This window comes from Lates calcarifer, unplaced genomic scaffold (genome assembly GCF_001640805.2).
Source record: "Lates calcarifer isolate ASB-BC8 unplaced genomic scaffold, TLL_Latcal_v3 _unitig_5616_quiver_586, whole genome shotgun sequence".
Classification (NCBI taxonomy): Eukaryota; Metazoa; Chordata; class Actinopteri; family Centropomidae; genus Lates; species Lates calcarifer.
The window spans coordinates 161,551-224,869 of record NW_026117620.1 but is presented as its reverse complement, the minus strand read 5'-3'; the positions used below and the strand labels follow the sequence as shown (position 1 = coordinate 224,869).

General features: G+C 41.9%; 3 protein-coding genes across 5 annotated transcripts in view; 1 reads left to right on the top strand and 2 right to left on the bottom strand.

The window, feature by feature from the left end:
* Positions 1-2,702: 2,702 nt before the first annotated feature.
* LOC108874826 (coagulation factor XIII A chain) lies at positions 2,703-27,016 on the bottom strand. 2 transcript variants are annotated; one of them, XM_051069004.1, is made up of 20 exons: positions 26,884-27,016; positions 16,203-16,278; positions 12,910-13,016; positions 12,449-12,501; positions 12,265-12,370; positions 11,766-11,942; positions 10,373-10,621; positions 10,085-10,203; positions 9,892-9,999; positions 9,631-9,805; positions 9,133-9,271; positions 8,942-9,045; positions 8,775-8,863; positions 8,410-8,563; positions 8,203-8,312; positions 7,846-8,011; positions 7,597-7,751; positions 7,378-7,514; positions 7,191-7,296; positions 2,703-2,841 (listed from the first exon to the last, which is right to left on the bottom strand). In XM_051069004.1, the coding sequence occupies exons 4-20, from the start codon at positions 12,491-12,493 to the stop codon at positions 2,839-2,841; spliced, it is 2,142 nt and encodes a 713-aa protein (XP_050924961.1). In that variant the 5' UTR covers positions 12,494-12,501; positions 12,910-13,016; positions 16,203-16,278; positions 26,884-27,016; the 3' UTR covers positions 2,703-2,838. The 2 variants fall into 2 exon arrangements, with proteins under 2 accessions (XP_050924961.1, XP_018518884.1); XM_018663368.2 differs by lacking the exon at positions 2,703-2,841 and adding an exon at positions 5,097-6,027.
* nrn1a (neuritin 1a) lies at positions 20,108-32,621 on the top strand. The gene is made up of 3 exons (XM_018663369.2): positions 20,108-20,433; positions 26,909-27,056; positions 29,264-32,621. The coding sequence occupies exons 1-3, from the start codon at positions 20,379-20,381 to the stop codon at positions 29,490-29,492; spliced, it is 432 nt and encodes a 143-aa protein (XP_018518885.1). The 5' UTR covers positions 20,108-20,378; the 3' UTR covers positions 29,493-32,621.
* Positions 32,622-57,512: 24,891 nt separating this feature from the next.
* fars2 (phenylalanyl-tRNA synthetase 2, mitochondrial) overlaps positions 57,513-63,319 on the bottom strand; it is a 90,797-nt gene continuing 84,990 nt past the window's right edge. For both annotated transcript variants that reach the window (XM_018663358.2, XM_051069005.1), the window contains exon 11: positions 57,513-57,890. In XM_018663358.2, the coding sequence (XP_018518874.1) occupies positions 57,752-57,890 (139 nt within the window). In that variant the 3' untranslated portion in view covers positions 57,513-57,751. The remainder of the gene's footprint in view (positions 57,891-63,319) is intronic.

Genomic DNA, 63,319 nt, shown 5'->3' with positions numbered 1-63,319 from the left:
TTACTGTTTCCTCCTCTGATGTGAAACTCTCACAGGCCTGTCTCACTTTATTCTCCCCAACAAAATAAAAGCACCAGGTCAACATTTCAAACTGGGAAAGCAAGCACTTAAGTATCATTTTGAAGTACTTTTACTTTGTATTTCAAGAGTTTTTAAGAATAAGATCCTTTTTGTTTAAGCAGAAACATCACTATACCAGACTCCATTGACAAAATTAGGAATTATACCGAGCAGAACACAGGAGCTGCTGGAATACCACTGCCTCCATCTGTTTGTGTGATTGTGTTATTGTGTGATTTTCAGGCAGTGGAAGAAGTAATCAGATACTTTATATAAGTAAAAATACCACACAATAACACAAACAAACTAACGGTGGTTTTCCAGCAGCTCCTGAGTTCTGCTCGGTAAAATTCTTGTTTTTTTGAATGGAGTCTGGTAGCAACAAAACAGTTGTTTCTGGTTACACAAAAAAGGCTCTTACCTTTAAATAAAATCAAAAAGAGCTGTAAGACTTTAAAATAACCAACAAATACAAGTTTTATTTTTCTGACCAATGTGTCCTGTAACTCTCTGGGAGCTGTGATGCATCAAGGGAAAAAAAAGTTCACCTCTTCTGCATCCCAGCCTGAAAACCAGAGACGCAGAAGAGAGAGTGTGATGTTATTTATTGGACTGTAACCATGGAGCTGTTGCTGAGGAACGAACCATCGCCAACAAAAGGGTGGATTCATCCATTCATCCAGCGGAGGGCAGCAGGAGGAGGAGGAGGAGGAGGAGGAGGAGGAGGAGAGGCATCCCCAAACGCAGCCGAGCAGAGCCTCCACCAGAGAGGAGAATCTGAGCCGGAGGGTTTCCCAACACAGAGCGAGTTGACACAGTTGTTGTTGATGAAACTTTACACACTCCTCCTCCTCCTCCTCCTCCTGCTGCTCTTCCTCCTCCTCCTCCTCCTTCTCCATTGGAGCGTTGTCTGGACAGGCAGGCAGGCAGTCACATGAAGCCAACACCTGTCGGCAGTGTGGGGGATGACAAGCACATGCTGCTCTTGTCTCACACTGTTTCCCAACCAGCTTCAAAAACACATGTGCACGTTCGTCTCCTCCTTCACCTCCTCCTCCTCCTCCTCCGTCCGTCTGCTCCCTTCCTCCTCAACGCCAGGAAAGATGTTGAAAAGCTGAAAAAGATGCAGCTCAGACATGTGGCTCTGAAGTCGGAGGAGGAGGGAGGAGGGAGGATGGTGGTGGTGTGGGGGAGAAGAGAGGAGAAGGAGGGAGGGAGGAGGGGGAGAAAAACCGGTTTCCAATAGTGACGGATGATTTGTAGGTAACAGTTGTTTGCCTTGCAGCCTGAGGCCTGCCTCAGTTTGGAGCATGCAGCCTGGTCTGACAGAGCTGCAGTCAAACTACAACTACAGCCTCTGGTTCCTACTTTAAGTGAAGAATAAAATCTAAACTAATTTTTATTAGTCTGACTTTCTGTTTTCTGTCTAATGCAGGGGTTTACAAAGTATTTACATTCTGTGCTTCACTAAAAGTGGCAAGAATACAGCGTCAAAACGCTCCAGTACGAGTAAAACAAAGTATTAAAAGTAAAAGTACGTATTCTCCTGTGTACAGTTACATAGCTTAGTCCACCGGTTCTCAACCTAAGGGTCAGGGCCCTCCAAAGGGACTGAATCTGAGGGATTGTCACATGATTAGTGAGAGGAAAGAAGAAAAAAACAGCTTTTTTATCTCTGCCAGACTCCACTGAAAAAAACACAGATTTTACCGAGCAGAACAGAGGAGCTGCTGCCTTGATCTGTTAGTTAGTTTGAGTTATTGTGTGGTACATTTACTTATATAAAGTATCTGGATACTTTTTCCACCACTGAAAATCACACAGTAACTCAAACACACTAACAGATGGAGGCAGTGGTATTCCAGCAGCCCCCAGTAAAATTCCTGTTTTTGTCAATGGAGTCTGGTAGTGGATATATAGAGATGTTTCTGGTAAAAGAAAAGGGATCTTACTCTTTAATAACAAAGTACAAATACCTCAAAATGACGTATAAGTACTTGCTTTCCACCACTGGGAGGGGATCTACCAGTTTTTAAAGGATCATCATGGTTCATCCTGAGGGGAGCATGAACGTCTGAACTATTTTATGACCACATCACTGCAGTTATATTTAAATATAATCAGTAGAAAGCAGTTAGAGGCTCAGACAGTTGGAAATAACTATTTCACATAAAGTACTGACCCTTACACCTACCTGCCTTTTCTACCCAAGAAATATTGTTTTGTTTTTTGAATGCTTTAGATTTTATGCGACCTCATGACCTTTCCTCTAGCGCCATCCTCAGGACAAATGCTGCCGAGTCTCAGCATTAACTTGCTACTCAACATGAACGCTGCATCTTTAACCTTGTGAACCTTGCACCAAAATATGTCCAGAGTCCAAACTGGACTTTCTGGATTGTATTTTATTAGGTCATGCCTGAAGCAGCACGGATGAGCAGCTAGCAGCTAGCTGAATATCTTCGAGGAGACACTGTCTGGAAGTGTCTGTAGTACTGTCTACAACTGACTCACAAAAAACACAGAATTGTAGAGGGAAGACCAACTATATCGCAATTTTAAAGGAGCTATGTGCAAATTTCTGCTATCGCTACTTAGCTAACGTTAGCATTAGCAGCTTTTTACTCACCAGTCTTGAAGAGATGTGAGTTCAGCATCAAAGGTTCTTCCTTCTCCACCGGTGCTTCTACTTTTATCACTTCTTCTCCCCTGCTGAAGTTAGCATGCTAGCAGCTAGCCGGCTGGTCTGTCTCATTATTTTCCGATAGCAACCCCCAATCACTGCAAGAAGAAGAGGACACAGGCAAAATGAGGTCATTGAAGGAGCTGCAGGAAAACATGACATTTCAGTTCAATCGCATGTTTTTATCTTTTTTTAAAATGGATGTTTAAGTAGCACAGTCCACATACGTCACAATTTAATCACAAAATCTGTTTCCACTGCACTTTGTCGCAGTTTAATTTAGCAACAGACCAACTTTTCCACCTCAGACAAACATTAAAACACCAGAAACCAGGTTCACATCCAGACCCTGGTGTCTGGTTTAAAACTCAGGGAAAGATGGTGGTTTTGGTTCAAGTTAAATTCAGTCATTGCAAATTTTTTCTGGATTAAACCAGACCAGGATCTTCCTCTGGACCTGAACCAATCTGAATCAATTTGCTAAATTGTGTGACTATTTCACAAACTCTTAATAATCACAATAAAGGTCACAGTGAAGATGAAGTGTGTGTCTGTCTGTGTGTGTGTGTTTTGTAGCTGTCCACACACTCCCAACACAACCCCCCCACCCCACCCCCAACAGCGACAGGTGAGTCGTCGTCATGGCAACTGTATCTAAAGTGTCAGCATCACAAAACTGGTCTGTCCAGATACCACATCACCGTCAGTCTGACACACACACACCTTCACTGTAACAGCACATTCCCTTCACCTTCACCTGCTTATAACTTTAACCCATGAGGAAGCACATGTCTGCCCTGTCAGCTGTCAGCGCCCCCTACAGGCTAGACTTCTTAACACATTACAGCAACAAGGATGTATCTGTGTCACAGGAGAGGCTCTCAATAATATTAGAAACAAGAGATTTCAGTTTTTTATTTTTAATAAAGGTGCAAAATTGTCTATAAAGATGTTTTCACTTTGTGTTTAAGAGTTAAAAATGGCCCTCTAATCTGTTGAAGATTAAATCTACATCAACGCTGAGTGAGAGGGTCTGAATACTTTCTGAACAAGCCTGTTGACAACAGAATGAGTACTTTTACTTTTGATAATTTAACTACATGAAGCTGACACTACTAATGTATGATTTTGCACATCTAACCTTACTTGTAATGGAGTATTTTTACTACAACGAGGGAGGGAGAGCTGGAAACAGAAGCTCGCTCTCTCTCTCTGCTTTCACCGACAGATAACAACAACAAAAAAAAGAAAAGTGTATCAGTGATTATTGTCAACAGGATCCTGTGTGTTGAGTGACGTGAGAGTTACAGTGGAGTCTAATATTAACAGTGGTGATACGACACGCTGTCGTCCTGTCAACACCCAAACACCAGGAATCTGACACAGTTTTATCACTTTAACTCAATCACATCTGCACAAGGAGAAAATGTTCTGCTGTTATACAACCACATTCAGTCAAATAAAACTATATAACGTGAATTTCTTTTTAATTATTTGCTTTTATTTCTTCTTTTTGCTGTTTATTATTGATGTTGGTTTAAACCTTAAACCATTATAAAGTAAAGTAAAATAAAGTATTGCCTAATTTTCTTAAAGATTTTATCACCCAGTCTTTTTCTCTTTGATTTTTCCTGTTTACTCAGACAAGACCAAAAGTACACCAGCTATAAAACTGTTAAACTCTACAAAAACATAAATAATATTCATTTAAGAGTTTAAAATGATCCAGTTAAACTATTTAGAAGGAAAAACGTTGATTAGGAGAGCGATTTCTAAAAATCTGTTTTGTTTCAGGAGCCAAAAGTTGAATTTCCAGAGGTTTGAGATGCTGAAAATAAATCCAGAAAAACAACAGGAAACCTTCAAATACAAAATAAAACAAAGACAAAAGACTGTGAACTGATAGAAACATGAATAAATAAATAAGTGCAGAGTGTTCAGGTGATCAGATTAGAGGAAGTGATGGTTGAAGTTCTTCAGGTCAAAGAGGTGAAGAAAAAGGCTGCTGGCTCCATCTAGTGGCCAAACTGTTGAACTGATTATATGACAAACTACAGATATCAGCTCTCCTCAGAGGTAATCTGGTACATGAAAATACAAGTAACTGAGTACATTTACTCAAGTCTACATGAGTCAAATTGTTAGGTACTTTAAGGTACTGTAAAAGAGTATTTCCATTTTCTACTACTTTACATCTCGGGAAAGTTTTACTGCAGTTATTTAACAATGTTAGTTACTTTGTAGACAAATAATTCAAAATAAAATACATAATAATAATAATGATTATCTATCTATCTATCTATCTATCTATCCCATTATCAATAGTAAAAGTCATTGAAGCCTTCAGTGGTTTTGAAAATGCTTTATTTGTTAGTCTGTTCAGAATCAATAAAAACTGGTGTTAAAGGAACAAAGCAGAAGAAGAAAAAGATAAGATCACATCAGTTTTAACCTGATAAGAGACTGAAATAAAAATAAACCTGCTCCTCACTGTCGACTCTGTTTGAGTGTTGGTGGTGGTTATTGATTGAAAGGCGTCAGGATCGATTAATATTTGATATCAACTCATCCTGTCAGAGCAGAGGTGTGATGGAGGAGAACTTCTGAGTCCACATCACTGTTTTCAAATCACTTTTCATCAGGAAGAGGCTTTTATTCTAATTTAATTTACCTCGGAGAAAAAAACTCATTTCAATTTATATTCAATGAAAACACAAAAAGTTCAAATGTAAAAGTCTGTGAATGCTGCTTTTAGTTATTGTGAATTAAGTTCCCCTTTTAAAATCAGTGCAGTTTAACTGAGTAGACTAAGTAGATTTAAACTGATTTAATTTTACGTTATTATTAACAAAAAACAGCATAAATGTTGGTTGTGTAGCTTTGGTTTGTCCAACAAAGGGAAATCTGAATTTTTTATGAGGCTAAAATATGGCTTTCACTCAAATCACTGCATCAATTTAAAATGTCCTCCAGTTTCTCAGATTTACCAAATAAAGGTTGCATCTAGTAAAGATAAAGAATCTAATAATTTGCAGTATCAGTGAGTCTGATCTCTGTGGTTTCATGTACGTTAACAATGATGTGACCTCGATGTGTCTGAATGAAATTAAAGAAGAAAAACAAATGATTAAAAGAGGTTAGAGGTGCTGTTTGTTGGCTCCGCCCACTAAGTCTGAGGCTGCTGTGATTGGTGGAAAGTATTGGGTGTGTGGGGGGGGGGGGGGTCACCATTCTGTTAGCCAATCATCTCAGGGTGAGATGATGACATCAACAGCTCCATACACCTGAAAAAACACACCTGGACGTCAACAGATAAACTAATAACACGTTAATTCAACTTCTTTAGCTGTAAATTGATTGGAATGCTAACACGCAAAAACACAAAAATGCATGTTTTTTTAAATCATCTGTTTTTTTGATTGATGTCGGTGAGTAAATAAATACAAATAATTTCTAATAATAAATAATACAATATATCAATAAAACAATATATAACCAAAAAACAAACCAAAATAAAAGAAAGAAAGACTGGGTGCATGTTAGCATCCAAAGCTAACATGTTACCATGATCACATATGGCATGGATGTGCTAACGTTTACTTGTGCTTTGAGCTAAATGCTGACTTCAGCACATTACCGTAACATATCTTGAGTTAGCATGTTAATAGTCATGTTAAATATTAAAAAATGCTAGCATGTTGATATGTAGCATTTCCTTTGCAGTTAGCTAATGTTAGCACATGTCAATACGCATGTTATTTTTGTTAACATTCAGCAGTTGACCGTCTTAACATATAAGCATATTAGTAAGCACGTTAGTAACATGCTATGTGTTTGCATGTCTATGTTTGTAGAAATTTAGCTCATGTATGCTAAGTCTAGCAGATACTGTGTTTTCCAGTGAACACTAATGTTAGCACATGTCAAGTGCGTTAGCAAGCACATTAGCTTGCTATGTCTATTCCGTGTAATTCTATCTGAAGAAAGTTTGGTACCTTGTAGCAGCTACATGCTAACTGTGGTATTTTAGTGACACAGGTTCAGTTCAATGCAAAACATTGGTATGCTAATTATTAGCAGGCTATGCTTTGTTTTGCAGTGAATGCTAATGTTAGTGTTTGTTACTACAGTTGTCCGATGTTAGCATGCTGTGTGTGTATTTACATTCCCTGTCTATCCTATTAGAAACTTTGCTACTGTTTAGTAGCCGTGCTAAATGCTACATTACAGCATCATGTTTACAGCTAACATGTCAAAATTCATGTTAAATGTTGGCATGTCTATGTTTAGCAGTAAATTTTAGTAAAGTAGGTTAGCTGTGTTAACGTTAGCACAAAAAAACATAGATTTTGTGTTTGTTAGCATCCAAAAAATGCTGAGTATTAGACACACATCTGTCATCAGGGATCACGTCAGTAACGAGAGAGGAGGAAGTTGTGGAGGTTACCTGACGCACGGTGTTGCTGTCCATCACCGCTACGATGCGCCGAGGTCCGTCCAGCCGAGGGACGAACGACTCCATCCAGGAGATCGAAGCCTGAGGCTCGATGACGCTGAAACACAAACAGAGAGATTCAAATACTAAAAGTCAGCGTCAGGTGTGTGTTTACTGTGTGTGTGTGTGTGTGTGTTACCTGTAGTGACGAGTCCTGTCGCCCATGAGTCCAGGTCCCTCCATGGACAGGTCGACGTTCTCCAGGGGGAAGCTGAAGGGGTTGGTGAAGGAGACGGTCACAAACATTTCCCGATTCACCTGAGGCTGACCGCTCACCTGTAAAAAGAGAAGAACGAGTCATTCATGTGGTTTTATGTTTTTATATTGACTGTTTGTGTGAGTCTGTGTGTGGTCTCACCTCCAGCGTGAGTTTTGGGGTCACCAGGTCGATCACCTTGATGGCGGTCACTGATTGGTCGTCAGCCTGTCCAGTCACAACAAAGTGGAGGCAGAGCTGAGAGCCCAGGTGAGGCATGTACTCCTGAGCCGTGATCTTCAGCATCACACGCTCCACTGCAGCAAACACAAACACAACAGTGTTTACACCTGAGTTTACCTCCACTCAGGTGACTGTCAGACTGTCAGGTGACTGTCAGGTGCTGCTCACTCTGGAAAGCCGCCACAGTGACGACAAAGTCCTGATCTTTGAAGTGATTGGCTGTGACTCCGGTGTAGAAGACGACCGAGCCGGCCAGGTGAGCGTGGACGGTCCGGGAGAGTTCACCCTGGTTGTTGAAATCCACCATCAGGTTCAAGTCCTGACCCAGGGAGCACTGGAGAGACGGGAACAGAGAGAAACAGCAGGTGAGCTGCATTGTGGGTAACGTAGGCTCCAGGTTTGACAGGGAAGAAGAATGTGTGGGATAAAACGATGGATAGACAGGTAGAGGAGTGTAAAGACAGATGGTGGACAAATATACAGACAGGTGAGTGGAGGTGCTGGAAATGAGAACAGGTGTGTTACCGGGTTGGCGGTGATGGTGACAGACAGCTGAGCGTCAGGCAGCTCAGAGTGATCCCTCTCACAGCCGTATTCCTCCGCCCGAGACGTAGACCTGCTGTCCTCTGCACTACCTGCAGACCAGGTCAGGACAGGTGAGGCTCCAACTTCCTGTTAGTTTACTGAGGTTGTGTGTCTGCCTGTGTGTGTGTGTGTGTGTGTGTGTGTTACCTTCAGGATACTTGTAGGTGTGTGTGATTTCCATCGATGATGAGCTGCCCACAGCTTTGGTGTAAACAGCCTGACCGACGTGAGTCTTATCCACCTTGAACGGAGTCAGAGTCCCATAGCGATCCCGCTTCAGGAAGACCACGTCGCTGTTCACCTGGAAAACAGGAAGTTAGTTAGCATGTTAGCATGCTAGCACTTCCTGCTCCCTCTTGAAAATTCTTAATCAGCTACTCAGCACTAAATCTACCTGGAGTGTTCTGAAAAACGGGTAAATTCCCAGGTTACAGAAGCAAAGTTTGAAGAGAAAAACAGGTATTTTCCATTTACTTTAAAGAATAAGAAAGAAGTTAATAACACAAACAAACCTCAGCGAAGACGAATCCGGCGTCAAACGGGTGACACAGCAGACCTTCTTTAATGGCAGCGACTGAGGCTGGACCACAGCGGAAATGTCCTGGAAACCAAACACAGAGACATGTCAATCATCCAGCTGTTTTACTGATCCGTCCACCTGTCTGTCTGTGTGTCCTACCGTCACTGGTCTCCTGGGGCGTGGCATCCACCACCTGCCATCCACTGAAGCCAGGCGGCAGGTCGGGACGGACGATGTACACCTCGTTCCAGCAGTGGTAGTTCCTGCAGAGACAGAGCAACATGTTCTCTGGTTAGTGACTGAACTAAGAGCTGGGCGAATGAAGGAAACCCTGACGGACGCAGACGGACCAGATGGAGTCCCTGGTGTGGCGTTTGTCCGGCGTCCCATCGGGCTTGAAGATAAGGTCAGTCTTCAGGTTGCCCGTGTTGTCGTGGGCGGAGGAGAAGTTGGTGATGACCCTCGCTGGGATGCCGAGGCAACGAAGGACTGCAGAAAACAAAATTGAAGGTGAAGTTAACAGCATCAGATATTTACCACTCGTACGTTCAGGAACAACATCACCTTCTGGTCTGTTTGTAGTTCTGTTAATCCTCTTTAAGGTGATTTGTAGTCGTCTCTTTGAAGTCGTTTTTGTCCCTATGTAGTTGTGTTGCAACTCTTTGTGGCAGTGTGTCTGTAGTTCTTAAGTCTCTTTATGGTCATTTTGTCTCTGTGGTCACGTTGTGTCTCTTTGTGGTCCTGCCCGTCAGGCTCGTTCATCAGTCCGTCCATGTCTGACGTTACCTGAAACCCCCGACGTGACACCAGCATTTTAAAGGTGTGTCATTAAAAGGTGGTGCTCTTACAGGTGTTGAAGACTCCGGCGAACACCCAGCACTGGGCGTAGCAGACGGGGACTCCAGTGTTGACGTACTGCAGCAGGATCTTGACGCTGCCGGTCCAGGATGTCGGAGCCTTGCCCATGGAGTAGTCGTCACTCCAGTTCCCCACCAGCACACCGTTATCATCCTGTGAGTTGATCTGAGGGAGGAGGGAGGTCAAAGGTCAGGGAATCTCTGAGGAACCTGTTATTGAAGTATTTGTTTTTGCTCAGTCAGTGCTCTCACCATGGCGGACCCCCTCCTGACCAGTTTGATGACGTTGCCTCGGTTGTAGATCGGCATCCGAGACGCATCCAGGATGTAAATACAGGCGTCCAAGATGCCTCGCTCAAACTGCAGAGAGAACACGCTCACTTTAACTCCAGTCTTTACGATTACTACATGAGGTGTGTGCTTGTTGTTGTTGTAATGTGCGTACCTGTCCATACATCCAGTCGCGTTGTGCAACAGATCCGGCCGAGCCCTGATAGATCACACCGTAGTCGTTCAGGACGTACTCCCTCCGCTCTGCCTCATCAGGGAGAAACACGGTGTCCTCTGCAAACACAGACAGACAGACAGGCAGACAGGGTGTTTACTTAAATAAATCTACTTAAAGATCTGATTTCTACTTTTGGTCACAGTCACGTCTAAATTAATCCAGGATATGAGATATTATCATCAGTGGTTCCTGTCAGACGAAGCTCGTGGCAGATTAGCGTCGTACCTGGACACCAGGCGTTGTAGAGGACGTACAGGTCGGTCTGTGGGTCCCTCTTCGTCCTCTGCAGGCCGCTGCCCGCCACGATGGCCACGTACGTACGGAACTTCCCCACGATGGCGTCCGGCGTCGGGGTGACGCCCAGCACCAGCGTCTGACCCTGATTCTCCATGATGCGACCCGACCACGGGCCGCCGCGACGGGCGCCGAACGTCACCACCACCAGGGAGCCCTTATTGGCCGAGGGGTCGGAGCCTGGAGGAGGAGGAGGAGGAGAGGAGACAAGGAGGGGAGGAGAAGGAGGAGGTGAAGAGGAGAAAAAGGAGCAGATTAACAAGAGGAGGGAGGAGATGAACTAATGAAGTGAAACATCAAACTGCTTCACTGTCACTTAACGAGCCTCTAATGAGACTGTCACAGCAGAGAGACGACATGATAACATCTGTAAAACAGCTGCAATCAATAATCAATAATCTGTCGGATCATCCTCTTTAACATCAACACACACACACACACACACACACACAGTAAAACTTTATTTTCCTGGAAACTCTCCTCATAGTTTCCAGAAATTTAGACTCTTGTTTGGGAAAATAAAATATATATAAAAAAAAACTTTAATTAAAAATGAGACAGTAGCTCTAATGTTGTGTCTAATGTTGTGTTTTCTAATGAAGAGCCGGGGGAGTGTGTTTACTAATTAACCAGCCAAATGAACGTGAAGCTGCCTGATGGAGCCGACTGTCGTCTAATTGTTCTCTGTTAACGAACATGTCTTCATTAGCTAATTGGTTAACGAGGGAGCAGTTTAACTGTCGCGCTGTGGCTATTGAGCATGCTCAGTAAATATCTCTGAGACAGACTGGAGCTGCTCACCTCACTGGCACAATGTCATTATAATATCAGATGTAATATAATTCTGGAGCGATTATTGATCCTGACACTGATCTCTATCACAGTGTCGGCCATTTTGAATCAATTAAATCACTAATAAAAACTTCTAATAAGGTGACATTATTTTATCTCGTATTAAATCAGTTATTCATACATGATATTTTCTCATATTTTGTGTTTTTTGATGCAGATGAGAGAATAAAAACTAAACTTGGCGTCAAATCTCTGCTCAGATTCATAATTTAACAGTTTTTAAAATCAGATTTTTGCTGATTTTCGATCAGTTTTAGGTTAATTACATTCAGACAAAGTACTAAAATAGCTGTTTTATATTTAATATTTGACAAACTTGGCTTCTTTTCAGTGCCACCCAGTGAAAACCACCTGTAGTAGCACTATAGAGATTTTGTTTACAAGAAAACTCAACATTTAAGTTAAATAAAAATTTAAATCTCCAGTTTGGTAACAATAACCAAACTGGAGATTTAAATTCGTTCGAACTCACCGATCAGGAACTCGAGCTGGAAGTCGTCCTCGGGGGTCGGCGGGTGGCTGAAGGTCACTCTGATGACGAACTCCTGACCACGTCGCACCACCAGGTTCTCGATGTCGTAGGCGGACGTGAAGTGGTTCGGTTTGTTCACCTGCTGATACATGTCGATGTTCTGCACCGACAGAGCCCCTGAGTAAAGGGACAGTACACCAGGTTTTTAGGATTATATCGGATTATATCTCAGACTTTTTACACAACAGTTTAACACTTGTTAACGTCAAACCAACCAAAGTATGAAAACTCAGTTAGGTTTAAAATTATTTACAAAGATTTACTCATAACTCTTAAATATGTTTGTTTTTATTTGATTTTAATCAAAAAAACCTCATAAATTCACCTCTTTAAGTTAAATTAACATCAAATTCTGATGGAAAAACATTTATTTTGTCTTATAACATAAAAGGAGATAAAGGAGGTAAACGTTATAAAACACAGATGAAGTGAATCTTACCTGCAGCAGGTGCGTGCGATCTGGGCCCCGCCTCAGTGCCGGCGTCATCAAAAGGTTCAAACTCTGGGAAATCTTCCTCTAAGGTCGAGAGGTTCGACGTCGGCACCTGAAAATAAAAATCACATAAAAACAATAAGAGTTTGAACTGAATGTTTTATTTCCTGGCTCAGAGTAAACTGTTTACCGGCTCGGTGTAGCGCCCCCTGTAGGTGCTGGTTGACTGAGACATGGTCGTCACTGGAAAAAATACAAAACAGAAACATATTACATGTTATCAAGACTTCTGAGAGGAACAAATATCACTGAACACTGTAAATATAAATAAATAAATGATAGAATACAACAATGTAAGACTTTAAAATGTTTTAAATATTCAATATCAGCAAAATATTTTTACAAATTGATAATATTCAACAGATATGAAGTGAAATGTGGACAAACTTTACACATATTTGAAATTTAATAATACAAAATGTTAAATGTTAATGAGAAAATGTTTAACAGTTTGAAAATAATCAACTCTGTTAAAACATTTTTGGATTAAATGTGAGAAAATAAACAAATATAATTTAAAAATAACAGGAGAATGCAGGAGAATGTAAATAAAAAAGCAGTAAAACAGAATGAAAATGTGCAGAGACTGACCTGAGATGAAGGAGGGAGGTTCGTCTGTCGAGTCTCTGACGATCAGATCTGATCAGATGATCAGAATGACTTCAGCTTCATCGGTTTATATACACACACTGCTTCCTCTTTCCACACACACACACACACACACACACACACACACACACACACACACACACACACACACACACACAAGAAACTGCTTCAGATTGGTGTTTTCATTATTCAGGAGGTCCAAAGAAATGTTTTTGTTTAACTACAACTGTTTAACCAGAAGCAAATGCTTTATCAATACCAGACTCCATTGACAAAAACAGGGAATTTTACTGGGAGCTGCTGGAATACCACTGCCTCCATCTGTTAGTGTGTCTGTGTTACTGTGCGGTACTTTTACTTCAGTAAAGTATCTGATTACTTCTTCCACTACTGAAAGTCTCACAGTAACACAGACACACTAACAGATGGAGGCAGTGGTATTCCAGCAGCTCCTGGTTAAATCCTCTGTTTTTCTCAATGGAGTCTGGTACTGAGATATACAGAAACGTTTAGTTTTATCATCTCCTCTAAATCATTAACAATCAGCTGATCTGCTGACAGGGACCAATATTTCAGTATTTACTGTACTGTGTTATCCATGTTCTGTATCTAATACTACTAATACAAATAGTTGTGTACTTGACAGTGTGTGAATTGTGAAACTGTGTGTTTGTGTATGTGTGTGTGTGTGTGAGTGTAGGTGACCTTGACCCAAACAAACCGACCTGACGATCACTCTGACCTCTGTGACCTCTGACCTCTGTGTGCAGTAACACCAGCAGAGGTTTGATCCCAGAGATTTTTAAAAAAGTTAAAAGCACCAGAACATTTTACTGTAGTTGTAAATTTTTGCAGTGAAAGCTGTTTTCTCTGCAGGAACTTCCTCTGACCTCGGCCGGGTCGTCCTGACACGCTGCAGCTGATTGGTCAGACGATCAACTTCCTGTGTGACTCATGTCTCTGCTCTGTTCTGAACTCAACAACAAACATCTAACAAACTCACTGTTAGTGTGTTTGTGTTGTTGTGTGGTGCTTTTAAACCAGAAATTACTGCTTTTTCACTACCAGACTCCATAGAGAAAAACAGGGATTTAACCAGGAGCTGCTGGAATACCACTGCCTCCATCTGTTAGTGTGTCTGTGTTACTGTGTGACTTTCAGTGGCGGAAGAAGTAATCAGATACTTTACTGAAGTAAAAGTACCACACAGTAACACAAACACACTAATAGATCAAGGCAGCAGCTCTTGAGTTCTGATCTGTAAAATTCCTGTTTTTGTCAATGGAGTCTGGTATTGATATATCGTGATGTTTCTGGCTGTTCAGGTTCTTGCTCAATACTGCACCAATTCCAAATATTTTCATCCTTATTAATTATTTAAACTCTACTATAAAAATAAAAATAAGGCCCAGGTTCAAGATATCCTTTAAAGAATAAAAGATTTATTTCTATTTTCTTAATTATTGTGGTTTATTATCTCCTCTACATCGTCTCTCCTCTGCTGTGACATCTAATCAGTCACCACATGACATGATGAAATGTAAGAGGTGTTATTTTCTGTGTTTTCTGGGCAGACAGCCAGTCATAACTGAAAACCAAAGTCTTCAGGTTTCAGGCCGATTCGTCCCGTCAGAGGACGAGTCACCGTCTCTCACCTCCTCATCGTCCTGACTCATCAGGACCGACTCCGGCAGATCTGCTCTGATCAGACAGGGAGGAGGCCGAACAAGCAGAGGAGAGAGGACGGGAGAGGCAGTGAACGTGAACACCAGCGAAAAAAATATGGAAAATATTCATTTACACAAACATGAGACTGAAACTGAAGAAATAACATTTAAAAAGGAGGAAAACAAATAAAACTAAATAAGGTCAAAGACAGAGGAGTGGACGTTTCTTTGTTGTCTTTTTTCATCACTCTGGCTGTTTAGTGTCACTTTTCCCTGAATTTCATCCCTTTTTTTGCTGTTTTGTCTCATTAGTGGCTGTTTTTTTGTCATTTTCTAACTGTTTCAATCAATCTGAGCTGTTTTTCACCACTGTTTTTTATCTCTGTAGTAGTATACATTTGCTGTTAGTTTGCTTTATTTTGTGGTTGCTCTGCTGACGATGTAAACGCAGCAGCAACATGTCAGAGTGACCTCTGCTCTCACTTCCTCTTCCTCTCCTTCCTCCTCGGCCTCAGAGACGAGTTGACCTGCACAGCTCGAACGCCAAGGATGTTTCCAGGTCATTCAAGGAGATTTAAGGATGTTTCCAGGTCATTCAAGGAGATTTAAGGATGTTTCCATGGGTTTTAAGTGATAGAGAGTTTCAAGGATGTTTCTAATGTAAAGAGTTTCAGTTAAGGGAGATTTTATTTTATTATTTAAGGTTTCCAGGTGATTTAAGGATATTCCAGGTGATTCAGCAAGATTTTTTTCATGATCCCATGAAATTTAAGGATATTTAAGGGAGTTTATGGATGTTTCTGCTGATTCAAAAGACTCAAGGATATTTCAGGGAGTTCTAAGAATATTTAAGCTGAGATTCAAGGATTTTTCCAGATGATTTAAGGTGAAGAAAACTGATCTTCACCTTTACAGCCTTGTTGTGTTTCTACTCACGCTCTTTAAGAATCTCTATGAGCAGTTACAGAGCAGTGAGGAAACTTCCCTCCAGAGAATTCACAGAACAAACCTAATTTCTGAGCTGAACCTGGGAGACAGAGGTCAGAGGTCAGAGCAGTGATGTTACCTCCCTGTGGTCGTTGTAGAAGAGAAACTCGACGAGAGAGGACGATGAAAGAGATGAAGTCCTGATATCGAGTTTTTCTTCCTTTGTTCTAAACTTGAGAAAACTCCTCAGAGGTTTGGTCCAGAGACGAGTTGAGCGTCTCGGAGCGGCGGCAGCAAACGTCTCATCACCACCTCCGGGAGAATGAGTCAATACCCAGCGGTGAGTCTCCGCCGCCAGCCCGCGAACCAATTACAGCCTCAACAGGCGCTTTGTACCGAGGCGGCCCTGTAATTATCCTGCAGGGATTAGAAAACCCTCCTGCACACACAGACCACGGCTAATTGAAAAATAAGAGATGAAATGAAGCTGAGAGACGACGACAGGACTCGACGCTCGCAGATTAAAGTGACAACAGATCTGGATTTCATCCGTTTTCACAGGGAAACAAAAATCTCATGTTATTAAATTAAAGTTTGGAAAAGGCGGCGAGATGCAGCTGAAAGCTCTGGGACAGACCAGTAAGAGGACCTTTAGTAACAGCTATAAAGTTAGAGTTTTACCTCGTTACATGATGCCCATCTTCTTCTATCATCACTGCTGAGGTCAGAGGTCAAAGGTCGTCGCTTTCTGTGACCTCTAATGAAAACAGAAAGAAGAGGATTCATTTTAACTAAATTCCTATTTCAAGTTCTCTTTTTAAAATGTTCAGCTGTGCAAATAACAAACTTTAAAGCTCGACAACACAGACACACACACTGCTACAAAAAGATGCAAAACAAACCAAAAAAAGACCCCACGCGGCCAAAGAAACACAAAACAACCACAAAATGACACAAAACAGCCAGAAAGCGACACAAAAATGACCTCAATGACGTACAGAACCACTTCAAACAGATGCAGAACAACTGACTGTTTCATCTTTTGCGTTGGCAGTTTTTAAAAACGCACAAAAATGAGCCTAAAAACAAAGAAACTGATGAGAAGCTGTTAAAGCTGCTGTTACAGGTTTCTACCACGAGAGGGCGCCACTGACTGAAGAAACAAATGGAGGCAATGATGATAAATGATGCTGCAGCACACGCACGCACACACACACACACACACACACACACACACACAGTCCCATTGAAGAATTTGCTGCTGTGACGTCATCCCTGCTTCCTTTAAAAGAGCTGTTTGGCCGACACCATCAATGCTGACAGGCCTTCCCCTCCTCCCCCCTCCTCCCCCCTCCTCCTCCTCCCACAGACACACAAATCTATAGTTATGATGTATTATGGATGGTGTGTCCTTATTATGCCATCTCCCAGCGGGATCAGTGAAACCGATCTCAGAGCTGCTGCTTTAATGCTGCGATGAGACGACACCACATTCAGAATCACATTCACATTATCAGCGATTTAAGCTCTTAACAACCTCTCACTTTTAAACAACTCTCTACAAAAATGATGCAACGTTCAAGCTAAAAAAAACACACAGACGTCAGTCCTGAGCGGAGCTGTTGGAGGTTTTCAGAGAACGGGCTCGGTGTTCAGTCGGTTACAGCAGGAGGTGATGAGCAGGCTGAGCTGCAGAAGTGACAGAAAAGTGAATGAAGATTTGAATGGAGCAGGTGATTCAGTCTCAGGCTCCGCTGGGAGACATTTACTCTGATGGTCTCAGTTATTTCAGGAGGAGGTTTGAGCTGAAGAGACAGAGACAGGTTGTTTTTACACACACACACACACACACACACACACACACACACACACACCTACACTGTAGAAAACCAGACTGAAAAAGACACAACACAAACATCATTAATAGTTGTGTCTCTTTCAGTATTATTTTACTTTTTAGTCATTTTATGTCTCTCTCTAGTTGTTTGCATCTCTTTGTGGTCGTCTTGTGTCTCTTTGTGTTGTTTTGTGTCTCCGTGTGGTAGGTCTGTGATTGTGGTATTTTTTTGTGCTTGTGGTCGAGTCCTCCTCGCCCGCTCTCTCCACTTGGCGGCCATCTTGGAAATAATCAGACTAACTGTGAGAGCCAGTGGTCACCTGGACATAAAAACTAAATTAAACAAAGTAGTTTCAGTAGTTTCCTAAAATAAAGTCGTGTTCTGCTTTTAATGAAACAAACAGGAGGAAGGATATAAAAAGTATTTGTCAGGGACTATTTTCAGTGGCGGATTGATCCACATCTGGTGCGACTGAGTATTTAGAGCAGCAGGACGGTGTGTGATGAGTTAACAGGAGGCGTTGGTGGAGACACTGGGGACACTGCAGTTCCTCCTGTCGACCAGCAGGGGTCAGCGACTTCATCAAAACCCTTTTATTTTCCTGTAAAGAATCATAACTGGGGCAGGAGGTGAGGAAGTGAGAGTCCATCTGTGTGTGTCTGCTCCTGATTGGACGAGGAGGACGACAGTCTGAAGGTCACACTCAAGGTCACACACACACACACACACACACACACACAGGGACAGCCATTTAATGTCCATCCAGGGATTAAATGTTTTCAGATTTGAGTCAATTTGAAACTGTCCAGGGAGTGTGTGTGTTCTGGTGTGTGTGTGAGTGTGTGGTGTGTGTGTGGTGTGTGTGTGTGTGTGTGTGTGGTGTGTGTGTGTGTGTGGATTCTCCTGCTGCTGCAGCACTGCATCGCCTCAGGGAAACATCTGTGTTAATATGCAGCAGCAGCAGCAGAGAGTCGGTTCGTCTCAGATTCAGCTGACGTCAGCAGGAGGAGGAGGAGACGAGATCCCCCATATTTCTCTTTTCTTCCCCTTTCATCCCCACACACACACACACACACACACACACACACATACAGTGAACACCCTGCAGGACTCACAACATGATGTGAGGGAGTGTGTGTGTGGAGCTGCAGGAGTGAATCCTAAAACCTGGAAGTAAGTAAGAAGTAAACTAAACTACAATAGACACTTTCACGTGAGTCAGTAAACGCCTCACGGTCTCCCTCTAACTGAGTGTGATTCAGTTAAAAAGACGCAGAAAGCAGAGTTTGGCGTTTGTTACAGACAAACACACTTCCTGCTCCAGAAGCAGAGGATCATGGGTAATCTATCCTGATAGACTTTGTTCTCTCGACATGAAAACACTGATCTGCGTTACCCCTCGTTGCTGCAGGGGGCGCTGCTGCTCAGTGAAGTTACGTTATGTTGCTTTAATGGTCAGAAACCTCAGACTAGCTCCTGTTATAACAAACCTGAACGACTGCAATCAACAACTATTTTATCATTAACACATTTAACAGGTGGAAAACAGCTTTTTTTAACAATAAAAAACCCTGAAAATGTTGAGTTTAACACATTAAAATCACATTTTAGAAGCAGGTCTGTTTACTCAGATTATTTTCTGGTCTTTTGAAGGTCACAGGAATAAAAATGTGAAATAAAAATGTTTCATCTTCTGTGTTAAAACACCTTTAAACACGATTAAAAACAAAGATTATTTCACTGTGACATCATTCATCACTATCATGTACAATATTACTTTTTAGTTCATTTTTATTTTGAACTAAAAAAACGAGACTTTCCGACTGATAAACTGTTTTAAAATGTTGTATGTTTTATAAATGTGCAGATATTTTATTTAAGGTTGAGTTAAATGTTTTTTTAGGACATCGTCCATGTGACGGGGCAGCTCTGGACAAATGCACAGCATGACTTTAATCACTAATCAGCTAATTTTACCAAACATCAGTGAACATTAAAATATATTAACAGATCAGGTCTTCATCTTATTTTGCTGCTGGTTAGAATAAAATTAAACATAAATTACACCTGAGAAATACACTCTGTCTCCTCTTATATTCAGTCATTTTTGCTTTAAAAAATAATTTTATTTTGATTAGTTTAGAAAGACCTGAACCCTTCAGGACAGAAAACTGCAGCGTCTTCACCTTTGAATTTGTTTCTAATCTTGAATAAGGATCGTGATAATAAAATCTCTGAGGATGATAAAGAATAAAGATGTGAAATATCACCACCTCTGCACAACAAACTCTGTTTCTGACTCTTAATGTTTCCGTCAGTTTCCTGGATATCAGGGTGTTTAATGACTTCTCAGTCTTTTTAACTGATGTACAGTTCACACTCAGTCAGAGGGAGTTACACACAGGTGTAGAACAGGTGTCTGAAGCTGATATTTTAAGGTCAAACAGCATAATGTTGCTTTAATCACCATAAAGATTAAAAGCAGTTTGATCAAATGTTAAAACAAATAAAGTAAAAACAGGCGCTGAGGCCTGAGAAGCAGATTTTCTTTGGTGCAAATGTGTAAAAACAAATCAGTTATTAATCAGAATATCCTGATGAAAAATGGCTGATCATGGGGGTTTACAGAGTCTGGGCAGTTTCCCGCTTGGTTGTGAGTAAGTGAGAGAGAGAGAGAGAAAGAGAGGAGGGGCTTTCTCTCTCTCTCTCTCTCCCTCCCTCTCTCTTTTCTTTTTTCTCTCCAGACGCGTAAAAACGGGCAGGAAGCGCAGAGCCGAGCACGACAAGAGGAAGGGACAGGCGCGCACACAGAGGGGAAGAACCGACGCGAATAATAAAGAGAGAGAGAGAAAAGAGAGGAGGAGAAGAAGAGGAGGGAGAAGAAGGTGGAGGAGGACTCGGAGGGCGCTGGATGTAGCCGTTTTTTTGCGGGTGTTTTCGCGGGGAATGTGCGGCTCCTCCTCAGCTGCTCTCCAACTTTCTGAATCTCTGCTCTCATGGTGAGAGGAGGACGCAGAGGATGGGAGTAACCTGGTCCTCCAAATGCCTCGCACTCTTTCTAGCTCTACACATAGGTGAGTGAAGACAGACTATCATTATTAGAATTATTAGAATTATTAATAATAAATCTAACGAAGGAAGCGGCGGTGACTCTGTGCGTTTCTCGCTTTTTCTCTCCTGTTTGAAAAAGGACAGTAAATATATTCTGTGTTTGCTGCGGCTCATTTTAAGGCTTTATGATTTTTACTAATAATTTAAGGTGTGTTTCATTATTTCTGCCGCTTCTAAAAAGCAGTTTTTAATATTTTCTGTTCGATCTGCTGCTGAAAAAGAGCGAAAAACCACGAGCTTCAGTTCCAGTGTCTCAGATCATTCAGGTCGTTTCCAGGTGAACAAAGTTAAATTCGTTCCTATAAATTGAGATGATGTGTAAAGTCGCTGTCACTTGTTTCTCCGCTGCTTTAATGAAGCAGTGGAGGCATGTGAGCAGCGGCGGCGGCGGTTCGCCTTTTCACGGGGCTACACTTCACATTCGGAGTGTGTGCGTGACACGAGAGCGTGCATGTGTGTGTGCTAACAAGGGGAATGCCCCCCCTCCACCCTCCCCCCTTTCCACCCCTCCTCCTCCCCCCTCTTCCTCCTCCCTCCCTCTCTGTCCCAAACTGGAGATATTCGCTGCTATTTTAAATTTCTACTACAAATTCATTTCATTTAAATATGTTTAAATAAAAGCAGCAGTTCTGGTTTCACAGGAGTCAAATTAAATGTTTTAATTCGGTGTGTTAGAGCAGCTGCAGAGGCCTGACTCAATGTCTCCTAATGTCTTTTATTTTAAGAGAAAAAAAGCAGGAATTCGGCTGCAATAAAATGTGGGACCGGAGCCGTTTGTCCCGGTTTGTCCCGGCTGTGCAGCTCCTCGCCGCAGTGTGCGGAGCTGCAGGGAGGCAGCAGCTCTGTCACACCCGCCGGATCACAAAAAAAAAAACGAACCGACAGCAGCCTCATCACGGTCTTAGTTTTATTTTTATTTCTATTCGACGTATCTGCTGCTGGAGAAACGAAAAGACACGAACAAGGTCGAAATAAAACGTCCTTTATTTTCCGTGTGCATGCGCGCAGCAGAGGCCGCGCACCCGCCTCGTGCACGGTGGAAAATAAAACCTGCACGATTCTTTTTTAATAAAACCACGTTTTCAGGTTCAGAACCAAAGACGAGGAGTGTGTGTGTGTGTGTGTGTGTGTGTGTGTGTGTGGGGGGGTGTTAACAGAGCAGGAGTCACCCCGCTCCTCCCCGGGATCCGTCTAATATCTGGAAGGAACGACACATAAAATGATCAGAGCTGAAACAAGAGAAATATGGAGATTGTTTTCTGCTGTTGCATTGCATAACGACGCTGTGGAGGAGGAATCTGCACGGGTGTGTGTGTGTGTGTGTGTGTGTGTTATGGTGGCGAAGAGAAATGCTGAATTATTCAAGACGCAGAATCCTCCTCTGTGCTATTGTTAGAGAGAGAGAGAGAGAGAGAGAGAGATTCACGGTCCAGAGGATCCAGGAGGAAGAAATGAGTGGAATCATGTTGGAAATAGAAAAAGTAGAAGCAGGATCAGATGAGGAGGAGAAGAGAAATGAGTCTGTGGAGCGGGAATAAAAGTCCAGAGCGAATGAAGCTGCTGAATTATTCCACACACACTGATTATTACAAGAGAGGGGATCGAATAAAATCGATTAATTGGTCTGTATTCAAATGCACCCCCTCCTCCCCTTCCACTCCCCCCTCCTCCCCTCTCACCCCCATTTATCTGAGTCCAAATCCTGCTCCTGCGGATTCTGCCTCCTTCGTTACTTTGGATCCAGATCATCTCTTCCTCCCTCTCACTCACTCTTCTTCTGCTGTTTCCACTTGGAATTTGTTTTGATTTTATTTTCTACTCTTTATTCTAATTGTTGCGCTGTGATTGGCTGCTGAGAGCGCGGGTTTTGGCGCGCTGCTGCTGCAGCAGATTTCACATCCAAACGCCCCATTTTACAAAATAAAAAAATCAGGCATCGAAAGTCTGCAGAGAAAATAAATCCACTGCGCAGATCTTTAAACGGATTCCTGTGCAGGTTGTTGGCAGTGATGGTTAAAACCTGCTTCACTGTCTTTATGGGTTTTTATTGTTTTAATTTTGGGGGTTATTTTTACGCGCGTAAAAATGGCCTCGTGTGTCGGAGGTGGGTGTGTCTGTGGAAGCTACAACACGCTGCTTCTGGCATCGATGCACTGCAGGCAACAGTGTGTGTGTGTGTGTGTGTGTGTGTGTAGGTGGGGGTGAATGAGTGCGAGCGTGCCTGCTGATGGGAGGCGTGAACGAAAGTGCCGCGTGCGCGCGCCTTCCATCGTGTGCGTGTGTGATGGGACTGTCCTGGTTTCACTCGCGCAGAGATAAAACCCGAAAAGACACAAAAAATAAAAATGAGTAGATGAATAAATAAAAGGATGGAGGGAGCGGGTGGAGGAGGGGTGGAAATACTGGGAGTAAAAAGAGAAAAGAAATGTTGGAGCAGGAATAAAAGACACGAAACGAATAAAAGAACGGGCTCAGGTCTGCAGCAGCTCTGAACAGATGATGTGGATATAATAAATATAATAACATAAAACATAAAAACATTTTTTAGAAAAGAAGGAAACGTGGAAAACGACGTTTCTGCGCCTGAAAATGCAGAAAAAACGAGCGAAAAAGGCAAAAATAAAACTACAAATGTTTCTCTAAATTTAACCTCAGCTTTATTTAAATTTTAATAAATAATAAATCCACGTTGATAAGAATAAAAAATACAAAATAAAAATGTATTAAAAAATGATGAATTCTCGGTCAGAAATTGAGGATATTAAAGTGGAGTGAATGGGTTTTGGGTGAGGAGGGTGAGGAGGGTGAGGAGGGTGAGTCCGCTTCATTCATGTGTTTTGTGACCTTGTTTGGAGCTGACTGATTAAAAAGAAATAACGTTGGTGATGTGATGGTGCAGAGAGAGACGGTGCATGTTGCAGTGATGGCAGCCGGTTAGTGTGAGATGATGTAATGCCTCTAACATACAGTGGGAGAGACAATGGAGAGGGAGGGAGGGGGGAGGGAGGGGAGGAGAGGGGGGGTCTGACTCTCATTCATACACTGATTGAACATTAGGAGAAGCTGTAGAGACATTACAGTGATTTGACTTCATGAAAACAACAAGAAAATAAAAATATCAGCTCATTCATTTGAATTAAATTCCAAAAAATAAAATGTTATGTTTTAAAATGGATAAAAATGAACCTTTAATTTACTATAATAAACTCTAATAAGCACTGAGAGATTCAATCACTAACAATCATAATAAAGAGAAAACAGATTATTACTCTGATACAATAATAAAGTAAAACACCTGTGATGTTATAGAGTAATAAAAACATGATTATTAAAGGAACACTGCTAAAGACAAATAAAGTTATGTAAGGTTTTATTTGTCATTAGAATATTATATAAGAATAAAACTGTGATTAAAATAAATACTGTTATTCTGATAACTGCCAAAGATATTCAGTGACTCATACAGGAAACACATGAGCTGTTTTTACACTGAAAATGTTAATGATTACTTTTTTAATTGTTATATAATACAGTTGTTCATCAGTCAACCTCCTTCCTTTTCCCTTTCTGATTAATTTTAATCATTAAGGAATAAAGTGTCTGTTTCAGTCTCTGTGAGCTGAAGCGACGTCTTCAGTTGTTTTGTCTGAAAAACTCTTAAAACCTGAATATTTTCAATTAACACACATAAAACCCTCAGTGTAGAAGGAGAAATGTAAAAAGTCTGGCAATAAAATGAGCTGCAGATTGCATTTTTAATTAATCATCCATTTGTTTCAGCTTTAACTTTGACTTTTAGCGCCTCGCAGTATCACTCCTACTCTGTGGTAAATTTAGGAGTAATTTATACGTTTATTGGACCTTGACTGGGTTGCGTTTGGAGTTGGGGTTGGGGATATATCACAGTTCCATCTTCCCATATCGTGGGTGTTTCTATTTGTGGTTTTCGTCTCAGTTTCAGAGACATTACAGCTCTAATCATTAATATAAAACAGAAAGAGGAGTGGGCCCAGGACGCTGCCCTGTGGAACACCACAGGTGATTGAGATCCACCGACCTCAGCCTGCTGATCTCTCCCTGATAAGACTTATACTCCTAATTTATAAAGTTAAATATCACAAATATAAATCTATACAGCATATAACACCCTCCCATTCAGATAAGGAAAACTCCCCCCATCAGAAGCTTTAACGAGGGTTAAAATGATTTTTCAGACTAATTATCTTCACATAAATAATGTCACTGTGCCAAACAACTAGTGTGAAAGACTTTCAGCTTCTATCTTCTTTAGTTTCTGAGATTTTGAGGCTTCAAAAAAGGAAATGACATTAAAAATAAAATAAAGTTCATAAGTTCATTTGAACTCTTCATGCTAAAGGCTTAACATTCTCAGGGATTATTCTGTGTCTCTAACTTCTAAAATGTTTCACCTACAGTTGCATATTTCAGATCGTTTCAATCTTTATATATTAAACTCATGTTACAGTAGTTTTCTAGCAGCTGTAGCTGCAATAAGTCAAAATATCAGATTTATGAGGCTTTAAACTGGAAAAATAAAATGATTTCACGCCTTTATTTTCAGTGTACGTGTGACAAAAACTACTCTAAGTTTTACTTTGTAAAGGCACAAAATATGAAGCTGCTGCCTCGAACCAAACGAAGTAAATTTAAAGATAAATTCATTCACAGGCTGTTAGCAACATGAAAAGTCTATTTCCTGCTCATGTACAGTGACAGTCAGAGGCTCATTAGAAACAGATATATAGTCACATGAATCGACAATAAAAGCCTTTAAGCTGCAGAAAAAGCGTCTAAACTGGTGTTTCTGAGTAAACGAGCTGTGTAGTTCAGCGTCCACCCCCCCACCGTGTCCTCCTCTAACAGCCGTGTCTCGTCCTACACGTCACGCTGTGTTAGTCCACAGTTTGATCGAGTGGAACCGGACAGCAGGCGTGTTATTATCCAAACCAATCAATCAGCCTGATCCCCTGCTTAACGAACCACGCACACACACACACACACACACACAGGCTGAGTTAACAGAGGTCATGTAAAGAGGCGTGTGTGTGTCGTGTTAGTGCACGTGTGTGTGTGTGTGTGTGGAGGCGTGTCCGACCTGGCAACCCGCGGCGTGTTTTACAGTCGGGTTTTCTCTCGTAAAAGTGAATTAGGGAGGTGACACACACACACACGCAATTAACACGGGTTTAGCTGAACACACAGCCTCAGAGGTCAAAGGTCAAACCTGCATTAAATGTCTAGAGACGTTTCACTTCTCAACTAAATTCAGCTTCAGTTTAAATCAGGACGAGTGTGAGAATGAGTGTTGCTGCTCTCAGAGGCTGATGTTCAGTTAATCTGATGCTTTAAAGCAACAATATTTGACAGTTTGACCTTAAAATATCAGCTTCAGAATCCTAATGATTAAAGTTCAGAGTAACACTGAACTGTGGATCAGTTAAAGAGAAGTCATTAAAAAGCAGCGTTCACCTCTGATATCCAGGAAACTGACTGAAATATCAAGAGTTAGAAACAGAGTTTGGCACTTCCTGCCTCAGAAGGAGAAGAGCATCATGGGTAACATGAAAACAGTGGGCGAGTGAGAGCAAGAGGTGGAAGTTGTAAAGCTGATTTTTAATAATTAATAGATCAGTGTCAGATTAACACAGAGGAGGTCCCTGAACTACAGTTTAATCAAGAGCTGCAGCACCGTGTCACATGAGCTTCAGGCTACTCTCCACCAGACTCCATTCAAAAACTGACTCATTTTAATGGAGTTAAATTGAAAAACACCTTATATTTTTGGCATTTAACAGCTACAACAACCACAAGGCTTTGCAACCAACTGGTATTGAGATAACTTTACACACTGTATTCTCATGTTTTCACACAGTTATTGTCGACATCTTCTAGTTTTCCCTTCTTTATATCACTGTTTACCTACTGTATAATTAAAGCTGCCTGTCTCTGTTTTGGTTGAAATGTTTTCTGTTATTTGCTGATGATGCTGTCAGGTAAATATAACATCCACCTGCTGTAGATATATACAGTTTAAATCTGAGCTCACAGTTAAAGTTTGATGAGTTTGACAGACTGAAATATACCAAAGGATTTATCAGACGATGCACAAACGTTACCTGTGTAGGACGTGATGTAAACACTAAAGAATAACATTAAAAATTTAAGTGTTTTTTTAAGTTTGGAGGTTTGCAAAAGGAAAACAGAAAACAAATAAAGTCATGAATTAACTATGACTCAGATGTTTTTAAAGTTTGGTCGATCGTCCAATAGGAAAACACATATGATGACTGACAGAAGACGCAGCCAATCACAGGCCTGTCTTTTTCTAGCAAAGAGTTTTCAAACAGAGACGTGTATTCCTGTTTAGAGTAAACTCTCCTCTCTCTCCTCACCTTCCTCCCCCCTCCTCTCCTGCAGTCTCTGTGTTGCAGACGGTGCTGGTCAGTGCTGGTCAATGTGACTCGGTGTTTAAAGGTTTCTCGGACTGTCTGCTTCAGCTGGGGGAGAACATGGCCAACTATCCCCAGGACCTGGACGACAGGGAGAACCTGCACAAGATCTGCACGTACGTTCTTATTTTTTCCAAACCTTTAAACATATCAGGTCAGAGATGGTCTTACCTTTAGGACGAGGAGACTGATGCAGAAACAGGGACCTGGAAAGACAGAATATCATCATTTCTCTCTGTATTTTCTAGCTTCTCAGCACAGGCAGATAAACACAGACACCTGCTGTTAAATGAATATCCAGTAATAAAGAGTATAATCACATTTAGAGCACATAGAGCACTCCTTCAAGTATTACTGCAAATTCAACAACAAATCCAGGCAATTTCCCTCCAAGAAGAGTCAGATTAAATAAATACATTTCCATGTTTCTTTCTGAAAACTAATCTAAATCTAATCAGACGCTTTCTTCATAAAATAATCTAATTCAGGGCCAATGCTGTAAAAAACTGAGGTGCAGTGAAGTCAGTTTTTCCTCACAAATCTGTAATTTTTCTTTCTTGCCACAAAAAATAAACAATAAACAGACAGTATTTGTTTTAATGCAGCTGCAGCCTGTTTATTTAGATTTTCTATTTTAATGCCTATTTGTTCTATTTCTGTCCGGTGGCCTCTGAAATGACACAGGAAATAATATGAGTGATTTAAGATCAAATCCTAAGGGGGGAGACTGATGGAGGTTTTTGGGGGAGGGTGGGGGTGCATCTGTGCAAGGCAGGGGTCTTTGCTAGCCAGCTGACCCCCCCACCCTCCTTTTATCCCTCATCCCACCATCCAAACCGGGTGGGCACCAGATGGCACACTGCAGCAAGAAACCCCCTCCTCCACACACACACATGATTTTTTAATTCAGTGACAGCTCCATCACAGCGGTGTTGAGGCGTGGCAAGGGGGGGGGTGTTAATACACCTCCACACACACACACACACACACACACACACACACACACACGCACGCACACACACACACGTTAATTGCTCAGAGATGTAGCATCGACACGACTCGGTTCAGAAGGTCAACATCAATAAGAGCAGATTGGAAGATTGGATTAGATACGGGTGTGTGTGTGTGTGTGTGTGTGTGTGGGTGTGTGTGTGTGTGTGTGTGTGTGCATCAGTGATCAGGCCGGTGTCATCTTTACATTAAACTGAGAGGAGGAAGGGAAAAAAAAATGAGATGAGGAGAGAGAGGAGAGGAGAGGAGAGGAGGAGAGAGGAGAGGAGGAGAGGAGGAGAGGAAAAACAAAAAGAAGACAGAAAATAGACGATGCTTCAGGATGAATAAAACATCAACCCTGGAAGAACTGAGGGGAGGAATGGAGAGAAGAGGAGAGGAACAACGAAAGGGGGAGGAAGAGAGGGAGGAAGATAAAAGGAGGGAGAAAGAAAGGAAAGAAAGAAGAGAGAAGGTAACAAAGGGGGGAGGAAGAAGGAAGAAGGTAAAGATGATAGTGAAGGATGGAGAAAAGAGGGAAGGTAATAACGAAGGAAAGGGAGGGAAAGAAGGCAGGAAACAAGGGATGAGGAAAGAGGAGAGGATGGAGGGATCTATAGGGAGGGAAAGGAGGAGAGATTTCACCAGGAGGAAGACAGGATGTGGAGAATTAATCTTGGAAGAAAAGGAGAGGAAGAGGGAAGAGAGGAAGAATAACAAGGAGAGATGAGAGACAGATGAAGGGAAAAGAAAGGGAGGAGGAAACAAAGGAGGGGAAAGAGAAGAGAGATGAATCAAGTTTCAGGGATTTTTAACTGGAGCAGGTGAATTCATTTTATTTTAATTTGAATTGTTGTGATTTAATCACAAAGAACCGGCCTCTATTAATCCACTGTATCTAATCCTGTGCTCCTTCCGTCTTAATTCAGTCACCTGAGCTTTAATTTTCGACGGCTTCCCTGGTTTAATTTGTTTTAGAAAAAGGCAGCAACACTTAAAACTAAAAGACTGACTCAGACCTGCTGAGTTTTGACTCATCTGTGGCTGAGAGCCTCTTGAGTGGGTTTATTATTTGGTTTTTTAATTATATAAACTAATCTTCCTGCCCAGCACTCATGGAGAAAACAGTGCAGTAATATGTCTGCACTTGCTTTAGTTGTGTTTTCTCCACCGGCTGTGTCCTCATAAGCTTTTTTCTCGCTGTGTTTTCTGAGCTGCCAGATTCTGGGATGACTTCCACTCTTGGCTCTGTTGCATCCAGTTTTAAAAAACCAGCCTCCCACTGCAGTCATGAGCTTGTGGTGTTAATGCTCGCTGTGTTTTCTCCTGCCAGTTACTGGGATAACTTCCACTCCTGTGCCACGACGGCGCTGGCCGACTGCCAGGAGGGAGCGACGGACCTCTGGGAGAAACTGAAAAAGGAGTCCCGCAACCTGGATTTCCGTGGGAGTTTGTTTGAACTCTGTGGCGGCGGCAACGGAGCCCCCAGATCTGCCGACGCCAGGGGCCTCGCCTTGGTCCTAACCACACTGCCCACCATACTGACTTGGCTGGCGTTTTAACAGAAACGAGGAGGAAAAAATAAAAACACAAAGCGAAAAACAAGAAAAAAAGGAAAAACCCAAATGAAAAAAAGAAAATAGAAAAAGAGTGATAGCTACTCTTCGATAAATACGACTGAGTTTGAATTCATCACCAGAAAACTACACCCAGAATGGATTTTTACTACGACATCACTGTACGGCGGCCTGGTTCGCCTTCCTGGGACGTCTGCAGGCCGTCCCACAGGACCGCTCATCCAATCACACGCTGACCTGACCCGGAGGTCGACGACATGAAATATTCAACGAGCTGAAATGATGACAATGATGAAAATTTGATGGATTCTTGCCCGCTTACAATCGTGGAATTACACAGTATTAAAGTCAACCATGAATTATTGATGTTTAGTAGGCTAGGCCTAGACAGCACTATGTGACTGCTGGGTGCTGACACACTATCAGGCTATATATTAGGGATCCCATATCGCCTGAGGCACGTCTTCATGTGTAACGCCAGGCTGAGCTAAACTCCACTAAAATCAATAAGACGAGTCGAGGCCTTGAGCCCATTTCAGCCTCATTTCCATCACGGACAGTTTCTCCTTTTTTTTTTTTATTGCACCAAGTTGACTCTGATGAGCCTGGTGGGTTTGACGGACTGAGTGCTTGATGGTGATGTACTATTTGTATTCTTATTGGCTGTTTATTGTGCTCAGGCCGCGGTCACACCAGCTTTTCTTTGAACAGAGTCGTCACAGTTGGTGGTGAGGTCAGTTTTGCACAGAATCCTCTTTTGACAAAAATCAAGTATTGACCTTTGACCCACGCAGCATGGCTTGCAGTCAATCGTGAGCCTGCAGCAGGTGTATTCTTAGTGTTTTAGTTTTCGTTGTTGAGCTGGCTACCATCGACAGAATCAACACCACCTGAAGAAAAGTCGCTCTGCCGGTTTCTGGTGTGACCGTAGCCTTGTTTTTCCCCACCACGCTCTGAGGTGTAGGGACGTAGTTGAGAGTATAACGCCTGCTTTTCATTAAACAACAGTTTAGACTGATGTTACCGTGCATGAAGTCAGATCAGACAGTCTCAAAACATTTCAGGAAATGAGCACAAACTCTGAAATGTTCATTAATGCTGTTATATGGAACAGCAGCAAGGAAGTAACAGTTTTCTGCTTCTGGTAGCATGAGTTGTTCGCTAATGGTTTCCACCTAGCTAAAATGGCTTGACTCAAAACAACTTAAACTCAGTTGTTCCTAATGTTTAGCACTAGCTTGAGTCAGGTTAGCTAACATTTTGTTTTGGCTAGCTAAAACAAATTGAGTCAAGCCAGCTAAATTCAGTTTAGCATCTTGGGCTGTTAGCTAACAGTTTAGCTCGGAAGCTTAAACAAATTGACGAATGCTAACTAATGGTTTGTGTTAGCTAACTTCACACAAGTTAGCTCCTAACAATTGAGAATGTTACCTAACAGTTCTGTTTGGTAACTAGAAGGCCAGTTTAGAAAAGTTCAACTAGGCAGGTTAGCTAATTATTCAGTTTAGCAGCTATTTAAAACCGATTGAGATATTCAGCCAACAGTTTGATTTAGCAGCCAAATCAGATTCGGTCAGGCTAGCTAACAGTTTGGTTTAGTGGCTAGAGGTAGAGTCAATTTGGTTTTGTGGTTAAACCCTAATATGTCTGTTTGTAATAGTTCAATTAAGCAGTTAAAACAGATTTTGTCTGCTTAGCTAACATTTTAGTTAACCACCTAAAAGAAGTATTTCAGGTTAGCCAACACTTTGGTTTACTGGATTGACAAAAGCTAGCCACTAGCTAATTTTAGTAACTAAAACAAACTAACAGCTCAGTAAGCAACTATAAAAAAAATGAGTCAGGTTAGCTAACAGTTTAATGCAGTAGCTAAACCAGGGTGTTTTAAATTAGCTAACAGGTTCATTGGCAGTTAAAAAAGACTGAAACGGTTTTAGCTTAAAGGCTAAAACAGACAATGTTTGGGTTAGCCAGCTAAATTGGGATCAACAGCTAGCAGTTGAAGGACTATTTGGTGAGCTAAGAGTTAGCACATAGCAGCTAAAACAACTCAGCTAATCAATAAAAAAAAAACAACTTTCCCTTCAGGTAGAAAATGTTTTAGAAATTTTGAACCCAGGTTGTCAGAGTTTAACTTAAACATCTTTTATGAAGTAAAACGTACTTGTAGCATTTCTGTCTTTTCTTGCTTGAATCAGTTTGTGTTTTTGGACGTTGTGCTCATTTCCTGAAATCTCACGAGAACAAGTTAAAAGTGTAAATCGACGTAGGACACATCAGACACATCATGGAAACTCTTCAAGGATGTTTTTTGACGTGAAAGAAGAAGCATATATTAGATTGAACTTTATTCGTATTGGTGGTTGATTTCCTGCCGTTCTTCTGCCCCCGCCACATCCCTGCTGTGTTAGAGACGAATGAATCTGTGAGCAAAAGACGTGGTTGCCGAAAGAAAGAAATATGATTTTTTTGAAAAGCCGACAGCAATACGAAGACATGACTTCGAGGCCAGTGTAGCTAAAAAAAAAAAAACGAGAAAAAAGAAAGAAAAAAACAAACCGTGGCTGAAGAGCGATAAGACTGTTGCCGTTTAGCACATCCCCCCTTTTCATAAGCCAGTGATTCATACTAGAAGACCTTAGAGATGATATATTTTAGGTCTGTATGTTAGATTAAAAAGCTGAGTCCCAACAGTACAGTAGCATCATAAACTACATAAATACAGTAAATAAATCCGAGGAGGTTGTTTATTTCTTTGCTGAGGCACAGACAACGTTTCCACTGCCTTCTGACAAAAAGATGTGTACTTCTGTTTGTTTGTTGGTTTGTCTCTTCGTTTGTTTATGGGGATGTTGCGTAACAAAAGAGTTTTAAAAAAAAGAGGACTTATTCCAAAAAGATCATCTAACAAGAGAATATGTATATCAAAAAGGATTTTGAGAAAATAAATGCTAAAATAAAAAAGCTATATTATAGATAGTCTATCCCAGACAGTTTTAACACAAGATTGATACCTTACAGATTATAGGCCTACTGAGATATAAAAAATAAATAATAAAAGATTGCTAAAATGATAAAGAGTAAATAAATAAAATGACTAATGTTTGAAAAGAAGTGTGTGCTGCTGTTATTTTGACGAGGGGATAAAACGGTGGTTTTTTGTATTGAGTTTGGTTTGTTGCATTCAAACTGATGGACTCCTCACACACACACATGCATACAGAGTGGGTATTCATTATTAATGAGGGAGAGTCCCTGAGCTGCCTCATGTCTCAGCACTCAGTTCATATTGATCGAGGAGGAGGAGGAGGAGGAGGATGAAGAGGAGGAGATAGGTTGACGGTCCTGATGTAGGAGATGTTTGTTCAGTCTTATGTGGATAATCCAGGCTGTTGCGCCCTTTACACCTGTCTGGATTTGATCTTAAATCAATTAATTATTCCATAAAACGAACACAAAACACATCTGCTGCCAGGAGGAAATATTAAACCAAATCTTCCTGTAATATTCCTGCATAAAAAGTGCTTTACTGCAATTTAATATTAGAATATTCCTGTAATATTCTTGCAGAGACACCTGTGCTTCTGATTTTTGCCTTTGTTGTCCCATATTCCGTCTATAAAGACGCTTTTTCTGATCTAGAGGAGGAGATATGAAACCAAATATAATAATAATCGATAATAAAGTTAAGTTTATGGGGGTTAAGGCTGATTTTATCCAAACTTTTAAGGGTTTTGTGGTATTTTAATAACTTCAACATCACATAATCTCATTTCTTTATACACAGAGAAGTTAACTTTATTTAAATTGCGCAGGGTGAAATAGTTTTAAATGATAAAATCCAGGGATATTGCTATTATATTTCTGTGAATGTGACTATGTAGTGCTCTAGGTTTGATTTTATTCCCACTTTTTTGTCTTTTATTGTTTTTTAATAAGTCCAGTATCCAAAATAATAAGGTAAGGATGAAACCAGACCTTGTTTCCATGAATGGCAGAGAAAATGTGGACGTTATGTGAATCTATAACGGGGAAAAATAATCTTGGAGGGTGATTATTAACAGAATTTTCTGTGATATTTCTTCAGTATTTCAGTGGAGAGTTTTTGCAGTGCTCTAGGCTGACTTTAGCCACACTTATTTTGTGTTTTATGGTATTTCAGTGACACTAATATCCCATAATCCTCCTGTGAGGATCCGGTTTTCATGCTGCAGGACAAAATATTAAGCAAAAAAAGTAATAAAGCTTTGGGGAAAAAATGTGTATTAAGGGGATTTATGGGAAGAAAACTAATTACTTGATTGCACCTGGAATATTTCTATGATATATTCCCACAATATTTTAATGGAGTAGCCTGTGGCGCTGTGAGGCTGAATTTAATCAGACTTATTTTGTGTTTTATGGCATTTTTATGTCAAAAAATGTGAAAGCAGGCTTGTTTTTATGCTGCAGGAGCCCATTTTAAACCAAATACAGTGAACAGGCAGAAAATGAAGATATTACAGGAGACAGGAAAGTTTGTAGTGCTCAAAGCTGATTTTAGACAGATTTTCTGAGGGTTTTATGGTTTTTAAATTGCATTTTTAGTCTTGTAATATTCCTGTGAGGACCCTCCATGTTTTAAAAAGTGACCACATAATATTTAGACTCCTAATTTGTTCATTCATATGGACATTTTAAAGGTTTATACTGCTTTTATAATATTGTTATCACCTGTAAAGAAGTCTTTATTATAATTCTACAGGGATTAACTGCACACATATTATTATTTTCCTGCTGTATAATACCTTACAGTGTTATATCCCCTCGATTATCTTTGTAATATTGTTAAATTAGATGGTAATTCCGTTTTTTATTTAGTTTTTGTATTTTAAAGCCTTTTTGCACGAGTATATCCTTGTAATATCCCTTTAAGGCCTTAGAGTCGTCTGTTTTTCTTTTTAATAATCAGGGTGTTTTTCAGTAATAGTATGGCAGTGTAATTTCGTTAAGGTTTAATGAAGCTCGTGCAGATTTTCATCAGAGCCGCAGTTTGCGTGCTGCGGGCTCCCGAGGGGAAACGCGTGCACGGCGTGTTTTTTTCTTCTTCCCCGCATTAATATGGATGTGATGTGATGTGATGTGAAGTGAAGTGAAGTGAGGGGAGAACACGGCTGCTGTCTGCGCACCGGACAGATACTCACAAGAAAAATTAAAAATAAAAACATACAGAGAAAAAAACGTTTATTTCCGCTTCTCGTTAACGGAAAAACCTGCGGACATAAACGCACCTGACGGAGAAAACACCACCGTTATAAATAAATAATGTTTTTATAAGGATGCCATTAAAATCTTAAACAACACGGTGTTTTTAGGAGATTAAACCGTCTGTACAATAACCCGTAAGGCCGCTTCTGCGCCAAACACGAACCACAAATCGATTATTTTCGGTAAATCGATATTAATAAGTCTCATCAAGGAGATTCAAGTGCAAAAATATACCCGGAAGTATCGTGACAATATTTTTTGCAGCTGCAGAAAATGAAAAATGACAACAATAATTTATTTTAAATGAAAACATTAAAAAAATATGATAGCCAAAGGCCTGTTAGTCATTTCAGTTTTCCTTTTGTTACATTTTAAATCTCGAAATATGCACAAAAAACAAACAAACAATGAAGCTGGAAATAAAATAGGCCTGCTCGGCGTTTGTTTTTTTTTTGTTTGTTTTTTTTAGAGTTTAGAATAAAATATTTTTGATAAAGCAGCGGTAGGTCTAGCAGTAGGGGAGACAGAATAATTCCTGGAAAATAAAATAAAAATAAAAAATTCCTGAGAGGCAATTATCGCCTGTAGGAAGAAACAAGAGCAGGCGACATTTCAGGCGAGCTGCTCATTAAAAATGTATGGAGGGAAGCCTGAGAGACGGAGGAACTCCCGCGGGATTTGGAGTCTTCTGTGAGTCTAACCCCGTTTTTAAAAATCCATTCAGTCTGTCAGCATCTATCAGCAAAATAACAACGTGAACAGGAACAGAAGAATTTATTTTACTTCATTTCTTCAACGTGATTCCAGTCATTTTAGAGTTTAATATTGATAAGATGGATCATGGGGGCTGGTCAAACTGGGGTTCGTGGACCAACAGGGGTCCTGAGGGGGTTTCAATCAGAGTCAGAGCAGATTTTATTTTCATTTTTATCACAGGAACGTAAATTATTAGAATCAGTGAACTGAATTCTGCCACGTACAATCCCCCCAAAAAAGAGAGAAGGTTTTATATCCAAAAACTACATTACCCAGAAGCCTCGAGGAGTTGCTACTCATCACTGATGTTGCTGAATGTTAAAGAATGTTTTTCCACAGGGAATTATTTATCTGATTCTGTTTGCGTGCAATGAATTCAAGGATATAAGAACATTTTTGTTTTAAAGAAATTATATTTCAAATGTTATTACCTGATCGCTGCAAAAGCAAACAGCCAACAGCAAACAGCACTCCTACTCTGCACAGCTCTGTCACCTCTGGACACACAGGCATGATACATATATTTTTAGATTCAGTGTGACTTTTTCTTTCTGAGGACACCTAATCTCTGATGTCCATCACAAATAAACGCCTTTAAATTCACTTTAAAGGTTTTCTTTTAAGGTTTTCTTCAGTATCAGAGTAAAACAGTGATAGTTGTACTGGACAAACGTGGATACACTGAGAAAAGGAGCTGCTAATAGCTAATTCGGCCTTTAATCATGTAAACAAACAGCTACAGGCTAAAAAACTCAGACACCCACAGAACTGGAGGGTGATTTCAGTTTTGAAGCACCTGTCCAGACTGCAGCTGAATGTCTGATTTATTATTGGATTCAGGCAGTACACACAGGGTGGGGGTGATGTAGGTGGGAGGAGGGGGAGGTGGGGAGGTGGGGGGGAGAGGGGGGTCAGATGGGAAATGTGCCAAAACCCCAGAGAGGTGTCACTCATATTTTTCCCATTCACACATGAGATGAGGCTGCAGTCACGTCGTCCTCTCACTCTGATAATCCTGTTTTACTGAGGCAAAAACACCATTAAACCCAAGGAACCTAAACAGAACTAACACTTCATAAACTGCTGTTTCTACCCAAAATGAGCTCCACGTGTCAGCTCAGATTTTAAAGTCTGGTTCAGCTGAATTCTCTCGACAGACGTTACTCCCTCACTCCTCTGAATCTGAGATGTTACATGTATGGTTCTGCTATTGCTACGAAGCTAATGTTAGCATTGACAGCTGTTTACTCACCAGTCTAGAAGACTTGAGCAGTGGAAACATCATCAGTGTTAACCCTCGCTTTGCTTCTAATAGCATGCTAACCAGCTAGCCCGACTTAGCGATAGCGACTCACTGTAGCGTCCAGTCTGTCCAACATGAGAGGATGAAAAGGAACGTATTCAAACCTCTGTCTCATAAAAACAAAAATGGCTGCCGCTCTCCGTGAGTAAATAGCTGCTAATGCTAATGTTAGCTACGTAGCAACAGCAAAAACTCACATATAGCACCTTTAAATACCAGAAACCAACAGATAAACACTGAGTATTGGACTTTGAGGACCTATTTTTTTAAATGCCCTTAAAATGTCTTAAAAATGAACAATGGCAATTTATGCATGAGGAAGAAGCAAAAACAATGAGTTGCTGTGATATTTTGGGTTTTTTTTCTTCACATATGTAAACACACTGAGGAAATATGAACCAGTCTGAAGGCTTACTGAGTCCAAACATTTATACACTCGTATTTGTTCAACGACAGATTGTGAAGCTTCGTCACAGCAGCAACAAATCCTCAGATTCACCGAAGCAAAACAACATTCTACAACTTTGTGTTTTGCCTTATAGAGTTGTCATTTTATACCAGTATCATCAAGTATTACACATCCCAGAATCAGCACAACCTCAGCTAATCATATCTGTCACTTAGCAGAGATTCCTATACATTACAACAGGGGATTTTAGCCTATAAAACACAAACAGGCAAAAAACAGATGTTGAATTTTTAATAATTTTCTTGTAAACCATGATATTGAAACACAATCTCAACACAGAAGGTTGCACACACCTCTTAGGGTTGTGCTGGAAGTGATTTGAAGCTTCTAGATTCTTCTGTCTGTGAGTTATGTCCTTTCTTTTAGGCTGTTTCCTGTATAGCCCTAAACATGATCCACATCTGTTCTGATTTTACATACTTCTCAACTGATGTAAATGACCAACACAGACAAACTTGGGCTTGATGGAAAGAACTGGTTCTCTAGTTTAAGAGGAAACAAACAACATGTCAGTGGATAAAACCATCATGGAGTAAAGATGCTCTAAAGACAACATGATACTGGGGAGTATATATGCTCCTGTGGGCTTCAGAGGGTTAAAAATCTTTAAATCTCTGATTTGCTTTTGATAAAAAATCTGATTTGTGCTGCATTACACCAGCAGAGGACTCATTATTATTTTAATTAGACTCTTTAACTCCTGAAGCTTCATGAAGCTGTAAGAAAACACCACCAAGTCAGGATCTAACAGGTGGAAGCAGTGATGTGCTCAGGATGTTTCTCTGGGATAATTCACTCTGGGACCTTCTGAAAACGGCGACATTTAATTTCTGAAATCCAAAACAGGCCGACGGGCTCGGCCTCTGTGAAGGCTGAACCTAAAATAACATCCTCTGTGTCTTCTTTGGGATTTCAGCTCCTGGTGTAAATGGGGCGGATATCGGCCTGCGTTCCCTGCGGAGGAACAGACCGACTCCAAAACAGTATTATGTGAGAACCAGCGGGGACTGGAATTGAGGTTGTGAGCCGTGACTGTCAAGAGAAAAAAGGGCTGGGCGCCCGTGAATGTGTCCGGCAGCTTCTCGCAGCAGAGGAGGCTAAAACTGAGTTTGCTGATGTGTAAATGGGTCACAAGTTCTTACTTTGAGCTAACAGCCTACATTTCATCTGGAGGACGCTCTCACTGAAGTGGATTAGTGGGTTGGCTGAGAGTTTCTGACAGCAGCTCTGCAACATTTCTGCCTTCAGAGCTTCACATCTACTCACAAACTCTTCAGAGTGTGTTTCAGACGCAGCACAGGTTTGATTACTGTCTCATTAACGAGCTAAAAGTTCCCAGGAAACAGCTTTTCTTCTGCTTTCAATCTGAAACCACTGATTACGCCTCTTCCTGTTACTACTACGAACCTTTGATCAACGTGTTGAACCTTTAGGCGCTTCAGGAAATACACGGTGCCATCCTCAGCCTGTTTGATGGACACGTCTCGACCTGAAACACAAGAACATACAAGAACATGAGCCGACTGACTTCCTGCACAGCTTTCAACCACAGTTTGTTGCAGGGCTGCACGATTAATCAAATTAAAATCGACTCGATCCAGAGCGCTCTGCAATCTCATTTCTAAATCGCCAACAACACCACAGTCAAAATACCCATCAGGTTCCTTCAGATGTGATCGACCTACTACTGAGCCACAGATATGGCCTGTTCTGTATCAGGTACGTTATATTTTCTGTTCCACTTCCTCAGGTAAATGTGTGCAAAAAATATTTTAAAAAAACATGAGAGAGAATCACGATTCTCAGTTTTTCTTGTCAAACTTGTCTTTCACAGTCAAACATCAGACAGTTTTAAATCATGACGCTTGTGATTTAAAAACTCTTCAAACAAAACAACCTGAGAAAGAAGCTGGTTCAGGTGTGTGGACTTTAAAGACAAACACAACTGGGTCAGGAACAGACTTTAACAGCAGCAAAAAAAATATTCTTCCCTTTTCTTCCTTGAGGACATTTATCAGACTTAACATCGGCTCCTCTGGAGACACTAAAGGCTTCATCATGCGGTAAGAACTCGCCAACACCTGGAAACACACACTGAGGAGGAGAGTTCCCATTTTGGTCCGTTTTAAAGACTCACAGGTAGAGGTCTGTGATTCATGTCCGAACCTCCAAACACCTGGAAATGTTCAACCTGGAACTGAGCCAGTCTATTATCTGTGAAGCAGGAACCTTGTGGGGAAACAGACCGGACTCCACAGCTGATTTCTATCTATATTTTTATCTGATGAAATCAGCGGCGACAGATTTGTTGCGTCAGGATAATAAAGATAACGTCGACTGAACCGTGATAGCGTTAGCACTGCTAATTTGACACAGGGGCACAATACATGATCTACTGTAATTAAAGAGGACCTGACATGGACCACAAAACATGGATCTGAACCCACACAGATCCCAGGTCCAGTCTCAGGTCGTAGGGGTCAGGTGGACCTGTGAAGACCTCGAGTTACAAGTCATGTTGTTGTGTTTTTCTATCGTCACTCTCCACTCCCAGAAGCTTCTTTAAAACTTTAGTCTGACCCAAACCACAACAAACTGGGTCCAAACCACATTTCTAATCAGCTCAGAAATCATTAACATGTTTCCTTTTCATTTCTGTAAAGAGCAGAGACTGAGTGCTCGGTCCTCCAGAAGCTGTTAGATCTGAAGAGACCAGGCAGCTCTCCAGCATCACTTTACACGATTCTCTGAGTCTGATTATGTCTTTAAATTTTAAAAAGTCACCACTTGATGCTACTAACATGTAGATTTGTCTAATGTGATTAATGTAGAGATCAGTTAGAGGAGGGAACGTCTAAACATGAGCAGGTGGTCAGAACAGAAACTGGATTATTCTTGTTCTGGTTTTGATCTCGTCTCATTTTCAGGAATCATCCTGCAGGAAACCAGTGCTCACCGGTGCCAGCGCCCCTTAGAACTGGGTCATTACTAAATATATTACAGCTGCACCAACATGGAGGCAGCAGCACAGTGTCCCTTAAAGCAGAGCGATAAACAGATCGCCTGAACGCTGAGGGGGAAACCGATTCCAGCATCCCCACATGAACCACACATGTCTGTCATGTGACGGTCTAATGATAGCACCGCGCAGAGGAAAAAAAAGAATCTGGCCAGGAAACACACACAAAGTCCACGTCCAAAAAAACACAAGCAGAGATGGCCATTTGGTGGGAGGGAAAACAGAAAACCGATCCAGGCTTTCCCAAAACAGACTGACCAAGAGTGACGTCTTCAGATGTCCAAAACACAAAAATACTCACTTTATCGTGACGTAAAACCAATAAAATCAACAATTTATCAATCAAAATTATTGATGAATCATCATCTCACAGAACTTGGTGAAGGTTTGGAAAAGATTGAGGTTTGATTTAATACAGGAAAACATCCAAACAAAACCTCCATTGACAAAAACGTGAATTTTACTGAGCAGAACACAGGAGCTGCTGGAATACCACTGTTAGTGTGTCTGTGTTACTGTGTGGTACTTTTACTTCAGTAAAGTATCTGATTACTTCTTCCACCACTAAAAGTCACACAGTAACACAGACACACTAACAGATGGAGGCAGTGGGATTCCAGCAGCTCCTGTGTTCTGCTCTGTAAAATCACTGTTTTTGTCAATGGAGTCTGGTATGTAGTGACGTTTCTGTTCTGCACAGTTTCCAAAGATTTTTGTCCCTGTCAAACAAATGAAAATATTTATATTATATTTTTATTTTCTTAATTATTTTGGAACATTATCTCATCTAAAAAAGACTGTCCTGCATCTGCAGTTGTTTTCTTTCTCTTTGAGTTTGTTTTAAGTTTTTTTTTTGTCTGCTGGAAAACCACTTTGTCTCTGGTTTGATTTAACACAAATTAAAGCAGGAATGTGTAACATGTAAAGACAAAATACTGCAGGTTAAATTAGCTCAAGCCAGAGGAAACATGTTAAACTGTGGTTTGTCTGAACTGGACTTGGAGCCGGTCTCACAGGCAGAGTTTGGATAAATATGTGATATTACCTTCGGCCTGAAGTGGAAGATGGAAATGGAATAAGATCGATGTGGACCGACGTGAGTTCTGCGGTGAACGGAGCCGTAATGAGAAAAACTGCCAGAGGAAATTGATTCGCAGGCTCGCTGCGCCTGATTCTGAAAATTAGAGCTTTCAATCACCACAGCCGGAGAAACTGTAACGTGGTTCTTTACATCTCAAACTGTCACACGGACACGGATCAGCAGCAGAGGTCAGAGGTCAAACACAGATCTGGCTTTAGACCAGGGGTGGGATCAGAAACTCTTAGATGAGGGGGACGGACTTATAAACCAAATAAAATGTGTTAAAATGTCTGAACAATTTAAAATGAAATAAATAACTGCTGTTTGTATTTCATTCCAGTTATTAAGTGATTTCTTACTCATTCATGCAACTATCACTGAGAACATCAGTCGAGAGGCAGAAACTCACATTTCTGTGGATTTACTTCAGCACTGAAATAAAATGATGTTAAACTGCAGTTTGGTTCACAGTTTGTTCTTTTAATTAATTCCTGTTGTTGTTTTAATAGTTGTTGTTGTTGTTGTTTACATGGAAGTCAGACAGGTAAAAACTATGATTGGACAACGACGAGCTGAGGAGCAGGAGGCCTCAGAGACTCACCCCGGGGAGAAGAAAACCGCCATTAATCAACTGTCAGAGAGACGGAGACAGAGATGGACACTGTAGGTCGTGACAGCAAACACACACACACACACACACACACACACACACACACACACACACACACACACACACACGCCGCCTACCCAGGGAGTGTGCTAATGAGTTTATTACATTCAGCCCTCAGACAATAAATGAAGCAATCAATCACAGGGGAACATCTGTGGAGCACCTCCTTAATCGCACACCAGCCTCATCAGCACTTTAACACCAGGAGGAGGAGGAGGAGGAGGAAGAGGAAGAAGAGTGGGATCAAGAGGAAGAAGAGGAGGACGACAAAGAGGACGAAGAAGAGGAGGAGGAGGAAGACAAACAATATTTCCCTCTGAAGTTGTAGAGTAAAGTGTAACGTGGTGGAAAATGTAAACTCTCAAGAAAAGAACAAATCCCTGAAAACTTAAATGCACAGTGAGTCATTTTCTGCCTCTGGAGTCAATCAAATCAATAATGGAAGATGTAGTTTAACGGATGCTGTGAAGCAGCGTGGGATCATGGGAGAACTCCGATTTTAATAAATACAGTTATTCTTTAATTAGATTTGTTTTAATTAGAGAAAAATACATAGATGAGGTTTTTAATTGGACATGAATAAAGAACAAACAGCAGCTTTTTAAATTCCTGTGGAGACACAGCTGTTCACAGACCCAATGGCCTCCAACATGGCCGCCACAGGTGAGAGAGACACCTGATGGCTCTCATGTCTCTTCTCCCTCATTCTCACATGTTGTCTCCTCTCGATTACACCTCCTCCTCCTCCACCTCGTCCTCTTCCTCCTCCACCTCCTCCTCTTCCTCCCCGTGTTAAAGTCCTGACATGCCTGCTGAGGGATGGTGAAGGTGTTGCACAGATGTTGCTTTTCCTCTTCCTCATGTGTTACACTGCTAATGACTTATGTGTACAACTTTACAGCACTGCAGAGAATATCCTCTAATATTCCTCCTCCTCCTCCTCGAGTGCTGATGAAGCTGCTGTGTGATTAAAATGCTCCACAGATGTTGCCTCCCTCTCTAACGCCTCGTCTCTCTCTTAAACTGTGAAAAACATGCACCTCTTCACACTCCTCTTCTCCTCTGTGTCTTTTAGTCCTGGGTTACAGATGCTGCCTCCTCATCTTCCTCCTCCTCTTCCTCCTCGCTCCTGCTGCTTCTCTTCCTCTTTAGGAGTAAAATGAAAATGAAGAAACCTGCTTTTCTTCATCCTCCTCTTGACCTCCTTTACTCCTCCTCGGTGGTGGTATAATAAACAACTTTTCCACATTAAAACGTCTGAAAAATGACTGGACTTTGGTTGTACATGTAGTTGAGGTGCGTTCTTGCATTATCCTAAATATGTCTGTCAATTTTCAATTGGTCGCCGTTCAATGGCACCTTCGCATCTTGAGCAGATGAAGGATTTTAGTCGTCAGACGTCTGGATGTGAAGTTATCAGAGAAACAAGCTGAGCTAACGTTAGCAGCAGCTCAGCTCCACCAAACTCCATCAGAAAAACTCTGATTTTTAACATGAAGCTGTTTGATTCAGAGTTTTCCTGGTTTGAATCAGCTGCTCTGTTTGTGTTGGAGAGGAGGAGACCTCTGAGGAGGATTCAGCTCCTGAACCATCGACACTGAACGAATTTTAACCAGGAGAAACTGACGACAACAACTCCCATGATCCTACACTGGGCACACCTCCAGTCCACGTCTACCTCACTTGCTTTTTTTATGTTCTACTTTTCATTTGTTCTCCTTATTCAGAGGATGAAGCTGATATCTACACAGCTTTGAGACATACATGATATTTCCCTGTTTGCACACAGTCCACGTCCTCCTCCTGTGTTATTAGTTTACAGCCGCGCTAACAGAGTTAGCCGTCTACGAGGCGTTCACCCCTCAGGCAGAGGTAAAGTGAGTTAGGGAGTGTCTGTGTGCAGTGAAATCTCAGGAAGCGTCTACTTTTACGTTCACATTAACGAAGCCTAAACTTAATTAGGGGTTTCTGTCTTACGGAGCAGGTTTGTTCTTGGATTGTGTTAGAGACCTCTCACATTAATGAGAGGCTCATATGATGATTATCGTAGCCTTACTTCTACTTCTCTATATACCTGTCTTTGATTACTATCACTGGTCTTATCTTCTTATATACCAAGACAAGACAAGATTCCTTGTATGTGCAAATGTACTGCAATAAAGTCTGATTCTGATTCTGATTCTGAGGAGGAGGCCTCGAGCCAGAGGAATTCAGGCTGGAGAAACCTGTACAATTTTTTTTAAGTGAAAAAAATCAACATCAATCATCCAATATGGTTATTTATCAGCTGTAAAGATCAATACATCATGCAGTTTAACGTTATTTAGCAGAATCTGATAAATCTCTGCAAAATTACTGTGTAAAATGTAGGAACAGTCAGTGGAGTAAACTTTAGTTGGTTAATATTTCTTCTAATGATAATATGACTATGTATAGAAAAAAACAGCCACAAAGAGATGCAAAGTGACCACAAACAAACTTATAGAGACATAACACAAGCATGACTGGACAGAAAGTGACCAAAAGGAGATGAAAAATGAGTAAAAAGGGACAGAAAACAAGTTAGAATAGATGTTAAATTACCACAAAGAGACGTAAAACCTGCCTGACTTGACACAAAAAGAGATGATTTATATTACTCGGAGGAAACGTTAGGTCATAAGGTTAAAACTGTGAATCCAGCTTTGGAGCAGCTCCTATCGCTCTGCTGCAGGACAGACGCAGCATCATGCAGATGCCGTTCGACAGGCGGAAATGTTGAAACTTTCCCAAAAACCAAAACGCTGCAGTTTGTAAAAATGCTCCTGTGACATTTTGATTTTACTCAAACACGACTTTTACCCCAACGCCTCACTTCATCCAGACAAACTGCATTAGATCATCTCCCACTCACATCAGTGGCTAACATTTACCACATTATCAGCAGCAAGCATTTAGCATTTACAGCTGACATTTAGACGCTCGCTCGCAGCCAACAGACAAAACTTCAGTGGAAGATTATAAGCAACTAATTGGGAGGTTAAAGGTCACAGGAGGGGATCTGACCTGAGCAGAGGTGAACCAATTACTGCTGTGACCTGACAGGGAGAACACAGAGATTTGGGCCTGTTTTAGTTTTGTTGTTGGTGAATCGAAGGGGCAGCTGAAGGACAAACACTCAGACTCTCACTCCTCTGAGAGAATCGACTACCTGGAGAGACAATAATAAAAAAAGAAGGTGGAGAAGTCAAAGCGTCTCTGTTTGGGAGCTCTGGATGTTTGAGGGCAGCCTGACCTCAGACACAAAAACAAACCTCTCCACTCTCTCAGGAAAAGTGCAACCATGGAGCGCTCTGTCTGAGCAGAGGTAGAGAGAGGGGGCAAAAAAAAGTGGATCACGCACCTTGTTTCCATGACAACAGAGTGCTCCTTTCAGCTCACCTGTTAGTGTTTTGTACCTGATCACACAGTAGTTTGTTCTGACCCGAGGGCCAGAGAGACAGACTCGCCATCAGCCGGGAGTCAAGCTGTGAAGAGTGGACCTGGGCAGGGCCGCCACCGCTAATTAACCCTGCAGTCATTGGTTTTTATTGGTTTTATCTACAGGAATTTTGGATTTGTGATTAAAAGTCTGAGCTGTCAGACCAGGCTGAATGAACAGGCAGAGTTTTTAATATGCACTACAGCTGGATAACAGGCTGATAAACACACTTTTGTTTTGCTCCTGTGTTTAGGTTTTGGGAAGGACAAAAGAAAAGGAGTATCTGTCTTAGCTAAAATGCACATTGCCTCAACAGTAATAACAGTTGCTGGAAGTGTGATGATTCTGAAACCGAGACTGAGACGGATACTGTGATACCAGCATCTACAACCCTGTCAGTGGCGTGTCCAGACATATTTTACTGAGGCACTTTTTTATGCAGAGTAAGAGCACATCTGAGCATCTGCACACTACATACACATAACACTGTCTTTAATTCATGTGTTTAATTTAAAAAAAGAATAAACCTTCTTACCTTGGACAGTTTGTAGAAAAACCTTTAAACGAGGCTGAGTTGGATCTGCTGCTCTTTACTGTGAAATATCTGAAAGTGATAGAAGCATGAGAATCATTAAATGTCACAGATGTGACTCATTAGGACATTAATATAGAAGAAATAATGGAAGATGTGCAGTATAGTCTATATAAACACACGAGATGTCATCAAGATAATAATAAAATCAGCCTTTTTCTGTGTAGGCTAAGTGATATGACACCCAACACAAAGACCAAAATGAAGAAGTCTATATTGCACTTACACACATACAATTAGCTCCAACTTTAGTCTTAATGTCTGGCAGTTAACCACAGAGCCACTGATATAATCACGGTAATCAGAGAAGTGTTTACTAAAGAGAAATCTGGGAGTAAAAGGACTGGTGTGTACACCTGAAGCTGGAGGCTCCTGCTGTATCAAGCTAGCTCTGCGGCTAGCTGCTACATCCTGTTTTCTTTCTATGGAAGAAACCTTCAATATGACGGTTTAAATCTTACTCAATAATAATTTTATGATTGTTTTTAATAATGTAAGCTCTACTCGAGCCAGCAAAGTTACACAAGACACGTTAACGTAGCTAGCGTTAGCAACCAAACACTGACGACAGGTTTGCTAGCAGGCTAAGCTAATGAAAGTCTAACAGTGTATCATGAAAATAAAAAAGGCGGGGGGAGGTTCTAGCTTCTTAAACCACTGATCGCGCGTGTGCGTGTGTGTGTGTGTGTGTGTGTGTATAAACAAGTGGACTCACATCTTTTCGGAGCGACAGGAAACAACGCAACTCCAGTGTGAGGCGGCTTCCGTCCGCGGGACTTCACAGACTTGACGTTACCGAACGCGGCAACACAGCGACATTTTATTCTTCTTCTTCTCTGGATTATTGACGCGGTTATGACGCAATACTGCCCCTCCGGTTTAAAACGGAACTGCAGCTTCGAATGAACGGCTGTGGCAGCCATTTTTAAGAGCTGGTCCAATTCTCTAAATGCTAAAAAAAAAAGAAGCTTCAGTGCTTCATGTAATATAAATAAAATATCATTTCATATATATATATATATATATATATATATATATATATATATATACACAGAGGAGAGAGTCGGGGATAAAACAGCCATATTGTAAAGACACTCTGAGCCTTAGTAATGTAAAAACATGCACTGATGGTGTAAAACAAACAAGCCCATTTAATTTGAGTTATGAGTCCCAGAGAAGAGAGAGAACAGTTAAGTTTTCATTTTGACTGCGCTGCTTTAACACCACAAATTTCACACCTGCACTGCCCACCTGTCCTGAATATATCTGTTGCTAAAGAGATTACTCCCAGTCTCTCTTTCTCATATGTGATGAAGAGGAGGAGAGAAGGGAAAGAGATGGTGGAGAGAGGAAGCAGAGGATGATGATGGTAGGTGTAAAGAAGGGATTAGAAATGACCTTTGGCTTGTGAATGTCTCTTTCTCTCTGAGGTTTCACTGTTGAAATCATAAAAAGGTTTTCGGGGTTTCTCTGCCTCTGCACGAACAGAGATCTGAAAAAGCTGTAAAGTCTGAGATTTGGTTCAGAAGCTTGTCTTTGAGTGAAGAAGCTGCAGGTGAGAGGAGATGAATCACGACGCACGACTGCAGTTTGATTCACCTTCTCCTCACAGTGTGGAGCCGGGAACAGTAACCTTGAAGATTCAGAGGTGGATTTTTCAGTCAGCCAGCAGAGTTCAGGTCTGTTAGATCTGTATCATAGCATTTTAATATAATACACTACTGCTGATATATTTCACTTTAATATTTATCCTATTACAATGTCTCATTCTCATATAATAAACTGAAACCTGTCCCTTGAATTGCAGAGGTTTTGGTTAAAGGAGCTATATGTTAGTTTTGCTATTGCTACATAGCTTATGTTAGCATTAGCGGGTGTACTCAGCATAGAAGAAGAAGTCTAGGTGCAAGTTCAGCATCAAACTTCCTTCTTTTCCTCATCAGTGTCAATATTTTGTTTCGTCTCTTTTCTTCTGCTGAAGTTAGCATGCTAACCAACTAGCCTGTCTCATTACTTTCCAACAGCAACTCACTGTAGCGTCCAGAATGTCTCAAAGGTTTTGTACTTATAGCATCATATACCACCCTAGAGAGCATCACAAATACTGTAATCTACCACCTAGAACCGATCAAAAACTAAAGACACACAGTTAGCAACGTCTAATTTCCATGTTAATCACATGGAAACACGTTAACCACTATCATCAAGACCCCAAATGGTGCAAGCACCTTGAATCTAATAACCACCATCTTGAAATGTCCTGCCAACCCCCTTTTAGTGCCAAAGAAACCACAACTATCTTAGAAAACCAACTAGCAATACGATGGTAACATTTCACCAACAGCCTACATACCACTTTGATCATGTAAACACCTAGCACCTAGATACCTAGCAAGTCTTTAGCGATAAGAAAGAGGCTGTAATTTCCAAAAAATTATCTTGAACAATAGAAGAAAACAGCAACAACAAGGATGTATAGCTTCAACACTCATACATCACCTGGAACAAGCCTGACTGATATGTGAAGTATATAGAGTTTCTGAAGCAGTTTAACAACAAAATAACGTCTGCACATCTTGTTTATTGTGAAAGAAGCAGGTCTGAGTGAAACGTTTTGTATTTTGCTGTGAGTGCTTTTAAAAAGAAATCCTGTGAGTGCAGCCAGAGAGGCAGCGGCTCAGAATGCATTTCAATGACAGATGTGTTTGTGTGGGCAGCTGGCAATTTCCATTTTACAACAACAGATTGAGTCGTTGTTGTTGGAGTGGGTTTGTGTGTATTTGTGTGTGTGTGGATGTTGGTGAGTATTTAAGGTGCTTTTTGTTTTGTTTCTCGAATTAAGGTTATTCAATTAAAGATCATTAAAAGTTGAAAAGTCGTTTTCGTTAAAGTGGGAATGTGAACTATTCTGAACGTCAAAGAAAGAAACAAAGAAATAAAAACTGATACTGAGCAGCTTCTACTGTTTTTTTCCCACTGTGTTCTTCCAGAACAAACAGAGCTAAACTCTCTCTGCTGAGAGAAGATGGAAAAAACAACTCCCTGTTGGTTTAGTGTTTACTTTCAGGCCACGCCAAACATATTAGAATAATAAGTAGACAGACCCAAGACAGAGTCACCAACCTGCTGAATATCATTTCACTTCTTATCTTATAGAACATTATTTCTCAGCAGAGGTTGAATTAGCACAGCAGCAATGGAAGCTAATGGGGAACCAAACAAAGAATAAAGCAGCAGTGGTAACTAATATATGCAGCATGATTAGTAGCAGTTTACTTTTCTATTTTTATTTTTATTTTTATTTTAATTGCAGCTGGTCTGCTCTCTGTGGGGTACCAAACGAGTTTTGTTGTATCACTACAATAAAGACAATTAAATAGATAATAAAAATAAAGTCAATAAAGTCTTAAAACAAGTTGTACTAGTAGCCTGGCTCAGTAGTAACAGGAGAACTAGTAATGGAGGTATTAGAGGTAATATTGACATTAACACCAGCCCATCCAGCTGGGTGGTAATACTGTCAGTACTGCAGTAGTACTACATGAAGTACTGCATGTGTGTAACAGATACAGGGAGGCAGAGAGGTTCTGTGCTAATTAGCGTAGCTCTGAAGTCTCAATGTGTGAAGATCTGACATGAGAACAGATTCATCCTCTGCTGATACAGCTGCTGACACACACACACACACACACACAGGTTAGCCGTGCACACATGCTATGCTAGCTCCATCTTTATGTGTGTGCTTCTACTCCTCTCTCGTTTCCACGGCGATGGATCAGGGATTCCTGAGGTGTTTTGTTTCGCCTCCATGGATAAAATGTCTTCATCACAACCTGACAGTGTGTGTGTGCATGTGTGTGTGTGTGTGGAGCTGAACAAGGCGTGCTAACAGCCTGATACTGACTTCTAAAAATACCTGCCCTCCACACACACACACACACTCACACACACACACATACACACACTGGCTGATTTAGCTTCTGAGACATTGGCTTGGCATTTCCAATATGCTGCCTAACTCAAACCCATTATACCCTGTGTGTGTGTGTGTGTGTGTGTGTGTGTGTGTGTGTGTGTGTGTGTGTGTGTGTGTGTGTGTGTGTGTGTTTCCATTACAGTGGAGCTGTGAAATATGAACAGGTAGGCAGTATGCAGATCAATTCTGACTGTAAAACACCCCGCTGAAGAGAGAGAGAAACAGAGAGAGAGGGAGGGAAAGAACGACAACCCAGTTCAATCACCATGGCAACCACTCCTCACCCTCCATCCCGGTACTCCAGTGATGTGAGGGGCTGCCCCCCCCCCCCCACAGAATTCCCAGCTGCTGTTTTCCTGGGAGAGAGAGTGAGAGAGGAGCTGCTCCGCCTCTCTGCCTCTGAATGAACACGACCAGTGTATTTTATTTTGAAACAACCTCCTAAAAACGAGGGACTGAGGCTACGTCTACGCTGATATGTTTTCATTTTAAAAAGCATCACTGTTGCTATGGTTACGCCTGGCATCCAGCTCCTGAAACAGAGTTTTGGAAACGCTGCGGGCCCCGTTTTAATTTGAAAACTCCCGATCGATGTTTTCCACCACATCTAGTCTTACAACACGTTCCAGTTGAACTCGGAAGTCTGAATTTCCGTGTTCCACGTTTTAAGTTTGAACCTGAACCTGAAGTCAGATTTACAACTCAGAAAGTCAGAGCAACCCCGACATAAGGATTCAAGATGGCTGCTACCAACTGCTAGTCTGAGATACGTCTGAATCAGTTCACGTTCATGGTTTAACGTTACATCTCTTTCCGACAGTTACATTTTAGTGACTTTTTAAGAACGTTAAAATCTGAGGTTTACAGTGGAGGCTCTTCAGGTGGAGCAGATTTGTTTTGATTCCCCGACAGAGCAACAACAACAAAGTCTTTCCTGTGAGCGTCCATGTTTTTCTGACTTCTCAACTCGGAGGTGACGTCTCTCTCAGCTCCAACCTCCTGTTTCTGAAATAAATGAAGCTACAGAGGAGACAATCTACTTCCTGTTTCCACAGCCGTACATGAATGGTGTGTTAGTGCGGACGGAGATTATTTCTGAGATTGTTTTCGTTTCAAACGGCGCTCTGAGGAGCTGAAACTCACTGTGAGTGCTTCAGGAATCTGACAGGAGGAAGTGTGAGTCTGTGACTGACAGATGAGCTGAACACTCTGGCAGCATCTTGAAGAAAGTTTCCCAAGAGGATTTGTCTGAAAGTCTGCGAAAACTATTCCTCCAAAAACAGGAGCTGGGGAAAGGCTTCTACTCTGAGATTTTAGTCCAAACATGTAAAATTACAAACACATAAGCAGCAGTTTAGGGTTCAGTGTCTCGCTAAAGACTCCTTTAATGTTTAGAGTCACCACCAGTTCATGGACAGGATGAGCATATAAACCTATACAGATTCCTATAGAGATTTCTTTGCTTGGACTGACGGTGGTCGTTGTGCAGAGATTGGAAGTCGTTGTCCATGAAAGGAACGTGACCAATCAGAGAAGGACATGTCATGACTGATGAGAGCCAATCAGGAAGTGAATGTGGGACTTTGCTTGTCCAGACTAAACTAAATGTGACGTCACCTCCGAGTCGACTGAGTTCCAGCGGAGAAATCAGAAAATCATGGACGCTCACAGGAAAGACTTTGTTGTTGTTGTTCTTTCACCTCGGAGGAGAAAAGACGCAGAAGATCTCTTTGTTTGTCAGCTCATTTTATTGTGTAAAAAACATTTTGATTTTGTTTGTCGTTCTGTAAACAAAACACGAAACTGACTTCACGTGAAACAAACGGCGATAAACAGGAACATTAGCAGAGTGTTCACTGCTACTGATGTGAGCAGCAGCCATCTTGGATTCTTATGTCGGGGTTGCTCCGAGTTGGAAATCTGACTTCAGACTTCAGACTAGGAACTGAGTTCAACTGGAACACACCATAACACACACCTGGAGTCAACGGCGTTTCCAAAAAGTCTCAGTTTTAGGGGCGTTAAATCGTGTTAGCGTGGATGTAGCCTGAGAAAAAAGTTTTTTTTCTGTAATTTTAGCATTTTATAAAATGATTTTTCTGCCGTCTCCTCTCGTCTGTTTGCTTCTTCCTTTTCAATCCAGACGCTTTGAGCTCGTGCTCTTATTGTCTCATATGGAGGCGACGGAGGAGAGAGAGGGTGGGAGGGTGACAGATGGGTGTAGTCGCTCGCCCTCCGACCCACCCACACACACACTTACATACACGAGCAGACGCTGGAGACGCGGTGTGGGTGTGTGGATGCATGCATTCAGTGGATTTGCAAAGATCAAGTCAAAACCTTACAACACACACACACACACACACACACAGGCGCACAGTGGGAGCATCGGGTTTGCTTCATATTCATCGTGACTGAAACTGTCGACAGTTCATTCCACTGCAAACAACATGAGAGAGAGAGAACACGACTGATGCAGGAAGAAAGAAGATGGACGCTGTCAGTGGAGAAAATGAATGAGAGAGGGATGTGAAGAGGAAGGACAAACACGAAAGAAAGAGAATGAAAATAAAACACAGACAGATATCTGATGTTTTCTCTCTTTGTTTTTCCATTTCAGGGTCAGATTGTGTTTTTATTTAGAATCCCCTCAGACTTTCTTCATCTCTGCGTCCACAGACTGGATTTATTTTTATTCTCCGGTCTTTATTCCTCCACATCGGTTGTTTGTGCAAATAAAAACAAGACAAGTTTCACCACAGAGAAACGACTGAACTGTCAGGATGAAAAACAAGAGTTAAAAGCCCAGAAATGAATATATTTATTTAAAGCTCCACATATGGACTCTACATGTGTGACAGGAGTGAATAAAAACCTGAGCACAGATCAACACATGCAGCTGAAATCTGCAGCTTTAACCTCTTCACCTGCAGCAGATCCATCGTTACAAACACAAGTCACGCACAAAGAATACTAATGGGACAGAAGTGACAGAGGAGCGGCCATGTTGACGCCTAAATCCACATTTTCAGACGAGTTGGATTCAGATCAAATAAAGTCAAAGCTGAAACTGTGGGTGTAAAGTCAGAGCAACACCTCTTCAATCTGCTGCTGCAACGTTACACTAATGCAAAGTTTCACACAGCAGACTGCTGTCAACTCTATTTTTAGTCTTTAGGTCTTTTCACACTGAGGGCGTTGTTTCGTATGTTTAATTCACGCATCAGTTTATTTCTTCAAACTGTTGTTGCAGGATTATTATTATATGTTGTGAGTTCTTTCACACAGAACAGAAAAACTTCGCAACCAAACAGTGATGACATTTCATTTTGGACGGAGGTCCATTTTTCTGAGCTTTGGGGCTGCGAAGAAAGGCGTGTGTGTCACCTAACAATACGTCTGCCATCGGCCTGGATATTTGCCAGTGAATATGTCACACTTCTTCATTCATGTTGCTCTGTGAGTGAAAGGTAGGAGTCGGTTTTCTGTCTGTTGGAAACGGTACAAGCAGTTTTCATGGTTGGACATGATCCAGAAAGTTTAGTTAAAGTGATCGGTTCATGAGTTTGAAGTTTATCAAACGACAAAACAAAGTTTTATGTTTCGTTGCAACAGTTGTGAGATAAATGTGATTTAACTGAATGAGTCGCCGGTCGGATCAGGAGACTGAAAAGGCCTGGATCAAAGTGTCGATCTGTAGATGTTCATATCTCCAGGGACAGACAGACAGACAGGATATTTATATCTGTGACAGATGTGGAGGGAGCTGTGAGCGTGTCATCGCCACAGCTGGAGAAACGAAAAAGGACGACGAGGAATCGAAACGAGGATTTAAGAATCACTCCGATTCATTTAAACACCTGCACCTGTGGAGAGGAGCAGACCTGAGATCAGGAGGGGGCTGGGCTTTAAAACAGGAAGTGAAAGAATGGATCAGTGTGTGGTGTGTGTGTGTGAGGGACAGAAAGGTCAAAAACCAGAGGAGATAAATGAACAATGTGTGTGTTGATGGTTTGCCCTTTGAGAGCAGCATCAGGACACTTGATGGATGGCCTCTTCCTGTGTGTGTCTGTGTGTGTGCACGTTGTCTGGACATGACACTGCAACACACAGTTAACAACACACACACACACACACACACACACACACACACACATAAACTGTCCAGGTATAAACCACAAAACAAAACAAAACCACAGACCTTATTTCAGACATTTAACCAGAAACACACTGACAACAGGAAGAGCTAACATGCTAACATGCTAACTGACTTCCTGGTTTTAGGATCAGTCCTGCAGGACTCTCTAGACCTGAACCCATGTTGCATTAATCCTGTTATAACTCAAACTTAAAGTTCCAGTTCCTCACACACTCCATGTGTGAGTGTGTTTCTGTCATTAGGATGTAAATGTTGAGGGCAGCTGTTTCTGTAACTAACAGCAGTGTGTGACCGGTCATGGCTGGAGTAACTTAAACACACACACTCTCCTCTTCCTGACTTCTGTTAGTTTATTCCTGAACCAGTCGACCAAACAGCCAGAACAAATCCTAACACACACGAGGGGAAGTCTGCCGACTGGAAACATGGCGGCACATGAAGAAATCCACTCCAACCAATCAGACGTCAGGTTTTCCAGGTCAGCAGCACAGAACTCATCTGAACTGTACTTCACTGTAAATCCTGTCTCAAAGAGTCAGACCTGAATCTCAGATTTTAGTTAGAAGCCCCTGAATTACCTGGAAAAATCACTGACTCTCACTGAGATATCCTTAAATCTCTTTGAATCACCAGAACCATCCATAAAACTCCCTTAAATGATCTGGAAAAATCCTTGAATCTCACCGAATCACCTGAAATATCTTTAATTAATCCAGAAACATAATCAAATCTCCCTTAAACATCCATTAAACTGAATCTCTCTGCATTAGAAACATCCTTGAATCTCCCGCCATCATTTGAAACATACTCAAGACTCCTGTAAATCTCCTTAAATCTCCTGAATAATCTCTGAATCTGTGAATCTTTTTGAATGACCTGAAACATCCTTGACAATCCTGAAATTAAACTTGAAGCATCTGAAAAATCTTTGATCGTCATGGAATCGCCTGAGACATCCTTGAATCTCCAGGAAACAAAATCTACTCTGAAGAAGATTCTGTAACCTCCTAAAATCTTATTTTAACGTGAATCAATCCTTCAGGAACAACCTTGAATCTCCTTGAATCACCCCTGTGTCCTGGAGACATCAGGGTGTTTAAAGAGGATGAATGTGGACAGAGTCTCAGTCAGTCTGAGTAACAGAGGTCACGTTGTGTCTCTGTATCAGATCCAATCAATCCAGACCAGACACATCGGAGGGTAAACCTCCCAGGACCTCCACCTGCCCGTCTGAGAGAGAAGAAGCTGGAGGTGAAATATATGTGTGAATGTGACTGTGTGAGATGAAACAGTGTGTGTGTGTGTGTGTGTGTGTGTGAAGGTGTGTTTAAAGTAATCTACCACCTCATCGCAGTGTGTGTGACGTCTGAAGGACGGAGGAGTCGGTCTGCTCCAAATAAAAACCACATGTTCCCATTTAAAACATCTCCTCACTGTTAATTAATCACCACACACACACACACACACACACACACACACAACATAATACACAAAATCAGTCAGTGTGTTGAGCGTGGACAGGTGCAAACTACCAGAACTACACACCTTGGTTTCAATCAGACTCTGGTTCGTTTTAGGTGTGATTCGTTTGGACAGGTGTGAGCACAGTAATCACACCAAGGTGTGACCAAAACAACTGGACCAGGACCCTTGAGAGGAAGTCTGGTACCCACTTACCCCGGAGTCGCTTTAAATCACCAGAAACATCCATAAAACTCCTTAAATGTCTTTGAATCTCTGTGGATCATCTGAACAACTTGTGGACTTTCACTGAATCACCACAGAAAGACTAAAAGCTGGAAAAATCCTTGGATATCTCTGATTCACTTGAATCATCCTTAAAAGCCCTTAAATGTCCTTAAATCTCATTGGATCATCTGTAAAAAGTCCTTGAATCTCTTCTGTCCTTGAAGACTCCCTGAATCTCAGACTCTCTCTGAGCAGCTTATCGCTCAGTACAAACACACTGAAACATCGAGCCGGTGTTTTCAGCTTCACACTCTCTGGAGGCCATTTTTATTTACCTGGTTCACACCTGGTCCACAGGTAAACAGGTGTTTTCCCTGCTCACACGTCAGCACTGAAAAGTTTCTGAACATCTCGGCCTTAATGTGGACGGACTGATGGATACCACCACGACTGGATACTAAAACAGTCACACTGATTAAATATTCAAGTGTGTATTTACTGCATGTGTGTGTGGTGTGTGTGTGTGTGGTGTGTGTGTGTCCAAACGGTAAGCGTGGCCTCAAACTGTCAGAGCTCAGCTTTAACTCGACCGGAGTGACGAGCCATCGAAGGCAGACAGCCTGCCACTGCATGATTGGCAGAGTGGCATTTGCCTGTAACTCTGAGTGTGTGTGTGTGTGTGTGTGTGTGTGTGTGAGTGTGTGTGTGTGTGAGCTTCCAGTGTGCCAGTGTATGATTGTAGCAGCCTAAGCCAGCGTATCGTCTCACCACACTGACAGAGTGTCGTCTGGTTGTTCTGCTGCGTGTGTGTGTGTGTGTGTGTGTGTGTGTGTGGGAGTGTATTTCTAATGAGCTGTATTCAAATGAGTGTGTGTGTGTGCATGTGTGTGTAAAAACCCAGAATTCATTGCATGGCTGACGGGAGTGACAGGCGAAGCCATTTAATGCCTCAACACTGGCACAGAATAACTGACAGAGTGGCATTTGGACGCTGTGTGTGTGGTGTGTGTGTGTGACATTTCTGCAGGGGTGTGTGTGTGACGAGGCCTCACTCTGAGTTTGTGTGTCCATCGATCAGATTTCAGTGTAAAATAATTAAAGCTGTTGGACGTCAGTGACCTGCTGAACGTCTGATCTCAGATCAGTGTCGACGCCTCCAGGACTGAGTGAAACCACCTCTGGAGGTTTGAGACTCCAGATGTTGAAAAGGACTCGTACGTCATCTGTCCTCCTCCCTTAAGTCTTTCTTTATCATTAAATCTCCTTGAACCATCAGAAATATCTTGAATCTCCCTGAAATCATTGAATCTCTGGAATGAAACACCTGGGAAATCCTTAAATCATGGGGATAAATCCTGGAATCTCAGCTTAAACATTCTTAAAACTCCCTGAAAAAGCCTTAAATCATCTGAAATATCCTTGAATGTCATTGAATCACCTGAAACATCCTTAAATCGTCTGGAAACATGGTGAAATCTCCCTGAGACGTCCATAAACCTGAACCTCTTCATCAGAGAAACTGTGAGTGATGAGTTTGTCTTCATCCGCAGACTTTAACAAATAAAAGACACAGGGAGAGAAACCTGTGACCAAACAGTTTTAATGTTTTCATCTGAAGATACAAAGCAGATAAGATAAAGATAATGAAGATAATGAAGAGAAAGAGTTCACTCTGTGACTGTGTCTCCTCACGGTGAGTGTGAAGGCTGCAGAACACAACACACACGACCTGAACTCGAGCTCTGTTTAAAGTTATTGTTCAGTTGTTTCTGCCTGAACACTGAGTGTGTGTGTGTGTGTGTGTGTGTGTGTGTGTGTGTGTGTCAGTATCGGCCCTGGACGCCCAGCTCGGTCTCGGCGGCGCGCTCGATTTGCTCGTGCACGAGTCGAACTTCCTGCTGGGTCAGAGTTCGCTCCATGTGGCGGTAGATGATGCGGTAGCACTGACTCCGCCTACCGGTCCTGGAGGGGGGAGGGAGGGGGAGAGAGGGGGAGAGAGAGCAGGGAGGGAGGGGGAGAGAGGGGGAGAGAGGGGGTGTTAGCATCCTTTCTTTTACACAACTTTCTTCTTCTTCCTTCCTGACTTCCTCTCCTCCTCCTCTCATCTCCCTCTTCTCCTCACTCCTCTTTCTTTTCCTCCTCCTCCTCCTCCTCCTCTTCTCAGCTTCTCCTCCTCTTGTTTTCTCACCCCCATCCTCTTGTCCTCCCTTCATTTTGCACCTCCCTTTTTTTCTTTCCTCATCTTCATCTTTCTGTACCCCTCTTCTCCTCCTCATCCTCTTCTCCTCCCTCTCTAAACAAACCCATTTCCTTCCTCTGCTCCTCCTCAACCTGTCCTCCTTTTATTCTCCTTCTTCTCCTCCTCCTCCTCCTCGACAATAAAACACAAACACAATAACTAAAAACAACACAGCTCTCTCTCTCTCTCTCTCTGTTCATTCATTCTCTGTCGTTCTCTCTCTCTCAGAGCAGCTTGTGAATAATTGAGCATCAGTACATTTGGTGGAAATGTCAGAGAGAGAGAGAGAGAGAGAGAGAGGAGAGAGAGAGAGAGAACGAATGAAGAGACACAAACACAATTACGCATCATATTTCTGCACACACACACACACACACACACACACACACACACTCAGAGTGAATGGTATTTCATGTGATAGACTGTGTCGTTGTTGAATAATTGATGTCTCCATTATCCAGCCCACACAGCTGGGGGGGGGGGCTAAAGGTGGAGGGGTCAATACAGTGACACCTGTAACACACACACACACACAGTTATGGGAAATACACAAGTGGATGAGTGATGGACAGAGCAGAGGTAAAAGATGGAGGAGACGAGAAACTGCCTCTGATTAAATTGTGGTTCACATTAGAAACTACAGCACACCTGAGCAGGTACGATCTCGATCTCAGGTTCGCTTTTTCACAGCGACACCAAAAGGAACGACACGCACACGAACGCAGCACATAACAGAGTAAAAACCAGTTAAGGTACAGTGAAGGTAACTTCACCTGGAGGATTTAAAATTCTGCATCAACCCCACTGTGCTCGCAGACTTTAGCTTTCAGGTCTTTGTCTCTATAAACGCTCTGCCTTTCTACTGAATGTCTGAACCGGACCTAGAGCTGCTGCTTTCCTGCGCCGCTGTCTTCACTGATTAGATTTAAAGTTCCCGTGTACAAACCAACAAACAAAGCTGAAACACCACAGAGTCACAGACACCACAGGAAGTTAATTAAAAAAAGTTGGAGACGGTAACTTTATGGAAGAACATCTCTGGTGTTTTGTAAAACAGCGACCCACAGCTCATTCTGCCTCCTGAACCACGCCGGTGTGTGTGTGTGTGTGTGTTGTGTTTGACATAATTAACTCTGCCTCTGACTGTGATGGAAGTCAGAGATTTTTACATGTTGGAAACAAAAACTCATCAGCACACGGCTGCAGACAGAAGGAGGCCTTTTACTTCTTAAATGAAGCAGCTTTAATTTGTGCTTCTCTAAAGGGAGAGAGGATCATGAAGTGAAGCAGAGAGAAGTGAAAATAGAGAGAGGAGCATTTTCATCTCAAGCAATTAAAATTCTATGAATAGCTCGCTACACCAATTAAAACAAAACTGAAACAGAGAAGCTTGACAACTTATTTTCTGTTCTCGTCTTCCACACATCTGACTTTAACCAACACTGTGTGTGAGTCTATAAATACCTCGGAGGATCACACAGGGAGTTCTGCAGGTTTCATTAGATATTTCTGTTTTAATCACAGATTGGATCGATTGACTGTTTCACACACATCAGTGCACATTCAAACACTGACAGGCTGTTCACATTCATCCATTAGTCCAAAGTAAAAAGCTCCACATGAGGCTTTAATTAAAGCTCGTTTGAAGTGAGTAATAATAATGAAGTTTTCTTTAGCAGGAACTAAAACACTGGTGAGACAATGATGAAGTGTTTCTGCAGGACTGACGCTAAAACCAGGAAGTCAGTGTTTTTGTGGTAAAGAAAGAACTTTTGTTATAAAAACATGTTAATATTCCTGAAATCTTTCTGCCAGGAAACGTTCTTTTAGCAGCACATTTCGTCTTCACCAGTGCTGAAACTGAAACAGCCTTCCTCCTGCAGCGTGTGTTGTTCGTCCTCTTGAACTCGTGCAGGAAACGTTCATTGATATCAACGGTAATGAGGAGACAGGGAGAGCAGGAAGCTTCGCCGGGGTCGGAGGAGGACAGAAAAACATGGCCGACGGCATCACAGCCCAAACATCAAGAAACAAACGACAAAAAACACGATCGATTTGATGTCAGACTTCAGCAGATGGTGGGATGGAGGAAGAGACGGAGAGATAAAGGGATGGAGAGAGGTTTAGCTTCAAAGAGGAGTGTAATGTTTCATTCAGAGGGAGGGTGGGGGGGAGACGGGTGAGGAGGGAGGGTGAGAAATGGTGAAAGTGAGTGGGAAACAGAGAGAGAGGGAGATAAGTGGAGGATGATGGACAAGCTTGAAAGAGGAGTGTTGGGTTTCATTCAAGCAGAGAGGAAATGTGTGTGTGTGAGAGAGAGAGAGGGGGAGGGAAGGGGTGAGAGAGAGGGAGATCGATAGACAGAGGGAGGTGAAGATGAGAGGAAACTCCAGCAGTTGCCAACGCCCTTGAAAGCATCGTGTTGCCTTCACATAAAGAGGGAAAAACCAGGAGAAGTGATACTGTAAACTCCCCGAGGAGGGAGGAGAGGAGAGGAGGAAACGAGGAGAGAGTGAAGGGAGGAAGGAAGGAACCCCCTCCCCTCTTCTCTTCTCTGATCCATCAGTTTTTTTTAGGTAAGTGTGTGTAAACACAAGCAGACCTGAGAACACACACACTGCTGCGAGCTTTAGAGACGCCCTACAGACAGACAGAGATACCTGAACAGCTGAGGCGAATCAGACGCCTCCCCCCAAACTGTCAGGAAGCAGGAAATATAGTCACAATCTCCCCTTCTGTTCCTGAGTCGACCTTTGACCTCTGACAATTCTAATCACTTCATCCTACTGCAACCCACAGGAAACCCCAACAGCTCCTGTGTCCATGCTTCCTCCAGTTCCAGCTATGTCAATACCAGACTCCATTGACAAAAACAGGAGTTTTACTGAGCAGAACACAGGAGTTTCTGGGCCACTGCTGCCTCGATCAGTTCGTTTGTTTGTGTGACTGTGTGACTTTCAGTGGTGGAGGAAGTAATCAGATACTTAGAATGAGTAAGAGTACGACACAATAACACAAACACACTAACAGATGGAAGCTGCAGCTGCTGAGTTCTGCTCGGTAGAATTACTGTTTTTGTCAATGGAGTCTGGTAGCAAAAAATATCGACGTTTCAGGTTAAACATGGCTTTTTCTCCCATTTATCTTTCACGTCTCCTTCTTCAGCATCGCTCTCTTTCTTTCTTCATCCATCACTCCTCTCCCTCCCTCTCTCTCCACATTAAAGTCCATATTCATCCTCCTGCCTCCTCCTGTTTATCCTCCTCCATCCGACCGTCCCCTCCACCAGGCCGGAAAAGAGCCGAAATCAATTAGTATTCTATTAAGTGGCCGTGATGTGAGTGTGTGTGTGAACCGGAGGCTCTCTGCTCTCGTTAATCTCACCACTTAGATCCCTGCTAATTGGGACGGACAGTCAGACGAAGGTGACGGAGGACGGGAGGAAAACCAGAGGGCAGGAAGGAAGAGGAGCTTTGAACCCGCCGACGGAGAAACACAAACACACACAGAGTGAAAAGGTAAACGCACAATATTCATGAGAGCGTATTAATAAATATTGTTGTCATGAATATTAACGAGCTCAGCTGTCACCTGTGCACGAGAGAATGTTTGTTGTAGAGATGGAAGAGACAGTCGTTCACTGAATAAAGTCCAATAAATTCCACCCAAGCTGGAGACGTCCTACATTTCCCAGAAGGCCCTCTGTCACGCACAAGGAGAATTATGGATTATGGGAACAAAAAGTGACGTTTCTGGATCAGAACTTTTTTTGTCATTAGAAAAGTGTTTAAATGGTTAAAACCACCTTGTTGGTGGAAACTGTTGTTCTTCTTTCGACGCCATTTTGAGGAACTTTCAGCTCCTCTTCTCCAATCAAGAGGAACTCTGAGCGATGTAAGCGAACAGTGATTGGCCGAACACATGAGCTGATGCAGGAACTGGTGACCGACGTTTTAAGAAACGTTAGCCACGTAAACAGCAGCTCATAAGTTTAAAAAGAAAAATCCCACACAACTCTGACCCTGCTGTCCTCCATCTTACTGTTGTAGTCATGGAAACTGCTGCTGCCAACCGCCGCCGCTCAGTTTCTCTATGATCTGTGATTTAGTCTGGCCGATCACCAGCAACCAACTCTCGACGTCCTCCAAACACTCTACAACTGTAAAACCATTTGACCAATGAACAGTTTTTATTGTGAAAATAATTTGATTAAAAACCTCTTTTAGCTTGAGAGTCAAACAAAATCAAACTTGATTTCTCTCTGTGTTATTGATGAGCGTCAGTGTAAGATGGCGGCTGCAGACAGAGATCCTCCATCTTTGATCTGAGGCACTGGGACGTTGGTCATGGCGTCCGTCCACCAGAAGAAAGAAGAAGAAGAAGAAGACGGCGGCTGGATTTAACCAGAGCCAGAGCAGCTGATTTAGAGCGGATGCTCCCTTTAATGTGGCCAATTAAACTCCGTCTTTTCCTCTAATAGTTTGACGTGCGTGGTGATGACGCTCTGCTAACGTCAGGGGAGTAACTGTAGTATGTGAAGACGTCTTCTGATGGATGGGAGAAAATAAATAAATGCATAAATAAGAAATGACAAACAAAATCAAACAAATCCAGGAGGCGGATTTGCAAACGGCACAGAGAAGACGGAGCTCCTCTCTCCCTCACTTATTTATTTGGCCTTTTTTTCTGAGCTCGGCGGCCTGCAGAGAGCTGCCTGTGATCTATTAATACATCTGCATAAATTAGTCAGAGCCGCTCTGTAGCAGTTAGCCGCCTGTGCAGGAGCTCTGGCTCTGGTCCGGAAAATCCACCAGGATTCTGTCCACAATCTGTTGCTGCTGACGAGAAACAAGGCGACTCAGAGAGAGAGGAGGCTCATCTCATCTCTACAGCCCTGTCCACACAGAGGTCAGAGGTCAGAGGTCACAGGTCACAGTCTGGTTACAGAGCGTGTGCTTTCATCCACTGACAGGTTGTGAAGACAGGAAATGTGAAGATGTTCTGTGGTAAAAGAAGAACCTGTAGAACACAGTTTAACATTTACAGGCGTCAGTAATCAGAGTACTGACATACAAAAATACTCCATTACAAGTAAGACCTGCATGAAAAATCCTAGAGCTCGACCTCGACTGAACAAGAGATCAGAAGCTTG

Bases quoted from the DNA above. Each gene is read 5' to 3' on its own strand.
- LOC108874826 (XM_018663368.2), bottom strand. From the start codon at position 12,493: ATGTCTCAGTCAACCAGCACCTACAGGGGGCGCTACACCGAGCCG. The intron at 11,943-12,264 runs GTAAGATTCACT...CCCTTTACTCAG, and splicing joins ATCGCACGCACCTGCTGCAG to GGGCTCTGTCGGTGCAGAAC. The intron at 6,028-7,190 runs GTAACCTCCACA...GTGTTTTTTCAG, and splicing joins ACAGCAACACCGTGCGTCAG to GTGTATGGAGCTGTTGATGT.
- nrn1a (XM_018663369.2), top strand. From the start codon at position 20,379: ATGGGAGTAACCTGGTCCTCCAAATGCCTCGCACTCTTTCTAGCTCTA. The intron at 20,434-26,908 runs GTGAGTGAAGAC...CCTCTCCTGCAG, and splicing joins CTTTCTAGCTCTACACATAG to TCTCTGTGTTGCAGACGGTG. The intron at 27,057-29,263 runs GTACGTTCTTAT...TTCTCCTGCCAG, and splicing joins AACCTGCACAAGATCTGCAC to TTACTGGGATAACTTCCACT.